This window comes from Pinus tabuliformis, chromosome 8 (assembly GCF_031772625.1).
Source record: "Pinus tabuliformis cultivar Carrire ecotype Pingquan chromosome 8, CPIR1, whole genome shotgun sequence".
Taxonomy (NCBI): Eukaryota; Viridiplantae; Streptophyta; class Pinopsida; order Pinales; family Pinaceae; genus Pinus; species Pinus tabuliformis.
In genome coordinates, this window is record NC_142294.1 from 145,333,104 (window position 1) to 145,405,192 (window position 72,089).

The following is a 72,089-nucleotide window of genomic DNA, read 5'->3' on the forward strand; positions in this document are numbered from 1 at the left end:
TTCCTCCACATAGTTACTTATGTACTTGTGAAATGTGTTCCTAAATAATAATTAAAAAAGAGACTTGCATATTTATTATTTTAATAAACCTTGCACAAAGCATTCTGCACATTTGGTGACCCAATAACTCAACAAACACTAAGGAATTTTCATACCAGGTGAGGGTATTTACTCATGATATTGAAAAACATGTACTAACCCCTTAAGATGGAAAGATTGAATTGAATCACTTTGTTTTACCACACAACACTTATTCACACAGATTGAAAACACAGTTTATTTAGCACCATGTTTATTCAAAGGAACCCTAGTTCTACCACACATACTTTGTCCTCCACTAAAGGAAACATAATAATATTAATTAGAAATTCCTCCACACCCCCTCGAGGCCTATGCAAAAAATACGTAACCGCATCAATTATCACAAAATTAAGGAAAGCACTAACATAAGAGTGTCCTGCAACCACATGTCACACGGATTGAAAAACTTTTTATTTAATATTACATAATAAGAGTAGATTTTATAATCCAATGATTGCAATAATTGTTACAAAAATGATACTATCTCCCTCTGCACCCCCATCAATGTCAAAGTACCCTCGTCTATGCAAAGGACCCCAATTCTCGTGCACATACTTCGTCCTACACATAGTAAAATTTCCACACAATAAAATCGTACCAATTACTAGATCATTGATCAGTGTCACAACACTCACTATGAAATGGATCCTAGTTCTACCACACATACTTCGTCCTCCATATAAGGAAACATAATAATATTAATTCAACATTTGTTCAGCACCCCCGTTGAGGCCTATGCAAATAACCTGCAACTACATCAATTCTCACATCATTGAGCAAAGCACTAACACAACAACATCAGTGTCAAAGCACTCACCAACGTAATAAACCACTCACAATATTACTTTTAATTTTAAAATGAATTGTTAGGCAATAGAAAAGATGAAAATAAAACACCCTCCACCAGGGGAATTATGTCCCATCAGAGCTTCCTTGGCCTATGGGAAATCAAAAATAACATTTATTAAAAATTCGAAAATCCTTTTTGAACTTATGTAAAAATAGGAATATTAGGCATTCTCCCGAAACTTCGGTTAAAATTGAGAAAAAAACAGCCAAATAATGCATAATCAATGCAACTTGACTATGAGGCGAATAATATAGTCCCTAGGGAGATAGGTACTAATAATGGAGGATTTGTTTCAAATAGCTATAATGATACACTTTGTACAAAAACCTTATTATCTAAAATCCATGGTTCACTATCAAAAAATATAAACTAATAAATAATGATAATTTAAACTAAATATAAAATATTAAAAATTAATAAAAAAATCTAAAATATAAATATAATAAAATGACAAGTAAATATTAATTACAATGTTGAAATGAAGGGAATGTAATGTTAGAGAATATAATTCCTACTTCTCTTAGGTGTGATGTTTTCTAAGTAAAAGAGTTTGTTCCTAGGCTTTAGGAGGTTGTTAGATGTAGTTGGTTCAGAGATATTTTCTCAAATAAATACTTACTATATTGGTGTTTGGTTGAGAAATTTGATCAACCAAGTTGATTGTACAATCAAGATAGTTTCTATACCTTGAGATAACACTCATGTATTTATTTGTAACATTATTTGATTAACATCAGTGTGATTATGAGATATTATTTTAAAATATTTTCTCAACCATGTTGATTGTGCCATCAAAATAGTTTCTCTATCCCAGATAGCACTCACGCATTTATTTGTAACATTTTTTAATGAATGAGAGTGTACTTATGAAATTTTAATTTGGTACCAATAGTTGGTCTTGGCCTACTCCCTCACACAAGGGCCTAGAAACATGAGGAGAGAAGATATTTGTTGTGAGTAAGATGTTTGTCCATCATATTGTTGAAATGATTTAACAAATTGGAAATAAATTGAGCTTATGTCTACATGTTGAGTCCCTTTGAAGCAGTATTGTGAGATGTCCATGCAAATTGATATGTTGATTTCAAAAATGTACTTATGCATTTCAAAGACAATGGTGATGTCTAATCCCACGAGGCCAGCGAGCTCTCGCTTTGCTGTCAGCCAAGTTGCAGATGAAAAAATTTATGTGGAGATAGACAAAATTTCTAGGGAAGGAGAGATAATTGTTGCTCATATCAGGAAGACCCTTTTCAAAGGAAAAGGTGCCAATCATGTGACTTATGGTGCCAGGATATTTCATCCTACCTACTTAATTAATTAGGTAGGGAAAAATGCTCATGGAATGTTGGTTAAGGATCCTCTAGCTTCCTATGGAGTTCATCTTGATAATCTCCAAATTATCTTATGGCTTTGTTATTGTTATAATACAACAGGGAAGTCAAAAATCTATTATTATTTTGATGGTCTGATTCACATTAATACAATTGTGCTAAACTAACACATTGATTAGGAATCACTATTTTGCATGCAAGGAAGTGCCTAACAATACCAAGGAATGGGAATATTCTCAATGGAGAGGAGATTAAGAATATGGAAACTAGGCCACACTTGTATTTAATATTGTTCGAGATTTCTAAGCCACTGGAAATAGGAGCATGTTGATACTTGCAATTAAAATTGGGAGAACAAGAAATTGAAGGAGTCCATTTGAAAATCATAGCATTTGAATGACTAATATTAGTTCTATAGATTATTTTTCCCAATAACCATGTGCAGATTCAAAGAAGAAGTAATGTTAGTATTGTTGTGGGAAGGTTTTGAATGATAATGACATGGAAGAGAGAGATATCATGCTACCTACATTAACCAATGTGAAGGAGATGACCATCAACCAAATTTGTGAAAAGTAAGCTACCAAAGGATGCTCGTAGTTGGAGTCATCTCTACCATGGAAGATTTGTCTCATAGTTAGTATCATAAGATAATTATTTTCTTGTTCAAAGAGCAGCCACCAACATGAAGGGGTTGTACATAATCATTGCTAGCAATTGTTGATAGAGTTGGCGGCGGAGTAGCTTAAGCCAAAGTGGATCAACATGGGTATTTTGATTACAGTGAAAGCATTGTCTGTTGCGAAAATGGTGGGAATTTATTTTTAATGTCTTTGAAATTTTTTATTTATTAAAGCATATTAATCTTCATGGCCTCAATATGACAAAGAAATTTATTTTTAAAAACTCGCCATTGTACCAAATGATAGGAAAATATGGAGATCCAAAATATAAATACATAGAAGGAATGATGAATTTGTAGCAGGGAGAACATAGATATGATGAATATTATAGAGAGATTTTTGGAGAGCATGTGAGAATTCATGTGACAGAGATAGTAGAGGATAATTGTTGGAGAAACACCAAAGCTTATAAGGTGGTGCACAAAAAAAGGTAAAATAAAGTGTGTGTGTACAATAACAAAATACTTATGATAATATTGTAATGTGAATCACACATTATAGCCTGTCTATATTGTCATGTTTGACTTGATGTAGTTTTTGTTGAGAATGTATGTAGCTAGTATCTCCATGAGTTGAATTTTCCATTGAATGTTCCTAAGCCAGTTATGGTGTAATCACGATGAGACATGTGTATTGTTTTGTATTTCTTGGTAATCTTAATTCCACTTTATAAGTGTGGGTTTGTGGTAATCTAAAACCACTTGGTGTGATGTGATGTTGTGAGAGATAGGGCACATCGAGGCATGGATTACTATGGAGTGTTGTAGTTTCTTGGGAGTATGATGTATGAGAATTAAGATTATGGTTGAGGGTCAGTTAAGAAAACCCATAGGATGGTTGAGGGTCAGACAAGAAAACTCAAAGCATGGTTTAGTGTTAGGTGAGAAAACCTAGACGATGGTTAAGGGCCTGCCAAGAAAACCTAGAAAATGGTCAAGGGTAAGCCGAGAAGATGTAGATCATGGTTATGGGTAATCTAAGTGATATAAATGGAATGTGGCACACACCCATGGTACTAACCCATGGTATTTACCCAGGGTATCCACCTATGGTATCTACCCATTGTATTTACCCATGGTATTACAACATTAAAAATGCTATAAATAACAAGCCTCACTTTGTAAAAGGGACAGACTAATCCTCTCAATCAAGTGGCTAAAATAGAAGAAAATAATTATTTCATTTAATAATGTTTTTCGTAAATGGTTAATGGTTATGTTTATTATGTATTCAGTGTGCATATCTTGAATATTCTGTTGTTGCTTCCCTCCTCCAGTGTATTGCTTAATGTTCAAGTCTCCTAGATCTTGACCCCTTCCAAAATCATATTAGTGGTATTAGAGCAAGTGTTCCTGCCCTGCTGAGTTTTTTCGTTTTATTTTTTAAATGATATTTGTTTTATGGATAATGCCTCTTTCATGGTTATGGTGAGATTGAAGACTAGATTGACACCTCTTTTAGATCTAGGACTAAATTGGATTGTTTCTAGTTGGTTCAGTGCTTCTCATTGAATTGTTGAGAATCCTTGTAGCACATGGATCAGGTTAAGAGAAGAACAATGTATGTGATCTCAAGATTTTAGTTGGTGGTTTATCAGGTGATTTTCTGAAATGTAAATTCATATTTTATTAGATCGCTATTTATGTTTAGATGTCTAGTACTATTCTTCCTCTAATTATTATAGTTTGTCATCACCGCCAGAATGATGGTTGAGTCTTACTATAAATCATGGCATTCCACTAAGAATCTAAATAAGTCATAGGTTCTTACTTAATTGAGGGAATATAATGTCGAAGTCATTGGTGCACCTCTAGCATTGTCGTGTTTCCTCCATTTGTGCTTCTTAAAACCACAAGTTGTTAAAATTTCTTATGGGCAATGGTAATCAAAATATTGACCAGGTTGGCCATTTTTGGAGAAACCACTACAGGAGTAACACTTCATAATAGTGTGGCTACATATAGTGCAACCCTTATTTCCATTAGACTGGTGCTTATTGATTCATAGAATTGAATCTAGAAATGATTAATAGTTGTTCCATATTTTCCATTTGTGCTTGTTAAACTTCTATATTGGTCCTTTCATGCCCTCTAAATTCATTTTTGGAGTTTTCTAATTTTTTACAATCATGTTGTTTGTAATCCTGGTCATCTTCTTAGTGTTTCATATGCATAATTCATGGTTCTACCTACATAATGCTACCGTCAATTGTACACTCTGCTAATCTACAGAAAGTGAGAACATATCTAATATATCTATCAAATTTGGTCCTAGATCTAAGGGAGTTTCAATGCCCCAAAGTTTCATCACAAATGAGTGACAAGTAAAGCCTAAATCCATTGACTTAAGTACTTTCTCTAAATTGTCAACCTTAGGTCACGGTAGAAGCTGATGTTGGGACATCAATTTTTTGTTTATATGTTTACAACCCTAAACAAGTATGTAAATGCAATTGGGTCTTAGTGGATTGAAAGCTAGGATATATTACGAGTGATTGGAGACTTCCACAGTTAACCATATAATCCTTATTTTCACTCTAGACAACTCACTTTACCTTTGCTATGGTGCTTTGTGACATGATCCTTTTCCTCTATAGTGTTCCTCGTTCTTGACCTCTCAGGAAAATCACAATCACAGGTGTATGGAAGTGAGGTATATCATATACAATTACATTACTTTGCCATCAAATTTGGTAGTGATCTAAAAAATATTTTCATAGTTGTTAGCCAACTACTTGAATGCGGAACCATGTGCAATAGCTGTGAGAGATCCCAAAGCCAATGAAAGCATAACGAGGCCATTAGTGTATGAGAATAGCATCATAAGTGACACACCAGGAGGTAGAGGCTTTGTTTTCAAGCAGTATTGAGACTTGATAAGGAATACATAACATTCGTGGATCTAAATTACTTGGAAGCTTTTGGACTTGGGTTCTGGAATTTTGGTTCATTATACCCTATACATTGTTGGGATTCTTTGAATTGAGGTCATTTTGTCCTTAGTTTTCTTTGAAGGAGGTGAGGAAACATCGAGGAAGCAACATGGTTGCACCCAAGACGACCAAGGAAGGACATCACTCATCCACCAATGGAACAACTGCCTGGCTTGGATCATTGCATAGACTCTAACCCCCCTTGGTCTGAGACAATTATTTTGGGTTTTCAACACTACTTTTTGATGTTGCGAACTACACTTATGGTTTATACTTTTGTTGTTCCAGCAAATGGAGGAAATTATCACGACAAGGTGCAAGTAATACAAAAGTTGTTCTTTTTTGTTTGGATATATGTTCTCCTGCATTCATTAATTGGAACAAATTTTACAATAGTTGTTGGTGGTTCATTTGCATTTATCATACCAATAATATATATTATAAACTATTCATCCCTCTGGAGTATTCCAAATGATTATGAGAGATTTCCTCATGCCATGTGAGTTATCCAAGGAGAATTGATATTTTATTCAAGCTTGCAGATCATCCTTTGTTACAACCAACTTTGGGGTATTGTTTCTCAATTTTTCAGTGCACTTGGCATGACACTATTTATAACTTTGGTTGAACTTGGATTATTTGAGCATGGTTTTCCTAGGGTTGGTAAATGGATGGAAATTGGTTTTCCAATGCTCGTTATATTTATTGGATTTGCATGGTATTCAAGGCCTATCTAGGAATGTGAATGACCTAATTTGAGCTTAAGAATATGTACAAAAGTATTTTAGTTTGATGTAACTCGGAACTCTCCCTCAATAGCCACACATTTCAAGTTTGTGACAAGTGTTGCTTCAAGTATTGGAGTAGGTAGTGTGGTAATGATTCTTCAGGAACCATGCTTCTTCATGCATTACATGTTAGTAAGCCAGACATGGAAAGTTGAATTTTATATTCTACCCTTCTAACCATGCATTTAGAAACTAGGGGCACCCCTGGTGATTGGACTATCTCTGTCCTCTATCTTGAAGCATATTTCTGGTTGTGACAAAATACCCCTAATGATGTGAAGGTAATGTCATGGTGGGTCTATCAAAGCATAGCAATGGGAACCACAAATGTGAGAATTAAGTACTAGGAGGAAGCCTTTACAACATCTCATTGGATGATGAGAATTTACAAAGATAAGCCACTAGATCTCTACCAGATGGATCTAAAAGAAAACTATCTCAACACATTTATGGGTAAACCACACAACCATTTCCACCAAAATCCACTTTTTAGGCCACATACCATCAACATCATAATTGTCCCACAAGCATTAAATGGTATCTCTATCCTCAGATATTTGTTCATCACAATTATGCATCAACCACAGAAAACCCTTTCTACTGAATTCCATTTGCTAGGTTGCACACTATCAGCATCAAAGTTGGCCCACAAGCATTAAAGGGTGTCTTTGTCCTTGGATCTTCGTTCATCGTAGGTAAGGGTCATCCAAAAACCCATGATTATGGGCCAACCAAGCAAAACCCTTTTCTTCAACAACACTTGGTTTTAGGTCATCCACAAACCCATTGTTATGCTCCTATTTAATAAAGGCTTCTTCGGAGGGAACTTCATGCAATGGGGACCATTGCTTGCTAAGGGGGGAGTACTGATCCAAATGGAATGCGACATCCACCCATGGTATCCACCTATGGTACCTACCCATGGTATTGCAACTTTAAAATGACTATACATAACAAGCCCCACTTTGTAAAAGGGATAGATCAGTCCTCCACAATGTAGAGTCCAAAAGAAAAAAATATCCTTTCATTTAATAAATGTTTTTTGTAAATGGTTAATGGTTATATTTCTTAGGTATTTAATGATTATATCTTGAATATTGTGTTGTTTTCCTCTCCCAATGTAGGGTTCAGTGTTTATGTCCCTTAGATCTTTACCCCTTCCAAAATCGAATCAATGAGAAAACCTAGAATGGGGATGATGGTAATTGTAGGGAGAGTTAAAGGTACATGTACATGTATGAAGATATGATTGTTGAATGAACGATGCTCATGAAAAACATCCTAGTAGATCAACAGTTACAACAATTCGATACCTATGCATTCTGGTGGATGATTGTTTCTTTATATAGATGTCAACATTTTTGAAAATTCCATGTTAGACCATAAGTAGACTTTTCTAATTGAGATGAAGACAAATAATCATTGAGGGGGAGTGTTAGAGAATATAAATCCTAGTTGTCTTAGGTGTGATGCTTTTGATGTAAAGAAGTTTGTCTTTAGGGGGTAGTTTGTCTTTAGGGGGTTGTTAGGTCTAGTTGGTTTGAGTGATATTTAATGAATGAGATGCTTGCTATTTTGTCTTAGCGGATTGTTAGATCTAGTTGGCTTAAGAGATATTTGCTCAACTAGATGCTTGTTGTTTTGGTGTATGGTTGAGATATTTGCTTAACCAACTTGGTTGTGTGATCAAGATAGTTTCTATATCTTAATGTAACACTAATATATTTAATTATAACAATATCTCATAAATAATAAGATTAATAGCTGCAACACATCATACTCCCTTACTCTACAACTAACTAATTCATTAAGGAAGTGTGGGGTAGACGTTTTGTTGTTATTCAAGAATTCTCTATTTCATCAATCTATCTTTATTCCTGCCTCTGCACACACATCCTCCGCTCCTCCACATTAAATATGAGGGAACTCATAGTGTTAAAAAGCATTTATCTTTGGAAACTTCATGCCTTTATTCCTGCCTAAACACACATCCTCCGCTCCTCCACATTAAATGTGAGGGAACTCATAGTGTTAAAAAACATTTATCTTTGGAAACTTCATGCCTTTATTTCTGCCTGAACACACAATCATAGTGTTAAAAAGCATTTATCTTTGGAAACTTCATGTACTTGAAGACTATTTAAACAAAAAGAGATAATAATTTATTTAGAAATTGGACATGACACACCACAGGCAACTCATTGTTCTATGGGATGAGCTTTCATTGTGCAGAGTTTTCTCCATACCTTTGCACTCCAAACAATTCTTGATACACATGAAAACTAGAACTATAAACAAAATTTCAAGAAAATTTCCCAAGTTGGCATCATTGGCCTCATTTAAATTCTTTCTCGTTTCGAGACCATTTCATTTTCTTTATTATCATAACAACTAAAGAACATTTGATTTTCTATTTATATTTTTATTATCCCTGTCCTGCTCAAAATCTAACTTCAAAAATATTTAAGAAATTGTATTTACATATATAAATCTAGAATCCTCACCAATGTTCTATATTTTCAGAACGAAAATCTCACAGAAATCAGACATCATTGAATACGTGTATTCAAATTCTCTTTCGGCTCTTCAACAACCGAGATACCTGACTCCGAAAAATCCTTTAATAATCTTATTGCAAATTCCATAGGAATTATTCCCCTCATATTTAAAAAAAAATCTTTGATAATCGATTTGTACAGTCCACGGGAATTGCTTGCATCAGATTTTAGGAAAATTTGAAAAGATCTTTATATATAATTGACGAAAATTAACATATCTTTATATTCTCTTAATATAATCCATGATGTTTTTCTCTCTGAAAAAAAAATTGACGAAAATTAAGTCTACAATGAGGCTTTATTAGACATAGTTTATTTAATAAAAATCATTGAAAAAAATGTGAAATCTGTATTTCAATTCTCATAAATAAATCTTTCTGTGAGCTTCTCATTTCTGTTGAGACGTAAAATTCAATTCCATTACTATTTTGATAGTGCTAACCATTAAACTTCAACCATGATGCGAAGTTTATCTGCAAAAAAAATTTAAATAAGAAGTCAAAATTTAACGCTCCGCTATTGTCAGAGAGGAATATTTAGCTTCATCTAAGGCCCTTTCGAAATCGTCAAATGTATCTAATTTGAAAATTCCCTAAGATAAACTAAGGGGAATCAACTAGTTGCGTTGCTGCCAACGGAGGTACAAAAAATGCTCCAATAGAGCAGAAAAATTTGGATGTGCTCCTCCAGTTTTGATGAAATTTCTAGAAGTCAGAGATGAGTTCTGTCCTAGAATGATCTTGTGCATCGCCAATGACGACTCCAAGATTCAATGATAGCAATCTTCCACATACAGAAATTTTGAATGTCAATGATAGCTTGTAGAGAAATATATAACATAGAACCAAAAAAAAACTAAAAAATAAAAAATACCGGTAACAATGCTTGATATTTTTATTGAATGAATATATAAAAGAGAATTAACATTATATACAATTTCCGGAGGCTTCAATCAAAATAAAAATAAAAATAATAAAATATTTAAAAAAATAAAATAAAACAATTTTCAAGCTTCATGTGTGTCAAGTTAACAAAATATATTTCTTGTTTTGAGACCATGCATACTCTACCCAACTGTTAATGTTGATAAATTGTGCAAAATATAAAGGTGCATAAAAAGACAATTCATTTTTCTGCACTCTACACAATGTGCCAACAAACAGTTGTTGTTCATAATTTCAAGCTTTGCTCATTGTGATAGTATTTTTTGATGGCGAGTTCATCTCACTGTAATTATTTATTTGAAAGAAATGAATAATTCTGTCATTGTCCGGTAATGGAGTTGCCTATAATGCTACTTTTTAGAGTTTCCCAATTCTATAGAAAAATTTAAAGACAACAAACAAATATTCCACAATTCCCAAAGAAGCTAAAAAAGAATTATATGTTTTTGTTTTTATTTATAAACCTACCCGGTCAGAAAATACATTATTAATGACGATAAATAAACTACCAAAGTGAAATTTCTGTTTTCTTCGTAAAAAAGGATGGATACAATGGTGAGTAGGGAAGGTAAGGTAATAAGCAATGTTATGTGAAAGTAAAGTAATAAGCAATGTTCTTGGAACCGGTAACAATGACATGGGAATTTGGGACATAATATAAATAAATATTTCTTTATTATAATTATGGTAATAATTGATTACGTGATGCAGGACTTCCACATAGGAGTATTCAATTTTTGCGCAATGCAGGGTATATTTAGTTTTGTGTTTATAAAAATAATATATAAATTGGATGTGGAGTGTGAAGGTGTAGAGGAAGAAACTTTTTTAATCTTCCACATTTTGGCACTCTACATAATGTTTTAAATGGAGATTTGTCCAGCCCCCCTTCCTCCATCTGTCCTTTTTTCCTATGTAGCTCTGCACTCCACACAATTGTCAAGATTTGTTCAACCATCCTGCCTCTCCACCCTCTCACTTATGTAAGGGACCTAGGACTTGGAACTGTGTTAGTTATGTCATTATTTGGAAAAGAAGTAGCATTGTTAGACATAATAGTGTAGTGTTAGTGTTAGTGTCAGTGTCACAACATTGAGTGACCACTCACAAAATTAACATATGTCATCATTGGCAAAAGAAGTAACAGACATAACAATGTAGTGTTAATGTTAGTGTCAGTGTCACAACACTTAGTGACCACTCACAAAATTTACATATGCCATCATTGGGAAAAGAAGTGGCAGTGTCAGACATAAAAGTGTAGTGTTAGTGTTAGTGTCAGTGTCACAACTCTCATTGACCACTCACAAAATTAACATTTTTACATACATTTGTTTGTTTTCGTAGAGGAGACCACCCTAAGCTTGAGTGTGTCTAGAGAATTGACCCTATGACCTGTGAATAGCAGAGGTGCTTTACCTATAGACTTCACTGATTGAGCTAACACTTGGGAATATATGTATGTGTGTGTTATTGAATTTCTTTATTTACATTACACATTATAAAAAATTTCTGACTCCATATAAAGTTATTTTTGAAATATGATAAATCAATTCCATCATAAAAATAATAGAATTAGACATCAACCACATATAAAAATGTAAAAAACAACTATCTAAAATCATATTTTTTTTGCTTTCAAATATTATCTATATATATATATATATATAAATAATAAACATCAAAATATATGTTTTTAAAATCCTTTAAATATTATATTTAAATCTATATTATATAAATTATAAAAATAAATTGCACTTTCATATTACTCTATGTAAAACACATTTTAACAATAATAATTCCCTTTATAATGATTTTTATTATGTGTTTTGAGTTTATTTTATAACAATGTAGTTTAATTATTTTATTTTGGTTTTTTGCAATACAATTTTGGGTGAGATTTTGATTTTCTGTTGATTAAAATACATTTTTATTATATAAATGAATTTGGCACCTTTGAAAAACTTTCAAACATAAAATTTTGCAAATACACCATTCTAATTTATGATTTTAATAAATCTTTACTAAATTTTAAGAAATATTAACAGAAAAAAAATTAAAAAAAAAATAGTAAAACATTTAAAAAGATAAACCAAAAAACAAACATGTTTTTAAGTGTCGTACTCTATGTCCTTTGATAACAATAATGTAGTACTGACACTTATGCAAAATGGCTTGGTAAATTGAATTTTTGTACGTTTATGCCCTTTTGGATAACCTTTAATCTATCTGCATCCTTGGTACTCCCAAAATTTTGGGCAACCAACATTTCCAATGTTATTGACCCATTAATACGGAGTGAGATATTCCTGCAAAATATTGGATGATTTGACATCCATTTTGACCATCTTCTCTAACGCCTGATGATCCCTCTCCGACCCTGCTCTGAGGCCCCATTGTGACCCTCCCCCCCGCCCTCCTCCTCTCGTCACTTTCCACCTTGCATCAGGGCCCACCATCCGTGCCCACGCCTCCGCCTCCTCTGCCACCCTCCTCCCCTTACCACACCCTCTGCCACCCTGCATTAAACTCCAAAATGGAAAATTCAAACGGAGCGCATTAAAATTCAAAATTCAAAGGGAGCGTGCCCACTCCAACCCTACATTAAGCTCCTTAATTATCAAATTATTCTCCTGCGACCCGATTGAAATTCAAACCACTCCCTTGTGCTCTGACCTGACCCGACACCAGTCAAATTGCTCCCCTGTGACATCAACCTACTACTACTTTGAAGTATGGTTACTTTCATGGTTTATAATATTACAACAACTTTCAAGACCACAAGACTATATCACCATATATGTGGGAATCTCAATATAAATGAATCTGAATTGAGCACTGGAGTATTTGATTGACGCTACATGGCTAAAAATCTGTAACATGTCATGGGTTGAACGACCGTTCCTGGATTAATTCTGCATCATACAACATGTTGGCAATTTAAATAAAGGATAGGTTCATCTCTTCCAATTTTCTTTATTCATATATATATTACATGAGAAATATCATTAATTTAATCCTCAACTGATACATTAAATCCATATGCAAATTTGGTCACTATTCATCTCCAAATAAAGACAAGACCCACTACCCCATTATTTATCTAAGATTCACATCTCATGGTAATTTTGCAGGGTAAATCTCAAGTGTTTTGCATAACTAAATACAAGTCAAATCTCATGTGTTTTTCAAAACAAAATATTCAATAGAAAATTTCATTGGCATCATTTACTATTATTTGCTTGTTGTTGTTGATGATAGGAAAATTGTTGATGTTGTAGTTGTTTTACTTGCTACTATTGTTGCAAATCCACTGAGTTGTAGAAATCCATATTCATGTTCATGTTCATGGACTGTGAAAAATACAAAGGGGCCAACATACCTCTTTAGGTTTTATCCATTACATATAAAATCACTATTAAATGTCTCAGATTATTTTGACACTGCATTCTATTAACCATTATGACTAAGAGGCACATTAACTAGGATGGCTTTGTGACTTATTAGCCACAATTTACCATGTATGCTATTAATATTCCTACAAAGCCCAACTTGTGGACAACTATGGATAAATTGTGCAGATTCTAAAATATCTCCTAACCTATTTTATATGAATGGTAATTTAAGATATTCTTCCACGGAAAATATAGTTTAAAAAATCAACAATTAGTGGGAAAGGTGTCCATCGGTGTTTGGTCTAGTCACAAGTTGGGAGATCAGCAAACTTGTATTAACACTGAGACCAGGGTCCAAAACCCCCAAGTGGACGCAAATGAGGTTTGGTGCAAGGCTAGAGTGATTTTGGTAGTAGCATCAAAATACCCCTCTTAGATTAGCCTTTTAGTAAAAAAACAACAGTAAGCAACATTTCCCCTTAGAAATCAACACAGTGGGAAGGGTCCTTATAAAATTGAGAATAAAGGCCCATGAGATTTTGGTCTAACAAAAAGAACTGAGATTATTGGGCTTGTATTAGGGAGACATAGGTTCAAAACTCCTTGAGTGGGTATGGATGAGGCCGGGTGTAAGTCATGTGAATTTGATGGCATAGATGTGTGTAGGAATAAGGAATTGCTAAGAGGAGGGGGGGAGGGGGAGGAGGTAGGGGGGTGGGTGAATCAATAACTGTGAAATTCTTTTCTTTTTCTAGTATGTACCTTTTTATATTTTGTTACTTGTGAGAGCATTCATTCATAAGGGAACTGAACAACAAGTTCAAACATACATGTTCATACAATAATCACATGAACAATACACACATTTAACACAATGTTGTTCACGTGGAAACTTGGAGGGAAAAAACCACCAACTCTGTTGTTTGTTTATGATGTAAATTAAGCGCCTAATTAATTACATCTATTTGTTTGTGAGCACCCACTCATAAGAGGCACCAACCCCCTTTGGTTAGCAAGCACCAACTTCCCAAGAGGCACCAACCTGCTTTAGCCACTGTTCTACTATTTCGTACAATTTTCAAATTGAAAACAAAGGCATATACATTACAACTAAAATACCAATATGGTTGGTTGAAGACTCAACTTTTGCTCACTGTCTTCTATTGTTCCACTAACTCCCTTTCGTCTAATGTAGTTGTTCTTTACTTGCATCTCACAATAGCATCTCCTTAGTACTCTGCCTTCTCTCCAACAGGCTCTCTGCTACAACTACCTCAGTTCAACTCACATTATTCTTTTCACAATAGTCACTCTCCTGCTTTCTTTTCACCTCTTCCCTCGTTGTTCCTCTCACACCACTCCCATTTCTATCGCTGCACTAGCACTCAATATGCTCTCAATCCTTAGACCTCTCTGTCTATCCACAAATCTCACTCCTCAGTTATTCCACAATATGTTGAAATCCCCACTTTGCTAGATTGCAAATGATGGTTTTGTTGCACAGAAACACACAATGCAAGGTTGTCTCTGTTGTCCCTACCCATACTGCCCAAATGGACTTCAGCATGGCTCCCCCTGCTATTGTTGCGTTTTCTGGTTGTATCTTATCATAATATTAAATTGAAAGATGGACCTTGAAGCTCTTCACTAACTGACTGCATAAATATCCACGTTAAGCATTTAATTCTCAGGTGGCCTGCACACTCCTCCAAGAGTCCCATTCTTATTTATTGCTCCATCGAGCTTGAAAGTCCTCAGTGTAGGAATTTACAGGTGTTATAGACATATTTGGGCACTGCAGCCCCAATCACATATGTCCATAAACCAAGGGTTTCTAAGTCCCTAAAAGTGTTGTTTCATACTGTAAGGAGCAAGTTCAGCTGATCACATCATCTCACAGAAGTTTTCCATGAAAAACCACTTAGAATTGGTCAAAGCAGGACCATACAGACTGCCCAGTCCAAAAGGTGCGATGCATCTCACCTGCCACATGCAAAAAGTGCGATGCATACTGGAAAGCCCTTCTGTAGGGTGCGATGAGCGAGAGCAGACAAATGGCACAAGCAGCTTGCTAGGTGGAGACCCTGAAAATCTTCTAGAAGCTGCTCATTTGACACTTGCCTCCCTGAATTTGCCCAAGGATGAGTAAGAGATCACGAGATCTCCAAGTGGAACCAAGAACTATCAGAGAGATGACACTAATCAAAATCCTAGAAGCTGACTCACCCCCCTGCAAATATCTTTAAAGGGATCCCTCATCCCAGAGATCCAAAGGTTGGAATTGGGTAATTTGCAAAGAAGTGCTATTGGTTTCTCTTTGAAGACATTGTTGGGTGATCTTGCTTTTTATGAGGTGAAGAGGGCTTTCAAGTTGGGAGGATGGCGCTGGGTCATACCAAGTGGTTGTAATCCTCTCTTCTACTACTTTTACTAATAAAGCTATTTGAGTTTTCCTCTATATTCATGTGTATCTCTGAATATTGTGTTGATATATGCATTTGTATGGTCAATATATATCTGATCCTATATTGTTTATAGTGATAGATCTCTATGCTTTGATGGTATTATGCTGCTATGAATCTACAAGTGCTCTTTGAAGCGAGACAAGTAAGGAAGCAGTGGCGAGATTCTATCAAAGGAGAAAGGAAAAAAGCAAGGAGCCAAGTAGAAGACTGAGGTTGGTACTCTCTACTTTTTTCTCATCTCTCTCTCGTAAAGGAAAAACAAGTGACTTTAATCTATTTGTTTCTAAGATAGCTACTCGTCTTAGTGGGACTAGCAATTCTGAATAGACACTAGATTTCCCAATAACAACAGGGTAAGTTCCTTAAATATAACACCAAAGGACACCGCTCACAAATAGATCACAGATCAATACACCAGTATTCTTGACGTGGTTAAATCCCACAAAGAGGGAAATAGTACACGGCCTGAGCCAACGAGGCCACTTTAGGCAATTTATTAATGTAAAAGAAAGAAAATTTACATAAGCTTCTCTCATGAACGGTCACCCTACAAATAACCCGCCATGCTCTTTAAATAGAGAAAATGTACCAGTTAGGTGTTAAGCCATGGATCAAGTGTCAGTAATACAGAGGAGAGAATGAACCATCATATCACTTAATGTCTAAAACATATTGTGACCATCGGATTGTAAGTTACAAAAGTACATAGTAAAGAAACACACTTTACCTAATTCTAAACTAGACCAAGTTATACTTAACTATTTCCTATGTGTCAGAATATCCTAACATCCCCCCTTAAGAACAACTTGGGATAGGATTGAAGGATGTAAAAATATGTCACAATAGGAGAAGGAAGGAGGCATTAGAGCTTATCCCCCCTTAGTGACAACTTCCTGAACTCCACTATAAATCGAAGTTTAGTAAACTTTGCCTCTGTGAGAGCCTTTGTAAAGATGCATACAACTTGATCATCGGTTAAAGAATATTGCACTTCAAGAACATGGTCATGAATGAGCTTTTGGATGAAGTGCATGTGTAGTTCAACGTGTTTGCCGCACTAATGTTGGACTGAATCTTTGCATAGTTGAATGGAACTTTGATTATCACACCAAAGTGAGTCGGATGCTGATGTTGAAGGCCAAACTCTGACATGATCTGATGAAGCCACATGGCTTCATTACTAGCTTCTACGATGCCACAATACTCTTCTTTTGATGAAGAAAGAGAAATGGCAAGTTTTTTTCTTACAAGCCCATGTAATAGGTCCAGAACCAAGAGTGAACACATAAACTGTAATAGACTTATGATCATTAGGGTCACCAGCCCAATCGGAATTAGTGAAACCAACCAATAGAGGAGATGCTTTTGCATTGTAATCAATCCCAAATTGTACCTCGAACATAATAAAGTATTCTTTTAGCTGCTTTCCAATGACTTTCATATGGGTTTTGCATAAACTGAGCAATGAGGCCAGTAGCAAAGGAAAGGTCACGACAGGTATGGGTCAAATACAAAATTTTTCCTACAAGTTGACGGTATAAGGTAGCATCAGCTTCAGGGGAAGTACAAGTAACTGAAATTTTGACTCCAGACTAAAAGGGAGAAGGGTTTGGCTTACAATCTTCCATGTGAAAGTGGCGTAGAAGATCGCGGACATACTTGGACTGGGAAAGGGAAATACCTTCCTTGGATTGTAAGACTTGAAGACCAAGAGAATAATGGAAGTGTCCTAAGTTTGTCATTTCAAACTGCTTTTTAAGATTGGACTTCACATGGTTTATAAGGTTGGGATCAGTAACAGTAAGGATAAGATCATCAACATAAAGAACAAGAATGATAAGAGACTTAACCACTTTCTTGGTGTAGATAGTATTGCTAGAATGACACCTAGAAAAGCTAGTATCTAAAAGAAAGCTTTCCATTTTGGCATACCAAGCCTGAGGGGCTTGCTTGAGACCATAAAGGGATTTCTTAAGCCAACATACAAGGCTAGAGTATGTTTGTATAAAGCCATGAATTTGTTCCATATAGATTATTTCATGCAAGTCCCCATGCAAGAAGGCAGATTTAACATCCATTTGATGGACTTCCCATTTGAAAGAGGTAGCAAAGGAAAGAACAAGGTGGATAGAGTTCATTTTGGCAATAGGGGAGAAGGTTTCAGTATAGCCAATGCCTTCAACTTATGAAAAACCCTTAGCAACAACACGAGATTTATGTTTATCAACTTTTCCATCTGGTCCAAACTTCGTTCTGTAAACCCATTTGCATCTAACAAGTTTTTGTCCCTTTGGAAGAGGAACACGATCCCATGTATCATTTGCTAGTAATGAACGATATTCTTCATTCATAGCTGCATCCCAATCTATATGGTCGGAAGCTTCTGCAAAGGTGCCAGGATCATAATTCACTGAAGCTTGAGCCAGTAAAGAAGATGCTCTATCGAACTGAGAACGTGTACGTCGTTGATCTGTAGGATCACCTGCTACATCCCGCGTAGCACAAACCCATTTTTGAAGCTGAGGAGCTAAAGGAGGATCCTCAGAAGGTGGAGGAGGATTATCATCCTCGCTTTCATCATCTGAAGAAGAAATATTTTCAGAAGTATAAGGGATAGAGAGAGGTGGCACATTCGCTGAACTAGGCTCGTAGGCCGATATATTTTCAGCAAACTTTACATCTCTTCTAATGATAACATTTTTGGACTTAAGTGGAATAATTCTATATCCTTTGACATCTTTAGAATATCCAACAAAAATACATTTTTCACTCTTAGGTTCTAAAGCTTTATGTTTCTCATCTGGAATATGGGCCCATGATTCACTTCCAAAAACACAAAAGTGACTTACATCTGGTTTAATTGAGCTCCATGATTCTTCTGGAGTGATATTCTTTAAAACCTTAGTAGGACTGCGCTTTACTATGTAATTTTCACAGTTAATTGCTTCTGCACAAAAATTAAGACTAAGTTCTTTAGATTGAAGCATACAATTAGCCATTTCCTTTAAGGTGTGATTCTTCTTTTCATCTACACCATTTTGTTGTGGAGTATATGGAACATTATGTTGCATTTGAATTCCATGCTCAGTGAAAACATTGGGAATTTGTTGTTAACATATTCTCCGCCATTATCAGATCTTAGCTTAAGAATTCAATGTCCAAATTGTTTCTCAACAAAGGCCTTAAAGGCCAAGAACATGTTAAATACTTCACTCTTGAGTTTTAAAAAGTATACCCAAGTGCGTCTAGAGAAATCATCAATGAATGTTAAGAAATACTTGTAGCCAGAGAATGAAACAACTGGAAGTGGACCACACAAATCACTATGCACAAGCTGTAAAGGGGCTGAGGCGTGCCAAGAGGCATTTCTTTTTGAAAACTATCTTGATGATGTTTTGCGAGTACACATCCAGAACAAACATGATCTCTGCAAGATACCATAGAAAGACCTGTCACCATATTTTCTTTACATAGATTTTGAAGGGAGTGATAGTTTAAGTGACCAAATCGCTCATACCAAAGTTCGCTCATTTCATCATTATGAGAAACAAATACTGAGGGAAGAGTTGATGACCCAAAGTTGTTAAAATTATACAACCTTATATAATCATCAGCTATGCAAGCAGCTAAAATCTGTCTAGGATCTCTTAGGTCCTTAATTACAACATTGTGAGGTGAATATTTAATGGTTTTACCTTCACCTGAATGAGTTATCTGATATGCATATAGAAGGTTGTAGGATAAGGTTGGAACACATAATACATCATTAAATTGACCATTTTCTAGATGAACAGTTCCAGTCCCTAGAACACTAAGAGATCTATCATCACCAACATATATATTTTCGGTGTTACAATCATTTAAAGAATAAAACATGGCTTTGTTTTTGGCCATGTGATAAGAAGCTCCAGAATCAATAAGCCACTCATGAGAATGAGAGGAAGAAGATACCTTTAGTGCATAACCAGACTGAGATGCTTGACAACCACATGCAGAAAGTGTTATTCCTGAAGATGAATTTGAAGTTGAAGAGTGCTCCAAATGGATGTTATGATTCTTCATCACTGCTTCCAAGGCTTCCATATTCTTAAAGCATATGGATTCTAAGTGGCCATCTCAATTACAAAAGTTGCAATTTCTATCAGTCTTCTTCCTTTTGTTTTTATTTGCCTTATCATTTTGTTGAATTGATTTTTCATTTTGAGATTGAAATTGCTTAGGACCGTTGTTTGGTTTAGGACTATTCTTTTTAGGATACTTGTTCTTAGGATTCTTTGAATTTGGTTGTTGCTAGTCGTCTAAGGCTTTCTTCGAAGAGTTTCTAAGATTAAGAAGACCAAGATGTAAGAATTTTTCTTGTTCTCTTATTAAAGATTCATAAAAGGCATCAAAAGGGGGAGACTTGTAGTCTTGTCCTTGAGAAAAAAAGGTTTCTCTAGTAGAATGGAAGGTGAAAACAAACACAGAGTAGACTGGTCCCAACTTAGTAAGAATGGAATAGATAAGGCTACCTTCTTTTTTCTTAACCTTAACACCTTCCAAGAGAAGTCTAAGGGTCTTGAACTTGGACAAAAAATATTCAATGGAAGAAAAATTATTGGGGTCCAACGTAAGTAACTCATTTTTGAGTTGATGGACTCTAATTTCATCTTTAATTCCAAAAAATTTAGTGAGTTGTTTCATTACTTCATTAGGGGTATCAAGTTCTGTGATATGGAATCTAAGGTCGAGATAAATAGACATCCCTATCAACCCACGTGCTTGATATTGGTTATTTCCCCATTTGGCTGCCTTATCTTCATCTTTAGGTTTAGTTTCTTGGCCTAAGGCTATTATGTAAAGACCTTTACTTCTAAGTAAATCGACAATGTAGGACCACCATTGGAAGTAGTTGGTGTTGTCAATAATAAATTGGCATGGAATTTCCATTGTAACAGAAACTGAAGTTGTAAATGCTGAAACTAAGTGTTTCAATGGAAAGATCTTGAAAAATTAGGCCGATTAAAAAAAAAACGGCTCTAAAAACGGCTTCCGGATGAAGAAGTTATGACTTTTTGAATAAAATTTGTTGAAGATGCCGACAAAGTGCGCGAATGTGTGAAAGTGAATGATAATGTTATATTTTACAAAAAAATCCCGCCCCACCCCCCCCCCTTTTTAAACTTAATCTAATTAGCTCACTTTATAAAAATATTTTATGTGAGCCACTTTTATAAATAAGTGAAAGTCACTTTTACAATGGTACTTTATGAGCTACCCACTAAATTGTAACTTAAATAAAAGATAAAGAGACTTTAGAATTATAGGTGACTCACTTTTTATAATGGGTGAGAACACTTTTACATAAAGTAACTTTAAAAAATAAGTTACATGTGTTTTTTGAAAAAGTAACTCAACAAAAAAAAGACTTGAACTCAAGACCTCTATTCTCATAAAGTAACTTTGGACCAAGTGAGCTAGTTTAAAAGGTTAGTAATTTTTGGAAAAGAATATTCTTTTTTTTTTTTTAGTCATTGAAGCTTTGGGGTGCATGCTTACTTGAAAAATATCTTTTTGCTTACAAAACAAAAAAACACACAACCCAACATGGACATACAAAAAAAACCAAACCTTACGGCTCGAAGTTAGTTTTCGCCAAAAACTAAATATTTTCCTCAATGTTTCAGATTTTCTGGGATCACAATAAGGTGCGGCGAAAAAAGAGCATACGCATGAGAAAAATCCTTCCTTTCTATTTCTGATTTTTTCAGATTGCACAGAGTCGTAGGGAAATGAGCATACGCAAAAATGAAAGGTATAGATCCAGTAATAAAAAAATAGAGAGCTAAATAAATCGAAATAAACAGAGAGATGAATAACTAAAACTGCAAATAAAGACTGTATACCTCCAGATCTTAAAAATGACGTAGCTAGGGCTACCAAAAACTTTTTTGCGTGAAACAATGGGGGTTCCTCACTGGAACATATGCTCCTAACACAATAGAGTAGTCCTCTCGGCCCGAAAGCAGTCAGAAATAGTAGATCTAGGAAATGGCAGTTGCATGCACTTGTATCGACTTTGGATTTGGATTACCAATGGATGTGGACCTCAAATAGCTTTGATACCATATAGGAATTTACAGGGTAAGTTCCTCAGATCTAACACCAAAGGACATTGCTCAGAAACAAATCACAGATCAATACACCAGTATTCTTGACATGGTTAAAACTCTCAAAGAGGGAAATAGTCCATGGCCTGAGCTAATGCAGCTACTTTAGGCAATTTGTTAATGTAAAAGAAAGAAAATTTACATAAGATTCTTTCATGAACAGTCACCCTACAAATGACCTTCCATGCTCTTTAAATAGAGATCATGGACCAATTGGGTGTTAAGCCACGGATCAAGCGTCAATAATACCAAGGAGAGAATGAACTATCGGATCACTTAATGTCTAGAACATATCATGACCATCAGATTGTAAGTTACAAAAGTACATAGTAAAGAAACACACTTTACCTAAATCTACAATAGACCAAGTTATACTTAACTATTTCCTATGTGACGGAATATCCTAACATTCAGGGATGGATACTATGATTCTCATTTAACTCTCCCATACGTGCACACAAAACAGTTGATTTCTTCCTTCATTCCCACACATTTGTCTCTCTTAAATGTTGTCCTCGATTCCTTATTTCAGAGTCTTCTACAGGTTTAGCCCATTTCAAAAATCGACTCGATCGATCCTGCATTCAATTCTTCAAATGTCGACTCATTAATCCATTAAACTCAATGTACTGCCTCACCAGAATTCATCATATCATAACTTACATGGGGGGAAGTTACGATATTGCATTCTCCGATATCCTTGGCTCCCTAGGCCCTTAGCTCCTTTTTCATTTGCTTCATCATAGGACCAATACCTGTCACTGTTGGCTTAGTACTATATCGGAGCCATCTCTATATCGTAACTCAGATAATTGAAATGTTACGATATTTCACTGTCTGATATTCTTTCCTCCCTTAACACTTTATCTCCCTATGTGTTTTCCTTAATATATCACCAAGGGTTGTGACTAGTAGCTTAGCTCTAGGGGCCAAGGCTTGTTGGTCCTTCTAGGGGTTTATATTTATTTGTTAAATCTCCTTCACCCTTGGTTCTTGGACTCATCATGATCGAGCATCTAACCAACATCGAAGCCCTCTTCATCATAACTTCTTTAACCATTATTTTCACAAGAGTTACGATATTGCTATCTTCCAACATTCCATCCTTCGATATGCTGGCAACACTAGCTACTGCACTTTCCTGGGCCCACTGACATGCTGCCACATTTTCATCCGGAGGAGAGAAAAGGAGTCCCGATCATCCTTGACTTTGCAACAATTCCTTTGTTAACTTAGTTGACATTCCTCGACGCTTTTAGCACTATTTGTCATGTGGAAAGAGTCGATAGTGCGGACACAACCAACCTCCCTAGGAGCCTAAGACTCTCTAGTGACAAACAAGACAAACAAGAGCAATCCTTCTCTAAACATGCATTTACCATACAAGAAATCAAGTGTTTAGATCCTATCTGTAGTCCAACGCTGTTGTAGTAGTCCAGCCTCGCCGATCCGGATGAGCTCCTCCTTCACTTCGAAACCTGCATTCACTAACAATCAAACGATTAAATAGCACTTGATAATCTCATAAAATAAAACATATTTAACATATAGACCAAGGAGTACATGAAACAACTCATAAATAACAAGTTATTGAGAAGAATGGACTCATTTGCATTAATAGGAAACAAAAGGAACAATTACAACCTGAGCCTTGGTGTTGTGCAAGTCCCTCCCAGGGTCCATCAAGAGTTCTCCTTTACTTTGACAAAGCTCAGCCACTCCCAAATGAAACAAGAAAGGATGGGAATCTCTCCTCACAAGCTTCTAAATGGGAGTCCTAATTCCAGCAGCATCTACCCTTAGAAATGTTTAGCTTTCAACCTCTCCTCCTTCTGGCCCAATGCCTGTATTTATAGTGCTCAAGAGGAAGTTAATCAGGTCCACCATCAATAGGATAATCCCCTCTTTGGATGGGATAGCTCCTCTCTTGATGGGATAAGTTCCTCTTTCATAGGGGTACATGAACCATTTGGAGGCGCTCAATACACGTCGAACACCCTTCTAGAATGCTCTAGAAATGACCACAAGTAACTTTTTAAAGATGAAACTCGCGCCTTTTGACCTTTACAGGGGTACGCACCTACCCCTTTACATACAGAGCGTACAAGTACGCAGTTTTTGTGAACATTAGGTGCATACACGCAGGTAAGGCCGAGAGAATCTGCGTACCCAGAGATAAACACATTTACAAAGACTTTCTCTCTTTTTGGAGTTTGACATGGAGAGCAGAGGCATAAGACTTGCCCAAGAGGATAGCATGACTGTTGATAGAGCCATACTAACTGTAAATAGCCATGGTGACATTTTTTAGTGTAACAGATTGCCCCCTAAAGTGCGAAGCCTGTAGTAGATTAGGGTTTTGTATTATCTAGGAAGGGTGAAGCGCTTTATCATTTCAAGGATTATCTCGTGGAGAGCCTGGTCAGAACCTGCAATTTTCAACACAAAATACATGTATAAGATTATATCATCACTGAGGTAGGCATTCCCATACTCAGATCAAAACTTTAACTAACAGACTAACTACTCTGATACAGGAATGATCTTGCAGTACATCATAATCATAGACTTGCATAGACACAGTATGGACGCAGCCATCTGTTTATAATTGGTCTACTATATAATGAATACAAAACTCCTCACAGCCTGGATGGTGGGAACTAGATCCAGGGTCTTCATTTCTACTTCCCGAATTGGTACGATTCTAGCCATGCGAATAAATGAGTTGATGTCGAACATGGTAGAAACCACTTGATTACCAGTCGATGATGTAAATTGTTAACAAGTGTGAGAGAGACCACCAGTAATGTCAATGGTTCTCAAAGTACCCAGTACAATCCATGAGATGTGAATGAATGAGTTGATGTCGAACATTTCACGGAATCCTTCGATCGAAAGTCAATGATGTAAACTGACGTCAAAGGCGAGAAACCTGCCATTGATGCATGCAGACTTCAAGGTACTGACGATTTCTAAGTCATCTCTCTAGATAATGTGCTGATGTCGATAGAAAGTGACCCGTTGCAGGCAAGCCTACAACACGAAATCATAGTTCAAGTTGGAGAAAATGTTGCTGTAAGGACTGACTCAGGGATCGTCAAAATGGATGACAAGTATTTTGCAGATGAAAGTTTTGTTTGCAGACCTCTTGAACACATAACGACACAACATATGGCTTGGTAACGAATGACTCAAAGTTAATCCCCGGAACCCGGCTGAAGACTTTCAATGTGGTTTGATCAACTGTGAGGTAAAGGATTTCCCAACCTAGGTGAATGAAAAGTGTTGTGTTCAAGAGTGGTAATAAGGTTTCTTCTGAGACAAAGGATAACAAATAGGCTCATTCTTCTCTCTTTTCCCCCACCATTTCTGGCAAGTACCTCTTTATTTTTTACAAGCTTGAGGAGGATAATATATGCTTGATTATAAGCTCATCCTTCGGATGAGTCCAACCTAGTTTTGATTCGAACCCTAGGAAGGAGTGTTTCGTTCCTGTTTGTAATTGAACAGGCCCTTTACTGTGAAATTTTAACGAGCCCAGTATAGGAGAAACTCGGCGTTTTTCAATTTTAGAGATTCTGAAAAACTTAAGAAGACTCTAGGTTGAACTTTTTCATAAATTTGTGTCCCCCAAGCCTGAAAAAGTATAAAATAATACCTGGGAGAACCGCTTGATCTTGCGACCAAGGAGTACTTTCATGATTAGTGCCACTGACCTGAAAAGTAAAAAGCGATCAAGGACACGTCGTTTTATTTCCAGTATCGAGTTTGAAACGACAAAAACCCGGCAATCTTTTCCTGTTTTTACGGTCAGAAAAGGGCTATAAGGGGACCGTCTTCTAATTCCGTTTTAACGAGTGTAAAAGAAACGCTCGGCAATATTTTCATATTTTTAGGAGTCAGAAAAGGGCTTAAAAGATGACTCTGATGTTTTGGTTCGTGAAAAATGACAATTTTCCCTCTAAATCCTTCTGTCCTGCACAAAAACAACACATTACTCATACCTGTTTAAGATAGGCAAAAATACATTGAAAAACATCTTTCCATGGTGAAAAATAAACAAACTTAGCATTCATTCATCCAAAAAACCTATAAAAAGACTTTTTACCATGTCATTTTTACCATTTTACTGTTGAGGTTGAGAAAAGGGCTTTTGGCAAGAAACTTCCCGTGGACATTGCGGAGAATCCGACCGTCAGAATCGAGCGCCGTCTCTTTCAGGTATTCCACAACATCCTCCTCTTCAATTTCATCCGTTTAGAATTTCATTTCAAGTTCTAGTTTGATTTTTTAGGGGGTTTTAGGTTTTAGGGTCCGCTTTTCGGGGTACGCAGGTGCCCCATGGGTGACCTGCGTACCCCGACTTTTTCCTATATAGGAAAATGGTCGGAGTACGCAGCCCACCTTCAGAACAGCTGCGTACCGCCGCTCTGTATTCTGAACGCGGGGTGCGTACCCCGCGAAAGGCGGATTTTCAAACCCCAAACCCCAAATTTAACCATTCAAATTTTGTTCCATGAATTCTAATCATTGTTTTTTGGTGTGTAGGGCACTCACCATGCTAGATTGGAGAGAAAGAGAACACGAAGACGTTGATTTGGCCGCAATTGGTCATCAACCTTCTATTGATGCGTTAAAAGCATGCGGTCTGTACAAATACTGGGCCATACCCGGCATGAGGGGCCAGGTGCCATTCCTTGAGTGGCTGGTTGAAAGGTGGAACATTCAGGATCAATGCTTCTACATCGGAGAGAACCAGCTCGAGATAGAGCCCTCCGACATATATTTTCTCTCTGGCTTGCCTAATAGGGGTGAGCAACTGACTCTGTCCAGGACTAGGCCGGGTGGCCAATCCCTTGCTAGCCTCCGGCTAGAGTGGTGCAACAATCAAAACCAGGAGAAAGGGATAGAAATCAAGTACATATCCCTGCCCGAACTTATGGTGATAGCCTTTACTGTTACCAGACTCTGCGGCGCAGCCACCTTGCACATTGCCACTGGGTCCCAAATGCGGATGGCGATAGATTGCTACCGAGGCACCATTTTCAACTGGTGCGATGCTGTGTTGGCCAATATGAAGGGCCAACTAACCAGGGCAAAGAACGGACAACTGAAGACCTTTGGATATGGGCCTTTAGTTGTGAGCTTTTCCCTAGAGAGAGTTCCAATGCTGATCCCCTAGCATCTTACTGTTCCAGCTGGGGTTCCTCGGGAGCCTAAGTTGACGAGATGGGTTGCGGTAATGGCCCGACATCCTGATGAGGGCGTGACCGTTGTTCGATTTCCTAATGGTTACTTTCACTGGCTAGAGGGCCAGGTCTTTGCTATTCAGGATTTTCCCTATGCCGGAATGGATTTTCGGAATGATCCGGACATGGTTCTTCCACAGGGAGAACAGTGGGATGACAGAGGTACTTCATTTTTCACAAGTTTTTAAATTATCTATTTTTTTTGTTTTTTTTTTTTATATATCGTCTCAAAACTGACAGTGGCAAATTTCCAAAATGCAGATGTAGGTCCACGGCGTCCGGCCAATCTCCGGGCTTTTGAGAGAAGAGTACCAGCTGTACCAGCACTAGCCCCACAGGATGCGGCCGCAGAGACCTTAGCCGAGTTGGAACAGGATCTAGAGCGTCTGACGGCAGGTATACCAGAGACCACCATAGATGACATTCCTATTCGACTTCAGCGCTATGTGGTCGTAGTCCCAGGACCTTTCAGGAGGTTCCTGTGTAGGGTAGCGCGGGCAGTGGTCTCGTATAGAGAGCACCATCAGTGATTGGCTAGTCACTTTTGTAGACACATATGACATTTTTGGTTTTTTGTACTTATCATTTTTGCCGATCATAAGGTGTTTTTCAACCTATGATCGAAGACGATGTATATTTTTGACACACTCCTATCTATATATATATATATCATTATTACCGGCTTATCTTGTTTAACATATGTGATGAAATGTTTTTAAATTTACTTGCATGATTATTGCAAATGTCTGTCCAACATTCGAGAAGCAATTGCATCTGCTAATGTATTTAAAGACCTTGGAATATGCTGATATTCAATGTAATCAAATTCACGTTCCAAGAGACGCACTCTCAAAAACAACCTTAATAACACAGGATTTCTAATGGCATATACTCTATTAAGCTGTAATACAATGAGTTCAGAATCTAACCTCACTATCAAACGTCGAATTCCAAATGAAATAGATTCAGACAATAATTCAACCACTGCACTGTATTCTGCAATGTTGTTCGTTGTTTGACCGAGGCTCACCCCATGCATAGAAACTAACTCGTCAGAGGGCGAATAGATAACCCAAGCTGCGGAAGAGATATTCCGTGTACTACGACAAGCACCATCGACAAATCCAATGTACGTTTGGAGAGGCGTCGACATCTGCAATATCAAGAGTAAAACCAAGATAAGCCAGAATAACGACGAAAAACACACTTTCTAAGCTAAGCACACTATCTAAACTAACAAACATACTAGCTAGAAAGAAAACCTAACCTAACTAAAAATTCTCCATACCCATCATTTAAGCATAATACCTCTTTAGGTAAAGTCCATTTCTGGGTTTACCCAAAGAGTCCCCATCAAAATCTACCAGCTCATAGGCCCCTTTTGCTAGCTTTCGCTTTACAATGTAGGGTCCATGCCACATAGGAACGAATTTTCCAGCACCTAGCTTATCGTTAGCTTGATCATATAATAGCACTAGGTCTCCCTCCAAAAAACTTCGAGGGGTCACATTTTTATCATACTGAGCTTTCATTCGCTTCGCGTGAGTCTCGATTGCCAATGCAGCGTCACGCTGAGTCTCATCTAATTGAGCTAAGTATAATAAACGTTTCTTCTCTTCGAAAGTAGCTGGGAGTAATTCGACAGCCATTTGAAGTGATGGGATTTCACATTCAATGGGTAACACAGCTTCCAAGCCATAAACTAGCTGGAAAGGAGTGAACCCTGTTGAAGTTTTCACTGAAGTTCGGTATGCCCATAGCGCTGAAAATAACATGTTGTGCCAATTCGACCGATGAATACCAATGATTCGTCGGATCATGATAACCAGAACTTTGTTGATAGACTCAACCAAACCGTTGGCTTGCGGATAATAAGGAGTAGAGCTATCGTGGCGCAAACCAAGCTGGCTTGTAAGCTCAGTCATCATGATGTTTCGAAAATGGCCCCCATGGTCAGTGATGATTGCTTGCGGGACACCAAACCTAGTTATAATGTGATTGAATACGAAAACTGCAGCTGTTTTGCCGCTTGCGTCGAATGTAGGCATCGCCTCAGCCCATTTAGTAAAATAATCAACCGCGAGGATGATATACGCATGCCCCCCGGCCGAGTGAGGGTTACAAGTAATAAAATCGATACCCCATTTGGCGAAAGGACCAACGACAATTATAGGATGGAGGGGAGCAGGTGGTGCACGCATCTTGCGATCAAACACTTGACAGTTGTGGCATTTTCGGACCGCAATGATACAATCTTTAAACATGGACGGCCAGAAATAGCCAGCACGCAACACCTTCTGAGCTGTGGCATACCCAGACATATGACCGCCACACGCTCCAAAGTGACAATCATTCAAAACCCTCTCAGCCTCTTCGTGAGTTAAACAACGTCGAAAAACCAAGTCTACCCCCCGGCGATAAAGTGTATCTCCAATAATTCTGTATTGCTGGGATTGAAACCGAATTTTTCGACGCTCCGACTTTGAAGCTTCAGGCCGAAAGGTTTGGGTTTGGAGATAGATGATTATATCCCCATACCACGGATCTAAAGTACTAATAAGAAACAAAGATTCGTCCGCAATGGACTCCTCTGCCACAGTTTCGGTGTCAGCACGCGGGAAATCACACATCAATTCCGCAAAAACTAAGGATTTCTTAGACTTGGACTTCTCGAACTCCAAGTCGATCTCTTGCAGGATAACGATCCATTTAGAGTACTTTCCCCCTAGCAGTTGTTTAGTCAAAATATAAATCATAGGGTTGCAATCCGAAATAACTGTAGTTTTACGGAGAAGAATGTAGTGACGAAAACGCTGGACAACTTGAACGGCTGCCAGGGCCAATTTCTCCACATGCGAATATTTTAGCTCAGTGGGGTTTAACGTCCTACTAAGATAATATATCACATGTTCCGTTCCGAATTCATCTTCTTGGACTAACACCATTCCAATAGTGGAATGCGAAGCTGCGAGGTATAAGAAGTAGTCCTGGTTGTAGTTGGGAGGATGCAACAACGGTGCATGGGTCAACGCGTGCTTAAGTGCATCAAAAGATTGTTGGGCAATCTCGTCCCAAAAGAATTGAGCATTCTGTTTCAACAACCGTGTAAAACCCTTAGTGACCTCGGCGTAGTTTGGAATGAATCGGCGTAAAAAGTTTGCTTTCCCTTGCAAACTTTGGAGTTGGCGCAAACTCGAAGGAGGAGGCAATTTGATGATAGCTTCGACCTTCGAGGGATCGACGCGAATGCTGGCTTTTGAAACAACAAATCCCAGCAATCGACCCGCTTCTATACAGAATACACACTTGTGCGGATTCAACCGAATACGATAATGCCTACACCTCATAAAGATTGCTCGTAAGTGGACAAGGTGATCAGCTCGATGTAAAGAATGAGCAGGCAAATCATCGAGGTACGGTTGTACAATGTGCTTGATGTCATGAAATGCATAAGACATCGCCCGTTGAAAAGTGGCTCCGGCATTCTTAAGTCCAAAAGGTAATTTGCAGTAAGCAAATGTCCCCCATGGACAAATGAATGCCGTTTTTGGTTGATCGGCAGGTAGAATATTGATTTGATTATAGCCTGAAAAACCATCCATAAAGGAAAACATTTCACTTCCAGCACAATCATCAATTATTTGATCGATATAGTGCGTAGGATAGTTGTCTTTTGGACAAGCTCGATTTATATCCCTATAGTCGATACAGATTCTTATTGTTCCTTGTTTCTTGTTAACCGGAACAATATTCGATACCCAATCCGTTAACGGGATTGGATAAATGAAACCCGCTTTCAACAACTTTTCGACTTCTGCTTTAATCGCAGCTGCTTTTCGAGGGTGAATCTGACGCAACCGTTGCCGGACAAGTTTAGCGTCTGGGTAGGTCTTTATTTCATGAACAACAATGGCAGGATCGATTCCTGGCATTTCCTCGTAAGACCAGGCAAACACATCGCGGAATTCTTGGAATAGGGCCTTGTAAGTTTGAATTTCATCTTCTGTACATGAGGCACCTATATGAATGTTTTCCTCAATTCCGGGCTTCACTGAAATGTCAATGGGAATAGTGCAAGAAATATTCCCTAAATTCAACTCTGAATCAGGATGTTTCGTTGGATTCTGAGCGTCTTTGACATATTCAGCGGTAAAAATAGATGAAAAATCATTTTCAAAAGCATCACCCTCAGGTAAAAACGAAGATCTATGATGGAGATCTTCCCATGGTAGATCGTCTACACTTAGGATTTCGCGAAGTCGCTCGTCAGATGACACGACTTCGGGAAACGCTATCCATTCTGAGGTTGATGTGAAAAGTGATTCCTCACTGACCACATTCATTTGGTCGATTTGGGTTGAACGCGAGTCGGTAAAAGACACGACGGCTTCATAAGCAATTTCATATGGACTCAAAGGCATAGCATCACCGAATGAGTCTATCTCAGATTCAGATGGGACAATCCAAGGATCGTCGTAAATAATGGTGTCTGATGTAATCATATGAATTGATGCAAATGAAGGGTCTGCGTTGATTGGAGGGAAAGGAAAAGTTCCCAGTAAACCGGAATCTTTAACTAAACCTACGCCAACGTCCCTATAAGGGATTGTCGTCTTACCGACATGCTGGATACTCTCTGAAGAGGCTGGGTCGGATGAAAAGTATGTCAGCTGATCAATTGTCACGATCTTGCCGTTATGTGGAAACTTTATTACTCTGAAGACCGATGAAACAACCGCTGTCATAGCATATGACCAACTTCGACCCAAAAGAAGGTTGTAGTCTAGAGGGGCATCAACCACCTCCACATCCAGACTAACGGTTTTACCTTCTACCCCTATAGGCAATTCCTGTAGAATACCAAACGGACGGAACCCACGGCCATCAAAGGCCTTAAGGATGGTCGGGGATTGGTTCAGTGAAGGAATCTCCCAAATGAAACAAGAAAGGATGGGAATCTCTCCTCACAAGCTTCTAAATGGGAGTCCTAATTCTAGCAGCATCTACCCTTAGAAATGTTTAGCTTTCAACCTCTCCTCCTTCTGGCCCAATGCCTGTATTTATAGTGCTCAAGAGGAAGTTAATCAGGTCCACCATCAATGGGATAATCCCCTCTTTGGATGGGATAGCTCCTCTCTTGATGGGATAAGTTCCTCTTTCATAGGGGTACATGAACCATCTGGAGGCGCTCAATACACGTCGAACACCCTTCTAGAATGCTCTAGAAATGACCACAAGTAACTTTTTAAAGATGAAACTCGCGCCTTTTGACCTTTACAGGGGTACACACCTGCCCCTTTACATACAGAGCGTACAAGTACACAGTTTTTGTGAACATTAGGTGCGTACACGCAGGTAAGGCCGAGAGAATCTGCGTACCCAGAGATAAACACATTTACAAAGACTTTCTCTCTTTTTGGAGTTTGACATGGAGAGCAGAGGCATAAGACTTGCCCAAGAGGATAGCATGACTGTTGATAGAGCCATACTAACTGTAAATAGCCATGGTGACATTTTTTAGTGTAACACTATTGGCCTTGCTGGATATCATAACTTCTAAAAATTCCTCTATTAAGAAGTCCTAATATTATGATGTCCTAGGACTCCAATATAATTTACTCTGATTCTTTGATATCCCGATATCCGATATGCCTCGTGCTCTGATATTTTGGTCTCCAATATTCTGGTCTTCAATATCAGGTCCCAATGGGCTTTGATCTCCGATATTCCAATCCTTCTTAAGACTTCATATCCCTAGACTTCGGCAGACCATTTCTTTTGATCCAGAAGTCCATTTTTAGACTTCTGCATACCATTGGAAAGATCTTCCAGATCACCTTCCAATGGATAAGGTTTGATGTAGGCTTTGAGCCCATCTGATACCTTTAAGATGGATTCAAACTCTTTGCCACTCTTTTATTCTTAACTCTTCTCCTTGGGCATGGAGTGTTGAACTCCCATTCACCATAGTCATCATTTTATGGCTTCTCTAGTAAGCCTACTACTATGATGATTCTCTACATAAATCTTGTAGCTACCATTGGGATGCCATCTGCACCATCACAATAGTCATCATTTTATGGCTTTTCCAATAAGCCTGCTACTGTGATGATTCTCTACAGAGTACTATAGCAACCATGAGACTCTTCCTGAGCCATTACTACCTTTATCTGCTGTGAAAAGCATCCATTCTAGTCTGGTTGACATGGATGACAACATCAACACCAACATTAACACAACCAACACCAATTGTCAAACAATATGCCCCTCATAATAAGGAAACTTAGCCAAAGGGATTCTATATGAAGTATTTCCTCAAGTAAATGAGAATAAAAAGATAAATATCAAGCATAGCATCTTTGCAATTATTATGAATATGAATGCACATATTCTTAGATGATAATACCTTTTAATTTAACAATCTGAAATATATGTATCTGTATAACAGCAAGAAAATTCAGATCAAATAAAATGATTGCTAAAAAGCTCAAAATTGACCTGAAGTTGGCAAGAAATGTATGATCGATAGATATCTAAGAATGAAGTGATATCCCTAGGGTGTTTTAGCATAGGAAAACATGGAGGATTGCAACATTGCATATATCTTGCTCCTTTGTTGCCAATCTTACAAGAAAAGAATAAAGCAAATCTAATAAGTAACATGTTTCACATTCATTAGTTTCAAATATTTGATATAAATCTCTGTCCCACACCCTATTCTCCACTATACAGAAAGCAAGAAAAGTTTGATTCAATAAAAATTTGATTCAAAATTGAGGTTACATATTTTGGTTTCAAATATGAGCTTACAAGTCTTAAAACCTAGGGTGATTCAATGTAGGAAAACATGGAGGATTCAAGGGTGATAAAGATATCCATATTTTCCACTTTCCATATTTGTTGGCTTATGGGGGCTTGACCCAGGTTTAGAGTTATTTAGCCAAACAAATCCCTACACTACTGGCCCTTTCGGCATCAACCCGTGGAGCACACACTGAAGTCTCACCTGAAGCAGTATGGGGGGATGCTGGAACCAAGTTTCCACACCCTTGAGATGGATGTGATATCAGTTTAGTCCAACTAAACCTACCTTTGCGCAGGTCACTTTGCACACTGTTCTACCCTTCAGTGCCTTTGTGATTTGTTATAATCGACTTTCGCATAGCTCTAACTAGGTGTTGAAGTCCTTTCGTGCTGCTAAGGCAACGAATTGCGATATCTCCTAAACTATACCAAGTATCTTACTTATCTTATTAACAGGTCTTGATTATCTTCACATAAATAGATATTCTATCTTGCATTCACTTAGCCAATACAATTATACACATTCACGCATCATATAAGCATTAAAAGTGAAATTCATACCCAATATAACATATGCATAAAACAGGAAATAAAGACGCAGAATTGATAGAAGCTTCTCTTTATTAATACTTCCACTGTTTACAGACTCGACTTGTCCTGCGCACTTAACTGTAGGGGCACGTGCACTCAGTTGTGGACTACTAGGCCTCTGCGCACTTAGCTGTAGAGTCTCTTCCTACGCTACGACCCACAACTAGACTTTACACTTCAGAACTATCTCGCATACATCATTCTTCTTTAGACATTTTGTGATTAGCTTAGCTACTTGGAGCTTCACTCTATTTATGCAATCCCATGGTCCACGGACCATGGGTAGATCTTCTATAGCCAACATTATATTATCAAAATAAGGGCAGACAATCCTATGAATCTTTTACAACTACGCGCTCTATGCCCACAAAATGAGGAGTCTTTACATCGAAATTACAAAATTGACCAAAATCTAGGCTCTAAACCCCAAAACATCCCTTGGAGGATCCCGCACCCAACAGGCCCCCAACACAAACATTGTGACTCGCCCTTGAGTCACTCTGTAGTTTTAGAGATCTTTGCGCGAAGACCTCCCAACTCTGATTGGATCGCTGCAAGTTCAGAAACACACTGACCAACTACCTGCTGAACTTCCTCTACGCGTTGTTCGGTGATTGCTATCATTGAAATACTACTTGGAATCCTCTCCCGAGTTTCTCGTATCTGCGCAAGATTTGCTTCAATGGAGGTTGTAATGGTATGCTTCTGTAATTTCCTGCACTGCTTCCTCAACGGTCATTGCTCCAGTATCCATGACTTCTTCAGGTGCTACCATAGTGAAACTCCTCAGTTCTCTCAACATCTCTGGTAATTACTTAAGTAACGAATTCACCTTCAGAATATCGAACAAGTCTCGGTTCATGAATATTTGAGCATGCAACAACTCAGTTCTCAAATTTCCAATTGTTGTTTGTAGGACAAACCTTTGTAATTTATAGCGCCTTTTGAATTTGAATTCAACCGTTCCCCCCACATTCGGTCCATTTATGCTAGATTGGTGGCAGATTTTCAAGAATCTAGCCCATAAAGCTCGCCTTAAATGCCTGTCACCCACTCCATTTGGCCTCAAACCAAGAATCACATCGTGAATAGGGACTGAAAAAGTCACTTTCTAGCAAACTTGTGGGCTAGTGCAGCTGTCTTTGCGTTGTCGTGGACACTGTGACACTTTTCTACTGTGCGAAGTCCTAACATCGCGTAGTTCTCAAGCAGAGTAGTTTATAGTCCTGTGCCTCCTTTCAGCTGCCTGGAGCGCTAAGATTGTGCTTCGGTCGGCTAGTCAGATGGCCGGGCCACATGTGTATGGCTTCAACCATCTCACATTCACTTTTCCTAGGAAGGTCTCTCCATTTAACTTGACCAAATGTATCGCACCTCCATCGGTAATCTCCTTAATAATATACAGCCCTAACTAGTGCATTCTAAATTTACTATCATACAACAAACCAAAATCGTTTACCTTGAATGTGCGCATCCTGATGTGTTGGTCATGCCATGCCTTTTCGCATTGCTTTTGGACCTACTGGTGGAATCTAGCCAAAAATCGTTCTTCTTCGAGCTCTTCCAGCTACGCGAGCCTCTCTTCCTGGGCTCTATAATCCGTCATATCTATGAGCGCTGCTATGCGTAGACTAGGCACAATGTATTCCATAGGCATTATGGCTTCCACTCCATAGACAAGCCTAAAAGGTGTCTGTCCCGTTAGTTTATTGCATGTCATTCGATAAGCCCATAACATTGCAGGTATGCGTAGGTCCCAATCACTTCGTTGTGCATTGCATACCTTGGTCAATGCAGTGCATACCTTGTTGAATGCTTCTACACGTAGAATCTTCTGCGTGGTTTCTCTTCCTGCATAATGTCTTCCCAACATTAAGAGCCATTTGCAAGTTCACCCCCCCAACACATTCTTATTGACCATGTATTTTAGCGCGGAGTACATGTGTATCTGCGCAGATTGGCGCTTTTCTCCATAGGCTTGCGTCCACTTGGCCAAATGTGTGCGCAGGTCATCCTATTCATCATACTTGTTTGCCAATCACATCTTAGGCTTCCCAAAGTGCGCTCTCATCCTTCTCCTACATTTGTGCCAATCGTCAAAACTCCCTTTGTGTGTACCCCACCATCTCGCGAGTGTAGCGCACAGTACCGAGTCCAAGGCCTGGAAGCATTGCTTTTCCGGCACCTCCCTTTCAAAGGCATCCAAGAAGGTATCTATCTCATTTAGACCATCACAAGTAGGTAGATCTCTTACTTCTATCAACACACAGTGCATCGACCTGGTCATCATATTGCAATTTAGCATAGTTACCCCATGTAACTCATTCTGTCATGACTCTATTTCTTCATCAGAATCCAAAGTGCAGGAGCTCTCGCGCTCCCATGTAATCCATCCATCCATGGTGGGATTCACCCAGTCTTGGTCTCACGATGTTATCTTGTAGATGTAGTCTAGATCATCATCACTTTCATAGTCGCAGACCGGCTCCGTATAGCGCGATCCCTCAACAAGTTCCAAGGGTATAATTATGCACAATGAATTTTTCTCAAAGATCATTTTTCTCTTCTTCATATTAATTAACCCATTCATATCAATGGCCTAGTCAATTCCTAAGAGCGCAGGGTAGGGATTTTTTTGATCAACAATCTTTATCACTTCGAAATCTGCCAATGTGCTCACTCCCTCAATATCCATAGTTATTCCCTACAATCACCCCATGGGTATTATTTTCTGTCGATTCACCATCCTTAACTAAATCAAAGACCATTACAGCACAGGTCTCCCCATTCTTTCCCATGTCTGTTTCAGTAGAACATCCGCATCTGATCCCAAATCTAGAATGACTTGATCCATCTCATATTCTCCGATCTGCATGGTAAGTCTCATTTCACAGCCTTTCCTTGTCTTATGCTTTCTGATCTTCCAGACTACGCACGGTCCTCTTGGCACAGTCCCAACGCATCTGTTGATGAGTCCCGATAACCCTTTCATAGCCTTACTATCGCGCAGTAACTTCATACATGTTTCAAGGAAAGTTGTCATCAGTGATGGGTCCATTCATGACTCTAGTTTATCTTTGCTTCCTGAAGTGGAGGCATTAGCGAAGATCTTCTTAGCTTCCATGAAAGTTTCCTGAGTGCGCTCCAAACCAAACTCTGCTTCTTTCATCAGAGATTTGCGAACCCAAGTACTTTCTTCTGGTTGTTTCCCCTTGTCATCTCCTGTTATGATACCACTTTGGAGCATAATGTTTACATTCGGGTCTTCCTCGCGAGGCTTATACCTCATCATCTACAGGTTCTGAGTTGGGGGAGGAGGTAGAGCTCCTTTGTCACATATCCTAGCTATCAGAGTAGGACAATCTTCTATCTCATGATCAAATAGCGTGCAATACTTGCACGACGAGCGCGTTGGATTTGTGCAATTGCGGGTATAGTGTCCTGGCCCTCTGCAATTGTAGCAAATCAATTGTCTGTGACCTCTATGAGGTCCTCCTTTGCCTTGGCCTCGTCTGTGCCCCTGAAATCCTATTCACTCCATTTCTGCATTTTGGTCAAGGGGTTGCGTTTTGGCCTGAACACTATAGGTGGGGGTTCTATCCATCATCAACTCGTAAATTCTACAGGTACGCTCATCATGTCCCATCGATCTACAAAAGTTGTAGAACAACTGTTGCAAATTTTGTGTATACTTCTGTAACAAGTGACAATTGTCTGTGGCATCTTTTCCAACTATTTGACAAATCGCGCACCACAAAGCAGGTGCCACACTAGGTCCTGCTTGAGCTTCTGGCCTTAAAGGAATCGGTCCTCCTCCTACGAGGTAATTTGTAAAAACTAGGTAGTGTTCTTTGTCATGACCCTGGCTCTTGCATTTTACCCACCACACTTCTTTGCGCACTTCTGGTTGAACCATCCTATCCTGTTTCAAACTATGCATCTCAAGGCATAAATTCTTCAGCTGTGCATGAATCTGTTGAACTCCCAGATTGGGATCTTGCATCAGGGTCTCATGTAGCCTCATAGCAATCTCTAAGGCCTCAGCCTGAGTTTTTATCTTCTGCTACGATAGCGCACTCCTTACATGTCATAGTAGCGAAGCTACAAACCACTCGCGATGCTGTCCATCTATTAGATTCATATTGGCTTCATGAATCATACATTTCAGCCTCTAATCTAGTTCCCAAGGAGTCTCGCTTGGTATCATCGTGATTTCTTTAAATCCAATAATTGACTGTACTTCAGATTTAGGTCTGCTAAATTCCCTATTCAGTGTTGCTTTGTTGTCCACTACTCTCGCATTCGGGTTATCATTGGAGTACATAATATACCAGGTCAGTGCACGATCGTGTAGGGCGCTAACCAATGTTGCTTTCTTTATATAGTCATCGGTAACACATTGCGCTTCCCATACAGCCTCACTACAAACTAGAATTGGTTCGGATCCTTATTTCCCAAGCCTTTGAACAATGGCAACTTCACTGTGTTCACCATACTGAATCGTGGTGGTGGTGGAGGTGGTACAGGTGAAGATGGAGGTGATGACGGTGAAGCCGGTGGTGGTGTAGGTGGAAGTTGTATTTGCGGAATTCTTTGTCTTATAAGATGAATATAACTTAATTGCTGAAACAGCATTTTGGTAATAGTAGAAAACTCTGATGCAAAACTCTGTCAAGCGCTACCAAACCCTAACCAGTCGCCGCCCTTGACCGCTTACTGTTGCTGCCGCCGCACCTCTGCTGGTTGCTTGCAATGGAAATGGCGGTAGGAGGGGAGAGCTCTGCCTCCCCTCCAAAAAACGCTTCAAGCTCTGACAAATCGCAGCATGTACAACTTCTGTTCCCCTCTGGCGCAGGCCCAGACGAAGGACAAAACGGACATCAGAAGAATGAAGACAAGACACACACTGCCCCGACAGAAGAAGAAACTGCAGATAAGGAGATGCATAACAAAGCCAAAGCGTCGCAGCCAAAAGCAACTTCGGCCACCTGTATCCCAAAAGCCGCTGAACCCATCAAGGTTGACTTGCCTAGCCACCGTATCAATGGTGAGATCCAGTACATGCAAGATCACGCACTTATCGGAAAGTTTTTAGGTTTCTGGCCTACGGAAAAAGCCTTACAAGGCTGGATAGCTTCAAAATGGAAGCCCAAAGGACAAATCACTCTGCAACTCGGTCCAAAAGGCTTTTTCACAGCAATCTTTCACTGTGTGGAGGACAGAGTGCGGATATTTGAAGGAGGCCCTTACTTCTTCAACTCTTCAGGTCTCTATCTCACAGAATGGAAACCAAGATTCAACCCCGACAAGGAAGATTTCAGCTGGGCTCCGGTCTGGATCAGGATGTACTCCCTCCCGGCGGAATACTGGAAAGAAGAAACGCTGGCGGATATAGGCAACAAGCTTGGCACCTTCATCCGAGTCGCGGCTGAGACAAAAACTCGCAAATACACCTCATATGCCAGGATTTGCGTCCACATGCACCTGACCAAAGCTCTAGCTGATACGGTAAAACTCTATCATGATGATTATGAATGGACTCAATCTTTAGATTATGAGCATATTCCCTTCCGCTGTCGCAAGTGTCATGAGCATGGCCACCTATTCCGAGATTGTCCATTGAACTCTCAGTCCAAAGCAGCTGATGCTGTCTCTGACAAAGACTCTGAAGGTTTCATAAAAATTCCCAACCGCCGTAGGCATGCCAAAAAGAGTCAGCCAGTCATAGACAATGCTCTCAAAGCTGACTCCCAGAACAGATTCTCTGTTCTTGCTACGCATAACAAGCAAGACCAACCCAGTTCTGAACCCCCACTCAATACCTCTTCGCCCTCTTCTTCCCTCAACCCCTCAAACCCCTTGCAGCCCTCTGATCCTGCTCTCTCGAATCTCCATCCAAACCCTTCCTTGGAGAAAGGAAAATCGGTGTCGAGTCTCAGTCCTTCCTCCTCTCAAGAGAACACTCCACCGGACAATAAGCAACAAGACATTGATATGGAGACAGATGCTACTTTGGCCCTCAGTCTTCAACAAGAAATTGATGAGGAAGAACTAGGGTATACTACTGTTATGGAGGAAGATCAGGTGGATGTCAGTCTAGATGGTTTAGACATATTCACACTTGAAACGGCATGCAAACAGAGAGAATACAACTCAATTCTCCCCTGGCAAATCGAAAAGTTGGAAGGAGTCTTAACCAAGGTGCAGCATAACAAAAGCCTCGGCATACAGGGAGGCAGCCCATGGGACGGAAAAAAGGTGCTCAAAGATCCCAAGAAACGAGGAAGAAAGACAGATCTACAAAGAACCATAGCATTAGGTGAAATACTTATGGAGTCGGGGCGATTCCCTAAGTTGACAAAGTTCTATAAACCCAAATCTCAGTTTAAATGAAGTTAATATCCTGGAATGTGAGAGGACTCAACAGCCCCTCAAAACATAGAATGATCAAAAACTTGATTCAACAAGAAAAACCCACCATAGTTTTTCTGCAAGAAACTAAAAGCAGCATTGAAGCTATTGAAAAAATTCGCAGCAAAGTCTGGGCAGGAAGCAGCGCTATCTCTGTAGATGCATCTGGAGCCTTAGGCGGTTTAGCCATTATGTGGAACCCGCAAATCATCACCTTATATGACTACCATGCCACCCCCCATCTTATTCAAGCCTCCTTCCATCTTATTGGCATCGGAATCCATGGGCATCTAACAAATGTGTATTTTCCTCAGACAATTCAGCAAAAACTAGAACTTCTGGAAACGATCTCTATCCTCAATGAAAATAGGCAATTCCCGCTATGGATTGGGGGCGGCGACTTCAACATAATAACATCCATGGCAGAGAAGCAGGGAGGAAGAATTAGGCTCGACAGTGACAGCGAAGGACTCAGAGAATTCATTCAAAACAATCAACTCATGGACATACCAACCTCTAATGGTATTTTCACTTGGACCAACAAGCGCCGAGGTATCCATCACATTGCTTCCAGGCTTGATAGATTCCTTCTTTCTGACAATGCAATCCACCTAGGAGGGGATTTCAATGCTTCCATTCTCCCCCAAAGCGGATCTGATCACTGGCCTATTTTGCTACAATGGTCCCGGCCAGGTAACCGCTGCAACAGACCTTTCAGATTCGAAGCATTTTGGTTCACAAATGCTACTTTCAAGAAGGTAGTCAGCGATGCATGGGTAGTGTACATCCCGCCAGATGGAGCCAAAATGTATCAATTCCAGCAAAAATTAAAAAATCTGAAACACGTCCTCAAAGTATGGAATCGCACAAACTTTGGTAATATTCAGGAGAAGCGCTCACAACTGGAACAGCAAATGCACATACTTCAACAAACTCTCATTCTTGAGGGCAGATCAGAAGAACAAGCGCAACAGGAACAGATACTCTGGAACCAAATTGAGGAGCGCAAGAAACAAGAGGAAATACTCTGGCGGCGAAAATCCAGAATCAATTGGCTCAAAGAGGGGGAGAAGAACACAAAATTCTTCCACAAAGCCACCATTCAAAGATGAATGCACAATAATATCACGTTCATCAACAACCAACAAGGTGAAAGAATTGAGGAGCACAAGGAAATGGAGAAGGAATTCACAGGGTATTTCAAGGAAACTCTAACGGAACCCTTTGAAAACAGAGACGTGGCAATCAGAGCCATCACGCAGCATATTCCACGCATCATATTTGAGGATCACAATAACAAACTTCTCCAGCCCACGACCTTGCAGGAAGTCGAAGAAGCCATGGCTCAACTCAAAGATGGAAAAGCGCCTGGACCTGATGGCTTTACAGCCAATTTCTTCCACGAATTCTGGGAACTAATTAAAAATGAGGTATGGGACCTCGTTGAAGAATCAAGAAGCATGCATTGGATCCTCCCAGCCCTCAATACCACCTTCATTGCCCTGGTACCCAAAGGCGGAGAACCCAACAGGCCTGAAAAATATCGGCCGATCGCTTTATGCAATGTAATTTACAAGCTAATCTCAAAGGTCATCGCAAATAGGCTTAAACCTCTTCTGCCCCTACTCATATCTCCGGAACAAACTGGATACGTGGAAGGACGACAGATCATGGATGGAATCATACTCTCAAATGAGGTAATACACTCATTAAAGATTCTCAAGAAACCAGGTATGATTCTAAAACTCGACCTCTCCAAAGCTTTTGATAAGCTTAGTTGGGATTTCATTCATAAAATGCTATTAGCCTTTGGTTTCAGTGCAACTTGGACCAGATGGATTATGAACCTCATCACTTCCCCAAGCTTCTCTGTTCTTCTCAATGGCTCTCCCTCCTCCCCCTTTCGACCCTCCCGTGGCATTAGGCAAGGGGATCCTCTTTCACCTTTTCTCTTTGTTCTAATGGCCGAAGGCCTCAGCAGACTTCTCAAATCAGTTGTTGCCTCAAAAGAGCTCAAAGGTATTTCTATCCATGGTCTCAATCCTCTGTCCCATCAGCAGTTCGTTGATGACACTATGTTATTTGGCCATCCCTCTTAGAGAGAAGCAACTGTTTTTAAGTCTCTCCTCTCCCTCTATTCTGATGCCTCTGGCACCTCCATCAATGCCTCGAAATCTCAACTATTCTTTTTTAACACCCCCCCCCCCTCCACTCAAAGGAATATTGCCAGAATTTTGGGTTTCACCATATCCCATCTGCCATCTAAATACCTTGGAGCTCCCCTCTCTGACTCAGCTATCAAACATGCTTCCTGGCGGTCCCTCCTTGATCAGCTAGAATCAAAACTCTCATCGTGGACCTTTCGTGCTCTCAACATGGCAGGCAAATTAGTTCTGATCAAGTCGGTACTCCAAGCTATGCCGCTGTACCTCTTTTCCACCATGGCAGCTCCAAAATGGGTCTTAAAAACCATTCGCAACCTCCAGCGCAACTTCCTTTGGGGCTCCACTGGTAGGAATCGAAAATGGGCTCTTGTCAATTGGAAAGAAGTGTGCAAGATCAAATCAGAAGGAGGACTGGGACTCAGGGATCCGCTCCAAAGTAACAACACAATGGGAGCCCGAATGTGGTGGAATTGGATTTCCAAGCCTCACTCACCTTGGGCTCGCTTATGGCAAGCAAAATATGCTCCGGGAAGTCACTGGAACGACCTCATCAGAATTAACTCCACAGCCCAAGGATCACCAATTTGGAATGCTGCAAAGACTCATAGCCACTTCATTCAGGAACACAGCTTTTGGGAAGTTCACTCAGGCACATCTGCCAAGTTTTGGGAAGATTCGTGGCAGCAGCTCCCCAAACTTGCGAATCTATTCCAAAAGCCGATCTGGCAATCAAACATGCAGCAAAAAAACCTCACTCAGGTTCAACAATTCTGGCAACCCGTAGCGCCTCATGGATACCAACTGTGGAAACCAGCTAGCAGCTGGCAGAGGGATTGGGAGGGTGAAACTTACTCAGAAATGGATCAGGAACTCACACATCGCAGAATCCGTCACTCAAACCAGCAAGATAAGCTCAGATGGGGTCACACGCACAAAGGCACATTCACCACCAAAGAAGCACACCAATTGCGCTATTCAGATACACAAGCAGATAAAGATCAAATTTGGGCACGAGTTTGGTTACCAGGGCTATGGCCCAAAATCTCAACCTTCTTATGGCTGCTAAGTAAAAAGCGCATTCTTACTTGGGACAATTTGATAAAAAGAGGATTCATTGGGCCTTCTAGATGCCCAAATTGCAATCTCAACTCTGAGACAATCAGCCATTTAATGGAGACATGCCCGCTAGCAAAGCAACTTTGGGAGAAAGTGGAGAAATGCAACAAGAGAACAGATCCCAGGGGCGAGGATATAACGGAAAATATCAGGAACTGGGACAAGAACCCATTCAAAAGCCATCTTCTCAATACACTTTGGGGGCTAATACCAGGCTTTTTATACTGGATTCTCTGGAAAGAGCGCAACTCCCGAATCTTCAACAACACTTCCCGGACAATCGATGCTCTGTGGCTCATCTACAAAAGAAACATACAGGAAACCTTAGCCATAAGAACCTGGTATGATACAGACATGCCAGAAGTGCAGCAAGAGAAGGACATTTTGAAAGAATGGAATCTTGACCTCTCCGCCTTTGCAAAGATCATCTCCCGTCCTCCTCGCAGTTCCACCTCCCCATCCTCCTGGTCCCCACCAGCTTCCAACTCATTCAAGCTCAATTTTGATGGGGCAGCTAAAGGTAATCCTGGTCCTGCAGGTTTCGGAGGAATCATCAGAAGCCATACAGGAGCAACTCTGCATATTTATTTTGGTTCAATAGGCAAAGACACTAACAATGTAGCTGAGCTGGAAGGTCTCTGGCAAGGGATATGTATAGCAGAGCAAAATCACTTCTTCCCTCTAGAGGTTGAGGGCGATTCTCTCATCCTAATAGTAGCAGCCAAGAAAATTCAGGCAGGGACAACAGCAGTCAAGATAGCAGCTAGCTGGAGATTGCTAAGCAGGTTGGAATCCCTGGAAGCTAAGCTTAAGAATCCCCAAAGCATAACCTTCCAGCATGTGCGAAGAATAGCAAACCAGGTAGCCGACAGAATGGCTAACCAAGGTGTTTCTCAGGCATCACCATACTTCTCTGGCTCCTTGGACATGGTTGATGATGAACAACTTAAACAAGACTGCATCGCTTTGGTGCAAAAGGACCGCTCCCTCCCGGATGCGGGTGGTTTTAACGCATGACAGATTGGTGGCTCGTCACAAGGGCATGTGTCAGCCCGGACGAGCCATCTATACCAGGACGATTCACATCTGGTCTGGCCATGTGATGCATTTAAGAACGGAGGCGGTTTATTCCAGCGGAGTCCTTTCGGCATTCACTGCTCGTCTTGGTAACTGGAACATGGCGATTCAAAGCCATGAACACTCTGTCATTCTCCCGCAGTTTGTGTGGGCTCGCGTTCTGGCTCTGAGGGAGGTCGTGGTGGCTCACTGTCTGGTTCTGAGGGAGGCGGCGAGGGAGTATCCTTGCTCTCTGAGCAATTTGGGAATGCACGACATCTCTGTTATTCTCCCGCCGTCCAGCAAAGGGTTTGAGTGCTCGGAGGTAGGGCTGGCTTATGCTCTGGTCATTCGGGAAATTGAGAGGAGATACACCTGCAATTTGAACAATTCAGGGAAGCAAAGAGAGCGACATAGGATGATTAATCGACGCGGCTGCTCCAAAGGTCAGGCTTCGTCTCAGAGGCGAGCCCCCTCCCCTTCATCCTCAATTGAGATCTCTTCTGAACGCAGACGCTCCAGGGGAAGGCCGGCTGGTCGAGGCAGAGCAGCGGACTACAGAGGACGGGCGGTTGGCAGAGGCAGAGCAGTGGAACACCGGGAGATTATGGATTGTGGGCACGCTGCGCATCCCATGGTGAGATATCGCATACCATGTACTCTCTCAAACTCTACTTTCTTTGTCACGGTTTCGGTTGAGCATTGCAGAAATCTGGGAGGTCAAGACGAGGCTCCTCAAGCCAGCCCACCGCGGATTCCTGGGTTGGCTCCTACAATTGATATGCAAGTTCCCGCCACTGATATGCTGCGCCCTGTCCATGAAAGCTTCTCCCCAGATCCTGGGGCAGGCCCAAGTGAACCTGCGCAACAGAACACTCCCGGATGCAAAATGGAGGAAGACCCGCACACCACCGATGATGACTAGCTCGCTCTTCAGTCCGCCTCAGGTCTCTGAGAATGGAATTTTTTCACTGTTTGTTCTCACCGCTATCCTTTATGTGTCTGGTCTTTATCCTTATGTAATTCTGTCCTTACCTGTTACAGTGACGGATATCTATATTTGTCCCAGTCTCTATGTGTTTCAGTTTCGGCTAATCATGTATGTTCAGTGTCGGTCTCATGACTGTTGGCCTGGTTTAGTGTCAGTCTTATGTAATTTTGGAGATGATAATTCCTGAGCTCACTGTCAGTCCTTCGACAGGAATCACAGGGCTACGGCTCTGTTGTAACAATGATGATGTAATTTTTGCCTTTTTTGTAATATAAATTGCATAGTCTGATTCAGAAAAAAAAAAAAGATGAATATAACTTTGTGGAGAGACCTTTGTGAGTTCTTCCTCGTCCCCTCGTGGAGGTGTGTTATGAAACTAGCTCACAAGAAGATAGAAAAGAGAGATCAACACCTTAGAATTCAGCCTCTTCGAGGGGGCAACCTCCTTTACATTACACAAATGAATAATTCTTCAATGATACAAATGAAAAGACCTCCTTTCTATATATAGGAGACTAAGGGGTCATAACATAATCAGAGCCGACATAACAATAATAATGTAAGGGCACAATAATAACAATAGTGGGCTTCTATGGGGCACAATACTAACAGTATGGGCACTACATGGGTACATCAATATAATAAGTGGGTTGTACTAATAACAATAAGGGGTTACACTAGTAGTATAGGGGCATAACATGACAATAGTGGGCTTCTATGTGGCACAATAGTAACAATATGTGCACTACGTGGGTACATCAATATAATAAGTGGGTTGTACTAATAACAATAAGGGGTTACACTAGTAGTATAGGGGCCTAACATGCCCCTCTGCTTCAAAAAGCGTTGTCCTCAATGCTTGAGTAATTCTTGATGCTTCTGTATAAAATTCTTGTCCTCCCATGAGGAATCTTCAGTGGGTAAGTTCTTCCACTTGACGAGATACTCTGAAATTGATCGATTTCGTAGCTGTCGGGTTCTTGTTTCTGTGACTGCTTTAGGTTCCAATATGATTTTTCCTTCCTCTTCAATTCTGGCAATATTGTTTGAATTGGGATCTTTTGCAACTTTTGAATAAGTGGCCATACTTCTTCGTCCTTCTTCCATTCATCCCTTGCTTTGTTTATCCAATCTGGTTGGATAATAGAAATAGCACAAAACAATGCTTCCACATCCTCATCCTTGAAGAGTCTTCCCATTCGGTAAGGTCGCCATTTTTCACTATGATGTTGATCTAGCTATTGTTTCATTTGATTTTGCACCGCAGTGGCATTATCCTTTAAAAGTTGGAGAACTTGTTGTTGATGCTCAATGTGATCTTTCACTGCTTGAACCTTTTTCTTCTTGATATGTCCTTCTATCTCTAGAGTTTGAAGAGTGGTAATTTCTTCCAATCCTTTACAAGATATGGTCGGATTCATTTCTTGATGTTCGATGTGATCTTTCACTTCTTGAACATTTTTCTTCTTGATATGTCCTTCTATCTTGATAGTTTGAGGAGTGGTAATTTTGACCAATGAATTACGAGATATGGTTGGATTCATTTCTTCTTTCTCGATGTGATCTTTCACTTCTTGCACCTTTTTCTTCTTGATATGTCCTTCTATCTTGAGAGTTTGAGGAGTGGTAATTCTTGCCAATGCTTTACAAGATATGGTCTGATTCATTTCTTCTGTCTCTAGGGTGGGGTCCTGGCGTATATCTTCTTCTTTTGAAGTTTCTTGATCCGTTTCTTCCTCCTCTTCATATTCTATGTAAAATAATTTCTTCTCAGCACACTTATGACCTTTAGTGCATTTGCTATCACAATTGTAACAAAGCCCTTTTTCTCTTTTTTCTTCCAATTGTTGTGGTGTAACCCTTGTAGGTTGTGCAAGGCTAGGAGAAACAACACTTCCATCTTTATAGTTGTGAGGGGCATGCTTCCTGGTTTCCATAATTTTTCTTTCCACTATGTCACAAAGCCCTTTTACTCTTTCCAATTGTTGTGGTGTTGCTCTAAAGAAGGTGTTTCTCTTTGTATCCTCATAATGTGCTATCATTTCCTCTGTGAAAATTGACCACGTAACAAGTTGTTTACGAGAACAAAGCCCTTCATACCATAAAAATTGATCTGGTTCTAAATATGAAGATGCAATACATACCTTTTGTAACAGTGGTACACCATGTAGATCAAAATATTGGTCCATCAGAAGTATCCAATTTACCAAATCCTTGCCATCAAACTTCCTCATCTTGCTTTTTCTTGATTTTAGGAGCTCGATCTTGAAACGACTGTAACTCTGTACTTTCAAATCTTTATGTTCTAAAATTGCGACTTGTAGTATCCCTCTGTGTCCTCTTTCCAATGCCACTAGTTTGATCCAATTGGATTCTCCAAGAAAGAGTTATGCACAATCTCCCAAGATGACCTAATTATAGACCTTTCCAGAAGAGCGAACTTGTATGAAGTGCCACGTGTCAATGTTTTGGCCTTTGGCACTGAAAAATATATACAAAAAACTACAGTCCGTCCTCTTTCTATACCTTTTTACCATATTTCAATCCAATGCTCAGAGAGAAAGTTATGACGATTTTCCCCAGGTCAACTGTTTGGAATGTAATTCAGGAGTCTTCAAAAAGACCAACTTCCTTAGATCATATCTCCGCAAATATAGTGCAAAAAGCTCTGAAATTCGGACCCAAGATTCAGCGCGATTTCTTCTCAAATGGGTTTATTTTTTAGCTTCTGAAACATCGCAGAAAAAAGTTATAGCGAAAATGCCATGATGACCTGTTTGGAGCAGCGAAACCCTAGAATCCAAAGCTCTGATACCAAATGTTATGAAACCAGCTCACAAGAAGATAGAAAAGAGAGATCAATGCCTTAAAATTCAGCCTCTTCGAGGGGGAAACCTCCTTTACATTACAAAAATGAATAATTCTTCGACGATACAAATGAAAAGACCTCCTTTCTATATATAGGAGTCTAAGGGGTCATAACATAATCAGAGCCGACATAACAATAATAATGTAAGGTCACAATAATAACAATAGTGGGCTTCTATGGGGCACAATACTAACATTATGGGCACTACATGGGTACATCAATATAATAAGTGGGTTGTACTAATAACAATAAGGGGTTACACTAGTAGTATAGGGGCCTAACATGACAATAGTGGGCTTCTATGGGGCACAATAGTAACAATATGGGCACTACATGGGTACATCAATATAATAAGTGGGTTGTAATAATAACAATAAGGGGTTACACTAGTAGTATAGGGGCCTAACAAGGTGAAATCAAGGGGCTATTTTCTGGACCCTTATTTCCTTTGTTCCTGTAAACCTTTCCACTTCAGGTAGCCCCGAACATCAAGGTAACTGCATAACCCTCTTTTTACACAACAACATTTTAATCCAAGTATTCAAAGACTTTACGTACTTACCTCGCGATCCTTTGAGAAAGTGTCGCTCTGCCTCGTTGTAGCTAACTGAGGTGTTAACCGTGAACTCAGTAACAAATCCTCCTATAATACGATCGAGCCAATGATCGATGGCATGTGCGATCTTATCCTCTGATGCTTCCAATCTCCGCACTAGCTCTGGGGTCCACATAATAGGACCGTGAAGTTTCCACCTTCCTTAGCTATCTGCTAGCTTCATGATCCACTCGTATAGCTCAGTAGGGAAGGACACGAAAAAAATTTCGTGGATATCTGTATACAAGTAGCTATCTAGCCACTCTTCTTTTGACAGTCGTGGGTTTCTATTCTCCTGTGTTGTGAACTCGTGAATTCTTCTATCCAACCAGCATTCAATTTCTTTCATAGTTGGATTCCAGCGATACGAAATCACACATCTCTATGTAGATTCTGGTCTCGACAATAGAACCATTTGTTGGCTTATGGGGGCCTGACCCAAGTTCAAAGTTATTTAGCCAAACAAATCCCTACACTACTAGCCCTTTTAGCATCAGCCTGCAGAGCGCAGACTGAAGTCTCACCCGAAGCAGTATGGGGGGGGATGCTGGAACTAAGTTTCCACACCCTTGAGATGGATGTGATGTTGGTTTAGTCCAACTAAACCTGCCTTCACGTACGTCGCTTCGTGCACCATTCTACCCTTTAGTAACTTCACAATTTGTTATAATCGACTTTCGCGCAACCCTAACCAGGGGTTGAAGTCTTTTCGTGCTGCTAAGGCAGTGAACTACGATATCTCCTAAACTACGCCAAGTATCTTACTTATATTATTAACATGTCTTGATTATCTCCACATAAACAAATATTTTATCTTACGTTCACTTAGCTAATACAATTGTACACATTCACGCATCATATAAGCATTAAAAGTGAAATTCATACCTAATATAAGAGATGCATAAAACAAGAATAAAGACATAGAATTGATAGAAACTTCTCTTTATTAATACTTCCACTGTTCATAGACTCGACTCACCCTGCACACTCAGCCTCAAGGGTCCGCACACTCAGCTGCGGACTACTAGGCCTCTGCGCACTCAGCTGCAAAGCCTCTTCCTACACTACGACCCACAACTAGACTTTACACTTTAGAACTATCTTGCATACATCATTCTTCCTTAGACATTCCGTGATTAGCTTAGCTACTTGGAGATTTGCTCTATTTATACAATCCCATGGTCCACAGACCATGGGTAGATCTTCTACAGCCGACATTATATTATCAAAATAAGGGCAGACAACCCTATGACTCTTTTACCAATATGCGCTCCGCAGCCAGAAAATGTGGAGTCTTTACATTGGAATTACAAAATTGACCAAAATCTAAGCTCTAAGCCCCAAAACGTCCCTTGGGGGATCCTGCACCCAACAATATCAACCATATGCGTATCGTGGCCGAGGAGTAACAATAACCAAAAGGGTACTCATAGACAATGGAGACACTGCAAATTGACATAAAATATCAAATGGAATTTGTTTGCCCACTCTTATATGCTACATGAGATAAGATAAGGCTATTCGTAAGAGATTTCTAGTTAAGAAGAGGTGACAATATAAGTTTTGAAGTCCACTGTAATAATTGGCATCTCTATAATGCATATTTTTTGTACAATACTTTTATTTTAATACAAACCCTTTATTATGGGAGAAATTGATAATATTTATAATACAAAAGGAAAAATAGAATTGCTGAATTTTGAGAGTTTCAAGCCTACATGCTAGTGCATATACTTGTATACTAGAAGCATTACCTAACTTTTATTCCTATGAATATATAAAAATAAGTTTCTCAGTGAGAGAATAACATAACATATTTTTCCCCCACGGGTGCAGTTCAATTGGTGAGCAGTAGGTGTAGCTAGTGCAGTGAGAATGATTGTTCCTTGGTTGGCACATTCTTTTTTTTCTTAATGCATTCATTTCTCCAGGAAACAAAGAAAGTGAACAAATACATGTGTCTAGATAGAGAGTGGAACTTCAAACCATCTGTATGGTTTTCATTCTATCCTTCAGACTAGGCACTCCCTCATTATTGAAGAATACTCTTTCTAAGCCAACTACTAAACAATCAATGCCAACTCCAAGGAAAAATATCAACAAACCCAAGAATACATATCATGTTTTAACAAATCTCTTTGGCCTTGCGTCATCATGCCCTTGTCTTTTAATATTCTAGTATATGTTCATAAAAATCTTCATGTTTACAGTAGTTGTCAGAGACAATTATCCCTTTCATACTTTCATCCTAAGCCTTCAAGGTCTATCCTCTAAACCACATTGTCGTACACTATCTTTGTTGCAAAGGAAGGTTTTGTTTAGAATTATACAATCTAGGAGCACGATTTTCATTCAAAGCATAAGCTACTCTACAACTGACCTAAAAGCAAAACCCACTTACCATTCATCATTTTTGCAACAATGGACTACTCTACAACTGGCCTTAAAAGTTAATACAAAAGCCTACATACCATTAGTCATATTATTTTAAGTATAGACTAGTCTAGAAATGAACTAAAAGCATTAACCAACATACCATTCATCAATTTCAGTGCTTGGGATCAATATAAAACTCCACATAGGATTTATCTACCAAGCCATAGTTCAAGTAATGAGAAAGCCCACTCTCACTAAATTGCATATGCTTCAAACCTTATATGGGCCAGTTCTATTATTATGTATAAATAAGCCATAAGAAAATAATATTTTCTTAAGAAAAAACTTTTGACTCTTAGTTTATATTGTTAAACAATAAAGAAACGTTGCATATATCCTTCTCCTTTGTTCCCACTATTACGAGAAAAGAATAAATAAAAGACACTCAATACCCTATTTCACATTCGTCAATGTCAAATATTTGTTCTACATATTTATCCCACCTATTCTCCACTGTACAGGAAGCAAGAAAAGGTTGATTCAATAAATACAATGTTCATTCAAAATTGAGGTTACCTATTTTGGTTTCAAATATGAGGTTACAAGTCTCAAACCCTAGGGTGATTTTTGTAACCTTTAGATGGAAAAATTCTTAGAGCATTTGAATATTATGAGAGTGAGAAATCAAACATGAATTCTAGTTCATTACAACTATATTCCAATACTAAAGATATGAACATATGAGTAGAAAAAATGAGAATAAGCACGTAGAAGGAGGAAAGACAAAAAAATAGTAACACATGAATCTTTGAAACTTTTGCAAAGAGAAAACTATATTGATCTTGAAAAGCCAATAATACACATAAGGTTTTTCCCAAAGAGTTCTAAAGGCTTTTTCTTTCTTTTTCATACATTATATATCAAAATGTACAAAACCTTAGGATCCATAATATCCAGGAAAGAGACCATAAAATATTACAATATTTTTATGATACAATTTACTAAACAAAGTCTATCCTTATTGATGTAGGAAAACCTTGATTTTACCCACAATATGCATATTGAAATGCATAAACCATTTTGCCCCAGGAATTAATATGACCTACCGGGTCAAATCTTCATTAGATAATGGTTTAAGGCCCCTTTATTAAATCTATGCGAAATGATTCATTAAACTAACCACAGATCAACCCTTAATCAATCCTTTCAATTGGGACTTTATTCACCTTACCTCATTATACTTTTGTTAATCTCTAATGCCTGCACATATAACTAAACCCCAGCAACCATTATTAACTTTGGGTCATACATATGCTTAACCCACAAATCAGCTATTGGCGCTTTAATACTATTATAAACCTTTTATAATAGAATACACACCAAACATATGTAAACCATACCTTGTCTTCATTCCTCTGCCTTAGTACGTTTCTCGAGACTTAGCTTTATCTTGATCTCAATCGCAATCTCGCAGATCCACTAACATGCCTTCTAAGACTCCTTTCGCATCTAGAATATGATAACACAATCGAACTTCAATATAATATAAACCACATTCATACCTTATCAAGTTTGCTCTAAATCGCATGTCGCAAATCCTCTCGCCCGATCAATACCACTCATCGCAATGTTGCACATTGCAAGGGTTAAGGGTCACCGCACATCTAATATGGAATCACCCATCGTATTTCGCATTTTACAAGACTTGTGGCCCAAGGTTAAGTCCTCCCTTTGGAATACTGCGATGTGAGATTTAACAACCATCCTCCACCGTTGATTTGAGCACCAGATCCAACGGTTAACAATATCATCGCATATCACAATCGCAAACACTTAAGGCCAGGATACATTACTCCTGCGATATGTTGCGATGCAATATTATTTACTCCATTTGCTGCAACTTAATCCTGGCCATTGATCTGTGAGATCCAACAGCTCTTGTACACTAACACTTCATTTGTTCATTCATCTCTTTATTTGGGTTATACGCCATTCTTCAATTCAACTGTGGTTTCGGATTACTTTAGAGTTCTTTGTCCTTCACTATTCTGCTGCGTGACTTTTCCTGAGCTTAACTCTATGTGTTTCTTTGATCAAGATCACTCCAAACCATTACTTGGTTCTTCAATGGTTTCAAAGGCCCATTATGTTCCTCTATGTTGTTCTTATCCTCTCTGTGTTCTATCTGAACTCTAACTGCATACATATATTATACAGAATACTCTGATTCATTCATAATTCATCATTCAAAACTCGAAACACACACTTATACAGTTTTGGAATTTAATCTCTCTCTCTCTCTCTCTCTCTCTCTCTCTCTATATATATATATATATATATATATATATATATATACAAACATTTACACAATTTCTTTATCTTTGGCCTGATCTTATAATATTAGTCACCTCTATTACAATCTACCCATAGGCTTACAATCACACTCTAGCTAGCTAACCTATCCAACCTCTCTCTTTGTCTATGCCTTTTTGGCTTGCATTTATACAAAATGATTCTAAAACCAATTCCTAGTTTAGATCCATAAGCTTCTCAACAAAATCCTAAAATCTCTTCCTCATCCCTAAGGATCCTCTCCAATCCACAAAATCATGAACCAACTCCTAATCTGAGTTTTACAATCAATTCTCAATCTCTTAGTTCTCTCAACTATCCTAAATCTCTCATATTCTCCTACATTCAAGAATATTTACAAATATGTCTCACAATATTCAATTAAATCCTATTCTCATTAAAATCACTCAAAACTCTTAATAATTACATTAATTCAATACTTAGGAAACGAACTTCCCTTGAAACACAAGACCCCCTATGTCTACTAAAATACAATGATAATGTTGAGCTGAATGCTCCTGCATCAGACTCCCCATGTAAGATAATTTATGACCACTTGGTCATAAGTCTAGATAATTGAGTCCTCTTGGATCCCAGGTTTTATTTTGTAATCTATTTTTGCTGGTCAACTATTCTATTGTTACTATTGTCTGCTGCTGTTCTCCAGGTCTCTATACCTTATGCTGTAATGCTCCACTTGCCATGCTTTCATAATCTACTACTGTCTTCCTCTTGTTTTCACTCCTTTCCTTTCTTGTGGTTGTCTTCTTTTGAGACACTTTCATCATTAACCTTCTTATCAACTCAATTTCTCTGTCAAGTATATCCTCCGTGTGCTGATTGTCTTCAACTCTTAATCGCTGAATTTCCATTACTACTGCCACTCTTTTATCCTTACTCTCTTGTTCACTATTGTGGTGCACCTTTTCAGCTATTGCCATATTATCTTTTAACACAATTTTCTACTTCTATTTCCTGTACCTATCAACTTCTTCTTGTCTTTCATTTATGAAAACTTCTTTGTCATCCTTCATCAGCAATTTATCTTGAACATTTATCCTCTGTTCTTCCAACTTCCTCCTTTGAAAGTCTAATTCTCTATATAACTCAATGATTTTATTTGGAGTAAATTTTGGAGCTTTTACACAATCTTCAATTTATTCATTTGCTATTGACTCATCATTACAAGGTCCTTCTTCCTCTGCTAAATCTTTCTTAACATCCTTCAGTAGATGTTTTTCCTCTTCTTCTTTCATTTGGTTTTCCGCCTGTGCCAAATATGTTCTAGTTTCTGCAACAAAATCTGCACTCATAAGACAATTATCAAAATAAAAACATAAGGCCTTTGTACCTCTTCTTCTTCTTCTGGCAACCTTTCAGTATTGCGCTCTGATCTCTCCTTTAACTTTTCGGTCAGCACATCAGTATGCTGATTTAAACTCAAAGAACTCTTGAGACTGTCAGCAAGTCCTGTTCCAACACCATCTATTTTAATGATGCTTCTCTGAACTTGTACATTGTAGCGAACTATTTCTTTTCTAGTCTGCTTGTCATATTCTAATTCAAAAATTTCATTTTCTGGAAGGTATTCTTTCATGTTTTTGACAGCTCTAAAAGACTACCTATTTTCTTCCAAACCTGCAACCATACACAAATTATCAATTTTAAAATCACAAGTCCTTACGGTCCCATTTGATGCTTTAGTCATCAAGTATTCTAGCTGCTCTGAATCATTCATATGATCCAGCTCCATTGGCTCTTCATCACTTTTAAAAAGTAATGGTCCACGTTCTGGTTCACATATCAAAACTTCAACATCTTCTTCGGCATCTCCCTTTTGCTGTAGCTCAAATATTTCGAACTTCTTTGTCTCCAATTTGGCATCTAAAATATGTTCATGTTCACTCAGCTCCTTTATTAACTACATATTCACCTGCTTATTCCTCTTCTCTTGTAGCCTCTGCCACTTCACTTTCCTTCTCATGACATCCCCATATTTCTGGTCCGTTTCATTTCCTTGCAACATCTCCATTGATACTTTAAGCTTAACTACTATCTCATCCATTTCTTTATCATATTTTTCATCACTCATTCTCATGCCATTTTCCTCGGCATCCTCCTTCTTCATCTTTCTTCTGTTGTGGTCTTCTTCAGAACCTCTGCTATGACTGTCACTAGTCATCATCCTCTCCATCTCTATGAGTTCCTCACTCACTCCACTATGAGTTGCACTAAAGCCTCTACAATAGCAATTCCTCCCTACTGTCACTTACCTCACCAAGCTCTCCTCTGTACCTGGTCTTTTGGCAAGCACTTGGTTCTCTATCTCTGGAACCTCCTTTGAGCACTTCTCTTTGCTCCTTCTAGGCTTCAACTCATTTTCACTGTCCTCTTTATCCAATCTCTATTGGAATTCCTCAAGGTTCTACCACATTTTTATTTCACTTAGAAACTCTTACCAGATTCTGTTATCTCTTATCAATTCTACCCACATCCTCTGTGGAATTGCCTTTGGGAGTTGCAACAATACTTCTTCAAGATCTCTATCTGATCTTGTCTCTCCATTCACCTGCACTTTGAATGGATTGTTCTTTTCACTAGCCTTCAACTGTATCTTCAAACTCTGTTACTTCAAGAACTTGCAAACATCCCTCTTACAGTTTAACTACTGTAATCGTGCTTTAAAATTTCACTTGTTCAATATCTGCTAATCATTAGACAAATTTTCATACCTTCATCTGTCTTCAGGATCTCACCACTCCTGCAAATTTGTTTCAGTAGATCTTCATGCTTCCACTGCGCAAAATTTCAACATTCAGCTATTGTCAATCAGATTTAGAATCTGGTTCTTTCTTTCAATCTTCTAGCTTTATCTTGGAAAATATTAACTATTGGCAACAATTTCTCTTTCGCTGAGTTTTATTCCACTCAGAAATCCTTACCAGTTTCTTTCATTACTGCTTCTGAAGGCTTGATCTTATTTTGCTCAGATACTTCATTAGCTGTAACTATCAATCTTCAATTTATTTCTTTATCCAGCAAAACTCAAATCATAGTTAAATAAAACAATACCTGCATGATTTCACAAGTAGTCTCCATCCACTCTTCACATTTGAGCGAATCTTCATTCCTCAAAACATCGCTTTTGGATTCTTTATGTTTCTTCAATCTCTTCTTAATTCTTACTCACCTGCCTCTAAGAACTTAATTGTTCTTCTCCAATTTCAATTGCAAACATTTCACAATTCCAACTATATGGATTCATTGGTCATAAATCACTTGCTCTACTTTTCTGAAAATCTGAACATTCTATCAAAATGAAGAAATTACAAGATTAATATTCCTCTTACCAATCCCCCAACTTTACCCTGGTCAAAATCACCAACTGTCAGCAATACTATGTCCCTTCTTTTGCATGCAGAATATTCTTCTACTCTGATACCACTTTGATGCAGGAAAACCCTGCTTTTACCCACAATATGCATATTGAAATTCATAAACCATTTTGCCCTAGGAATTAATATGACCTACCGGGTCAAATCTTCATTAGATAATGGTTTAAGGCCCCTTTATTAAATCTCTGCTGAATGATTCATTAAACTAACCACAGATCAACCCTTAATCAATCCTTTTAATCAGGACTTTATTCACCTCGCTTCATTATACTTTTGTTAATTTCTAATGCCCGCAAATATAACTAAACCCTAGAAACCTTTATTAACTTTGGGTCATACACAGGCTTAACCCACAAATCAGCTATCGGCGCTTTAATACTATTATAAACCTTTTATAATAGAATACACACCAAACATTCCTTTGCTTTAGCACATTTCTCGAGACTTAGCTTTATCTCAACTGCAATTGCAGTCTTGCAGATCCACTAACATACCTTCTAAGACTCCTTTCACATCTGGAATACAATAACACAACCAGACTTCATTATAATATAAACTGCATTCATACCTTATCGAGTCCGCTCTATATCGCATGTCGCAAATCCTCTCACATGCTCAATACCACTCATCGCAATGTCGCATATCGCAAGGGTTAAGGATCATGACACATCTATTATGGAATACTTGCGATGATATCAAATCTTCGATCGCATCGGAAATCGTAATTGCCCATCGCATTTTGCATGTTTGCAAGACTTGTGGCCCAAGGTTAAGTCCTCCCTTTGGAATATTGCAATGCAAGATTTAACAGATGTCCTCCACCGTTGATCTAAGCACCCGATCCAATGGTTAACAATAAGATCACATATCATAATCGCAAACACTTAAGGCTGAGATTCATTACTCTTATGATATGTTGCAATGTGATATTACTTACTCCATTTGTTACGACTTAATCCTGGCCATTGATCTATGAGATCCAACAGCTCCTGTACACTAACACTTCATTTCTTCGTTCATCTCTTTATTTGGGTTATACACCATTCTTCAATTCGATTGTGGTTTTAGATTACTTCAGAGTTCTTCCTCCTTCACTGTTCCACTGCTCGACTTCTCCTGAGCTTAACTCTATGTATTTCTTGGATCAAGATCGCTCCAAACAATTACTTGGTTCTTCAATGGTTTCAAAGGTCCATTATGATCCTCTGTGTCGTTCTTATCCTCTCTATGTTCTATCCGAACTCCACCTGCATACATATATTATACAAAATACTTTGATTCATTCATAATTCATCATTCAATACTCGAAACATACACTTACATAATTTTGGAATTTAATCTCTGTATATATACAAACATTTACACAACTTCTTTATCTTTGGCCTGATCTTCTAATATTAGTTGCCTCTATTACAATCTACCCATAGGCTTACAATCACACTCTAACTAGCTAACCTATCCAACCTCTCTCTCCGTCTATGCCTTTTTGGCTTGCATTTATACAAAAGGATTCTAAAACCAATTCCTGGTTTAGATCCATAAGCTTCTCAACAAAATCCTAAAATCTCTTCCTCATCCCTAAGGATCCTCTCCAATCCACAAAATCATGAACTAACTCCTAATCTGAGTTTTACAATCAATTCTCAATCCCTCAGTTCTCTCAACTATCCTAAATCTCTCATATTCTCCCACATTCAAGAATATTTACAAATATGTCTCACAATATTCAATTAAATCCTATTCTCATTAAAATCACTCAAAAGTCTTAATAACTACATAAATTCAATACTTAGGAAACCAACTTCCCTTGAAACACAAGACCCCCTATGTCTACTAAAATACAATGATAATGTTGAGCTGAATTCTCCTGCATCACTTATTGACCAAAAACCTTAGAAAAAAACCCAAAGGTTTGAGAATCGAAGTTCCCTTGTTCAGTTTGCAATGACCTTTGTTGCCTCTATAAGGATTCTTAGCTTGTCCTATTTTGTGATTTCCCTCATGGCTCTTTTTCTTTTCTTTTGTGGGGTCTTCTTAGCTACTGGTGCTTGTGGCACCTATTCTTCTAACAACCCCTCCTTATCTCTATCAGGCTTGTCTTCCTTTTCATCTTCAATGATAATAGGCTCCTTAATCTTGGGATTGAGTTTAGCTTTGAACCCTAGACATAGTTTTTAATGGGTTTGATTCTTGGTCTCCTTGCATAATATTCTAGGGTCATGTTCTATATGATCTTCAACCTTTTTTTGGCCTTCCTCCATGGTCTCATCTTCCTTAGTCTCCTAGACTTCTGAGTTATGTCCTATAGTCCTTCTTCTATAAAACTTGAAAACCATAAGGTTTTTTCTCATATTAGGGTTTTCTATTGTTTGTCCAACATCTTGTTGAATGCTCTCGACATGTATAGCAATACTTTTCTTCTTCTCATGTCTTATGGAAAATGGATGTCCCAATGTCCTCCTCAGATGTTGTGATTTATTATTCATTTCATGCGTCTATAACATATTGATCAAACTGTGGTGGTATACATCATGCACGTACCAAACCCTCTTTTTTCTTACAGAGGCCACCATTTTAAACAAACATTGATGAAGGTAAAAAGGCAGGTTCATCCTCTTAAAACCACCCAAATGTACAAGAAATCGCATATGGTATAATGAAACTTAGGAGAAATGACCATCACATGTCAGATAAAGTTGAATCTTCCTCATAGGATCAACCCATTCTTTCTTTAAAATATTGATGTGCACATGAATTCTCTAGAAAGGATCATGGCCGTCGTCCTTTAAGAAATAATTGAAACTTACTCCTTGTACCATCTGTCTCTTAAACCATATTTTCCCCTCAGCTAGTGTTTTCATTCCCTCTATGACGCTTTCTTATTCTACTTGAAATAGAAGCCCCTAAACCCTAGCACTAGTGTTATCAAACGAGTCAATGAAATAAGAGGTGAGCTTAATATCATACCGCATGAAGAGGTGAAAAATTGCCTCCCAGCCCGCTTCTCTAAAAATTTCCAACATGTCAGCCCCACACACCTAGAAGGGCATTGCTCCATCTAGCTCATATCATTTGAGGTTATCACTTTTTCCCATCTATCCAGCTAGCAACAAGTCCCAAGAATTGACCAACTAAACATTTTCCCCTACGCTGCAAACTGGCCCTTGTGTGCTCCACTGCCTTGAAAATGGTTACCAACGCCTCGAAAATAGTTGCCACCAACTCAGAAATGGTTACCCCTCCTTATCGGATTTATCAAACACTTGATTTTCATGCATGTAGTTTTCACTTTATGCAATTTCTGTTCATAAAACGTTAATATATAATTTACCAAAGGTCTAATTTACCAGTGCCTACAGTAGTGCTGGAAACTCATTTTCAGGTTCTTTTTCTCTTCAAATATTCTCCAATATATGTTAAAGGAGCATTATCTTATGGGCTAATATCAATAATTACCTCTTTCCTCACTATTCCTTCTTTCCTCACTATTCCCCCTTTTGGTTTGTGGTTTCATTCAAGAACATGGCGACGACTCCAATATCTTCCCACTCTCTTATAGTTGTAGTTGGGTTAATTCTCTTTTATTCCACCCTTGGAGTTTACTAGATTTCCCCCTTTTCTCTCAAAATATAGGAATCTTCAGACACGCATCCTTTAAATAACTTATAACTTGTTAGACATGACACAAAAAATTATATTGTCATAATTGATTTGTTTAATCTGACAAGAGCCCTCTCATTTTATTATGATTTTTCTAAAAAAAATTATTTTTCCAATTTAGCTACACATAAAGGCAATCACAATTGGATATACCCCTTTTGGTGTGGTTGACATTATATTTAAAAATTTTCATCAAATAAAACTCAATGTCCAAGCATATGTGGACTCCGCCAATAAAGGGGTAAATTAGTTAAATGAACCCACACAACAATGATAGTTATAGCCATGGCTGTTGGATTGGCTTATGAGAACCTAGGTGTGATGAAAACACCCACATTTCCCATAAACCATGTGCTGAGCTCCAAAACTACCCTTTCCTTAGCAACTTTTCTCATCCATTCTTATTTGCCTTTCCATGAAAAATGCATCCTTATCATCAATCACCATTATACATTGCCTCAAGGAGAACATTTTAATGATTTACATGTTATACTTTTAAGTTTGATTTTTGAATAAGTTTTTGTCTTTTAGCTATGGAACGTGTTAGCACCTAAATCTACCTTAGGCTGAAGGAAGGCAAAATTCAGGGTAACCACAAACCATGCTCAGTCTGGTAGCTAGCCCTACCAGAACAGGAGAGGGCTCTCTCCGAGTCACGCTCAGCGAATAAGTAAACGGAATGGCCTGAGATGACTAACAGTGAAATATTGATCTTAGGCTAGTAAGTAAATATGGATACAAGAAGCAATTTTTTATGAATGATTGAGTTTCTGGGATGGTATGGGACCAACAGACAGCAATGAGCAGAGAATTTAATACAAAGGCACAGATTACTTCGTGAGGCAAGACAGGCGGAAAGTCTAGCAATTTAGTTTGAAATAACGCGGAATGGAGGAATTTCTTAGGAGGGTGAAAAGGGCATAAGTACATGAATCCTTTTCCACAGAAGAAGAACTCTGAACATGAAATTTTACCACAGGCAGAGCAATAAAAATGAATTCTACCTTATCTAACTTAGAAAATTTCACTGGAAATGAATATGAAATGAACTATGAAACATTATGAAATACATAAGAAACATAAGAGACACATTTTCTACACTCACAACCACATGAATCTCATGAAATAGAGCCACTGCCTTTCATTAATCCTCTGTCAAAATATGCAATGAAGAACTGAGTTTCTCTCCCACAGTCTCCCAGAAATTACAAGCCAACCCTTTGCAAATGGTTTGCATACAATAAATAGACTATGCCATGAGGAAATAGAACGACCAAGATTTGGGGAGTTTTTCGAATCATTACAAAGTGGAAGTGGAAAGCCAACCATTAGTTATAGGTGCAACATTACAAAAATGACAAATGGCTTGGGTGACTGCTCACCTTCCTTTGCCACTTGGATAGGAGCCCACCTTTAGTGAAAATACTTTTCTAACATTGCCTTAGTTGCCGAGAAAAATATAGTGTAAATGAGCAGGCCCACTTGGAGAAAGTCGCGAACTGAAATTTCGCGAAGCGGGCGTGATTTTGGCCTTTTTTTCTATATGCGTCGCGCCTAATTCTATATGCGCCGTGCCACTTTGGAGGCTGTTTTGAGGCACCTGCAGGAGTCCAAAATGTTCCCAAGTGTTCTTGTTGGAAAGCCTGGCCTATCTACTTTTCAACCCAAGTGGAATTTTTGAATTTTGTGCTCATTTGCCCCTCCAAATCTTCATTCTCCCAACACTGCTTCCTGTGTGTCAAAATAGGGGTAGAGAGGTCATTTTTTGAGTGCTTTTGACCTCCTGGAGAGTCAAATCATGCCCAAAATTCTTGTCCAAGCACTAGTAGTCATGATTTTTCATGCTGAATCCAGAAATGCAAACCATTTGTGATTTGGAGCTCCCAATCCTAAGCGCCGCGCCAGTGGCTCGACGCACAGGGAGAAAAAACTTGTGTTGTGACCAAAAATTTGCCATGTGACCAAAATTGCCCCAAATTGCTTGAAATTTGGGCTGGAGCTTCCTTATCAAGTGTTATGATGGGCCAAAGAGGCTTCAGCCAATATCTGAAGTCGATCGAGCTCCCTTTGCCGATTTTGCGTCTTGATTGCCTTCCTCAATTTCGCCTTCAAATTCCTGATTCGGGCCTTGGACACTTTGTTTCGCGCCATGTAGTGGAAGGCCATGTGTCTCAGCAATGCATGGTCCTTGTCAGCTTTGTCCAGCAGCCTCTCCGAGTGCATTTTAACTCTCTCGAGATTTGCCTCCCGATCCTCATTAATCTCTTGCTCCAATGACGTGAGCTCAACTCTTCTCCTTTGGGCAGCTTGGCGATGCTCACGAATGTTTTGTAGCTCCATGATCGCTTGTTGATCCTCCAACTACTTGTTCCTATGCTCCAGATATTTCATGTTCCACTTAGCCCTCTCCAAGTCAAGGGATAAGGCTTTGATATCTGATTTCTACTCCAGGATGATCTCTCTAAGATGTGCACTTGGCGAATCTGTATCTGTATCATCATCATGAAGGAGAACGAAATCGGTCTCTCGTTCACCTGATGGCTCACCTAAAGGCCCCTCATATTGCATTGGCTCCTTGCCTTTGTCTTGTTCCTGTGATGTTGATGGAGGAAGCGAGGCCCCTTCCACCCCGGGTGGAGATAACACTCGCTTTGCCGCTGCAAACAAACGTCTGGTGCCTTTCTGATATGTGATGAAAACTGGCACACTAGCAGTCTCATGGCGCTCATACTGACGAGAAGGTTCACCCTCTGGCTTAACCTCTGATAATACCTGTGAAGTGCTGAAGAAGTCAAGTGAGATGAAATCATCCCAAGTAATGCCCTACAATCCCAGCTGGTGAACCACCAAAATCTTAATAAGAGCAAAGTGATAAACACTATTAAGTTGTTGCTGAGGGGTCTTATGCTGCATGAAGGTGTTCATCCTCTCTATGTTCCTGCAAATGAAAAATGGGATGTTCATCATCCGTACCCTGGTAAAGTGCATGAGCAACCTGATGTGATAGGCATATAGACGAGAGAACCTCCCCTCACAGCTAAAGTAGTTCATGATCAACTTCATGAGTGGAGCATATTCTTCTTTCAAATATCTGAATGGAAAGACTCTTGTGAGTTGCCTCAAGCAACTAGCCTTAATATAAGGCTCATAATGCTTCCGATCAATTTTCTGTTTCTTGTGCCATGGTTCTCCAACATTCGATATACCGGTTGCTAATGAGACAATTTCGGGTGTCAGTGTGAAGGTGACACCGGCCAAGATAGAGTGATCTCCATGTAGGTGAAGCACAAAAAGGTGGGCCAACTCATGATGAACTCAAACATTAGCCACCCTTTGAAAAAATTCAAAACATGATAGATGTTGGAAGCATGACATGGCAAGAGGGCAGGCCTGCAATTCAGTGAGGGTGGTTGGCTCATCCCTAACATGTTTTCCACTCTTGTGATGTCTCTTGGGAGCCTGTTCTTCCGAGGATGAATCACTTTGTGTCTCCATCTCATACTCTGATGAATGCTCAGATGCCATGACTGCTGTGTGTACTGTACTTGGGCTGCCCTTTGATGATGGTGTGAAACTAGGTGTTGTTGTGATATCTGCCACCAAGGGGAACAATGAAAAAAAAAGGGAGTATTAGGAGGGGAATAATATGATGGGAATAGGGGTTATGGGGAGAGGTTTTGTTTAGGGATATATAGGAGGGTTTGGGGATTTGATAAGGTAGGGTTTTGGGGTTTATATTGACCAAAGAGTGGAGGGATAAGGAATAGGGGTTTGGTAATATTTTAGGGTAGGGAGAATAGGAAAAAATGGGATAGGGGGGATAGGGAAAAATGGTAAGAAAGGGAAAATGAGGGGTGATAACGGAACCTTGGCATCAACACCACAATTATGCAACCCTAGCAACAATGGCTTTTGGTGTTTTCTTATGGTTGGTTTTATGAGTTTTATTGCAATTAAACATAGCCATGAACCACCATAACATTCACAAAATTTGATGAGCAAGCCATGATATAGAGCCTACCTGTTGATTTGAGGTGTTTCACAGGCAACTTGAGGCAATTTGGCACGATTTCGGGCCTTTGTGGGTGTGCGCCGCACGCCAAACCCAGTGCGCCGCACCCGTTATATGCGTCGTGCCCATTTTAGTTTTACACTGCGGGGTCGCGCTCTGTGCGCCGCACTCCCTATATGTGCCGCGCCCCTCTTTGTGTGCGCCGCGCTCCTGAAACCAACTCCAAACTCACTCAAATCCATGCTTTGCACTCTCAATCACTTTGCTATGTTTCTCTATGACCTTGGTGTGCACAATGATTTGGCTGCTTGTGGAAACTTGTATATAAAGACCTTGGAGTCATGGGTTTAATTTTTGCTTCTTCAAAACGCACTTTAATAATGTTTGACTTTGGCACTTTTCACTGATTTAATGCGACACTGAATTTTACTTTTCCCTTTGGATTTTTAGCTAAAATGATGAAATTTTTTGGCACTTTTTCCAGGGATTGCATGACAGGGCATTTGGCCACAGAAACCATGACTGCACCTGAAGAAAGAAACTAGAGACTTTTTTGAAAATTATCACAAATGATACACTGTTTGACTTTTCCTCAAAACAAAGTTTTGAAGAAGAGTCAAAATTTGTCCACATGACAATGAAACTCTTTGAATCATAACTTTGTAAGGGCCTCACTTTGGCCTGCTTGGCTTTATTGGACATGGTTGAAGACCAAATTGATTAATCCCTAGACCTAATTATCGAAAATGACTTTTGTCCATTAAACGACCAGACCTTGACTGTCATGGACTTTATTGATCATTGATAAAAGACCTAAGCCAACAGGAGCCAGACATGAGGGGAAATGACTAGCATCACCTTTTCCGTCAGATTATGGCATGCTCCTAGCGGAATGCAGCTGGGTGAATGGAGCGGGACTCTAAAAATGAAATGCATAAAGAGTTTTGATCTCTGACGGAGGACTGACCAGACCGACTCTAACATTGGCTCCAATGGGGGATGGTAGCTCCTTGGAGGTGCCAAGAACAACAGATCTTTGGAAGAGCTAGACAGTGCCTTCGTCCATTGGGCTATGGGGTCATTTTTTCGACAAACAGCACAGGACTCTGACTCATTTATGAAACTAAAATGACCCAAAAAATTGACTCAAACTTGACATTGAAATGACTTGAAGACTAACTTGACAAACTCAAATGAAACTGAAATAAAAATGGTATTTACAATGACAGTGGAAGCAGCGTTAATAACTCAGAAATGGTACCGCTTGAGCAGCTGACCATTGATCGGCCCTCCTGGACAATCTTCCTCGTTCATTTCCTTCAGAAGAAAGGCATTCTGACCCCGATATGCTGCAATCTTGAAAGGACCTTTCCAAAGATTCTCGAACTTACCTTGCTTACCTTTTTCCTCATTCTTTGCATCCCACTTCAGCACCACATCATCCAACTGAAATTTATCTGCCTTTGCTTTTCTATCATAAATTTTCTTGATCTTCTCCTGCAATTTGGATGTGTTCTTGAAAACTTCTTCTCTGGTCTCCTACAAGTGGACCATTTGATTCAACCTTCTCTGCATGGGATCTTCTTCACTGCTGGCCTCTTGAAGAAGTTTGACTACCGGGGTAGCGAGAGAGGTAGGAAATACTGTATCAACTCCATAAACAAGCTCAAACAGTGACGTACCAATGGATTTCTTCTAGCTAACCTGATCTGCCCAAAGAGCATTGACCAACCTCTTATGCCAGCTCTTCTTATTTATTTCCAGCAGCTTCTTGATGATGTTGACCAATGATTTGTTTGAAGACTCTGCCAATCCATTGCCTTGCGGATGATAGGTAGTTGAGTGACCCAAAATGATGTGATATTTATGACAAAACTCTACCATCCTTTTTGATTTGAAAACTGCTGCATTATCAGTGATTAACTTATTCGGGCAACCAAAGCCAAACAAGATGTTATTTTCAAGGAATGAAATGATTACTGCATCAGTAGCTTGTCTGGTGGGAATTGCCTCGATCCATTTCGTGAAATAATATGTCGCTGTGAGGATCCATCTATGCTGACCGGAAGAAGCGGGATGAATTTCACCAATGAAATCCAATCCCCATTGCTGGAAAGGAGCGCTCACCTCAATAGGCTTAAGTAGCAAAGGCTGTAACTTCTACTTTCCTTCGAAAATTTGACACTTATGACAGCGCTTGACCATCTTATATACATCAGCGAACAATGTCAGCCAATAGTACCCTGCTCTCAGAATTTTATTTGCTGTTGACTTCCAAAAAAGGTGACCACCACAGTCTCCTTGCTGGTAGTCCTCCATGACCTGCTTTGCTTCTTCTTCCACCAAAGAATTCAAAAGAACGCCACCAGGATCTTTCCAATACAGTGCGAAATTAAGAATGCAAAACTTGGCAGCTTTCAACTTGAGTGTTCTCGCTTTGTTTCTAGTCATGCCGGGTGGTGGTGAAAAATTTTTAAGCACATATATGATATCTAAATACCACGGAGAGAGAGCAAACATTTCAGATACCTGAATTGATGATGCTTCCTCATTCTCATCGGACATAGCAGCGATCAGATTTATGTCCAAGGAGTGCAAGTTTGATTCGGCCATTAACTTTGCCAATCCCTGTCCTTTAACTAGCTTTGTGGGCTTTATTTCCACATCATATTCCAGCAAGGTTGCAATCCATTTGCCTCGTCTTCCTTTCGGGTCAGTCTGCACTAAAACATCTTTGACAGCAGTGTTAGGAACATAGGCCAAAATATGAGAATGTAGAATATATACCCGGAAATATTTCAATGCCTTCACAAGTGCAAGGGCTTGCTTCTTAATGATGTTGTATTTTAAGGCTGCATCTCTTATAGCTCTACTGAAGAATGCAATGGGTCTTTCATGATCATCTCTTTTCTGCAATAACACAGCTGCCATAGTGTGCTCCGAAGCAAATGAAAACAATATGAAATCCTGAGTGTAGTTCTGGCTGACTAGAACGGGAGCTGAAGAAAGAGCCAATTTGACTAAATTAAAAGATTTTACAGCCTCCTCCGTCCACTTCACTTGCCTGTCCTTCTTAAGCATGTTTGTCATCTCTCTTAGGTGCTCAGCAAGATTAGGTACAAAGCGGCGTAGAAAATTCATTTTACCATTGAAAGATTGTATCTCTTTCTTATTCCGACGCAGATCGATTTGCTGAATTGCTTGCACACGTGCTGGGTCAATACGAATGCCATATTTTGAGATAATGTGCCCGAGTAGTTTTCCTTCCTCCATGGCGAACAAGCTCTTTTTCCGATTCAGCAACAAGCCATATTTTCTGCACTTTTGAAAGACAGTTTTTAGATGGTACATGTGCTCTTCATCAGATTTGGAAAACACCGTCAAATCGTCCAGGTACACAACCAAAAAGACATCCTTCTCATTTGCAAAAGCTAAGTCCATTGCACACTGAAATGTGGCACCTGCATTCTTTAAACCGAAAGGCATTTTAGTGTAATGAAAGGTTCCCCATGGAGTGGTGAACGCTGTCTTGTCTCAGTCATCTTCATGGATAAAAACTTGATTATATCTGGAATAACCATCAAGTAGTGACATACGAGATGCTCCCACTACTCGCTGAAGTATATGGTCCATTTTGGGCAGTGGATAATTATCTTTCAACGAAACTTTATTGAGATTTCTAAAATCAATGCAAAAGAGAATCTCACCTGTCTTCTTTCATACGGGCACCAAATTAGAGATCCAATCTGAAAATTTGATGGGAACAATGATCCCTAATTTGTACAACCTGTTTATCTCCTTTTCAATAGATGGCAACAACTTTGGATTTAGCCTTCTCAACTTCTGTCTGAATGGTTTTTGATTAGGCTTGATGGGTATAGTGTGTTGAATTATATTGGTATCATATGTCTTTAAGTCAGAATAGTCCCAAGCAAACACATTTGCAAATGAAGACAGCAAACTGATATATTTTTCCTTGATCTTCGGTGGCAATGCTTTAGACAGTTTTACCAATTTAGGATTAGCAGTTGTTCCGACATTGACCTCTTCCACACCCTTCTCTATTGGCTGCAATGTTGGTTTGCGGGCTACATCATCTTGATCGAAGAGTTCTTCTAAAGGTATCAAGCCTTTAGGAATAACGTTATTCTTTAGCTGCAATACGTCCATTTGATTGATCTGCACCTCATATTTTCCATCATCATTTTCTTCATCAATTGAGGTCTCTTTGAACTTGCCTTTGTTTTGCAGAAAATCATCAATCTCCTCATCATCTTGGAAAAATTGCCAATATCTCTAATTTTCTGGGACAGTTGGACGATGCTTGACATGGATTTCGAATTTATTACTAGAGTTCATTGGGATCTTCAAACTACTTGCTGCCTTAGCAAGAGCATCAACAATACTATTTTGTATATGAGGCACACATGTTAAGGTGCATTCTGAAAACAATTTTAGGATGTCTAAGACTGCATTACGGTAAGCCCGCATTCGAGGATGCTTTGCTTGATATTCGCCCCTAACCTGCTTAATCACCAATTCGGAGTCACCATATACTGAAATCCTCTTAGCATTCAGCTTCCTTAGAATCTTTAGGCCAACAATCAGAGCTTCATACTCAGCTTCACTGTTTGAATAATCAAAAGCCAACTTGTAAGAGCATACCCGCACATTACTAGGCACTTTGTTCAGGGCGGAGAAAGGACTGCGTACCCAAATTCCAATTCCAGCGCCATCATTTCCCACTGCTCCATCGAAATCCATGGTCCAAAAACCTTCTTCCTCCTCTTGCAAGTGTTGAAAATCTGTTTGCTGTGGTTGGTCTGCTTGCTGTCCATTACTTTCAGTTGATCGCTCAACGGTGCTCTGCTGTTCTTGTCCTTCTTTCTTTAAAACTCCTTTGAAATTTTCTGTTATTTCTGGAATATCATCTGCTTCTACTAACTGACTATCGATATCATTGAAACTATCAGAATACAAAACAAAAGACTCTAAATCTGTATGTACATAATTAATCAGATGATTTATTGGTTTCTCCTTGCTCGTGATCATGTATTTCATTTTTTGTTCTCGATACAATTTCCTCATTTGGCCAAACACCATAATCGTTGCATAGGAGAAATCTAGCTGTAGTGTCCCTTTCAATTTCGCTACCCAAGACCTGGGAGGAATATCTACTACAACAACATCCATTAAAACATTCTTCATTGGGAGCTGATCCATACTCACAACCAAGTCTTTGATGAGTCCTATACATCTTACTCTGCTGGAATCAAACAAATAGAGATCATGGTATTGCTGGGTGATGTCCAGACCAAGCTTATCCATGATAGCCTTGGGCATGAGATTGTGAGAAGCTCCGGAATTGAACATGGCATTATGTAACACAAAATCATGCAACCTTAAACTGATATAAAAGGGTGGCATATCACTATCAGGAGACTCACCATTCGATGCTGGCCCAAAAATCATTTCAGGTTGATTGTCTTCGACATTCACCATGTTAGACATTGGGTCCAAATTCAACATTTTAGATACTTGCCCTCTATAACTGCTGTTCCTCATTATTTTAGTCAAGGGGATGGATACCTTTAATTTAGAAATCTCATTCTATAAATTAAAAGCGGGAATCTTTTCTACCTCTTTGACTGGGATTTCTTTCTTTTCCTTTTCTTTCGATGCAACTTGTTGATGTGATTATTCTACTGATGGTGATTTGCTGCTCTCCGGACCAATCGCCTCCTTTCCTTTCCTTTGTGTAACTAATGAATCATTCTTTGATGCCTCAACATCCTTCCTTTTCTGAATTGGTTTGACCAGCACATCTCTGTTTCTAAGTGAATGTCGCTGCTGCTGGGCGGACAGAGCATTCATATACCCTCTTTGGTACTCATTTGATTCTTCCTCCAAGACGGTGTCGTTTACTAGAATGAAATCTACATCTTTGTGTACAGCCAAACTTTCTACATACTCCTCATCCTTAGTGAGATAAATAGGCAAATCATTAGGAGTAAAGAGGTGGTTTTCTTCACCTATTATATTCCCGTCCTCATCTGACTCCGGTCCATGCACAAAATTTTGGTGCAAAGGTGTTTGTACTGGCTGTTGTGCTGTTTGCTCTTGGGCTCGCTCATCTCTCTGTCTTATTCTATATTGTGGTTGTTGCTGACCATGAAAGTTAGGATTTCTAACTTGTGGCTTCAGTTTGTCAAGTTTCACCCTTTCAAGCATCTGCTCTACCTTCCAGAGTAATTGATCTACCGAGGAA

At 39.1% G+C, this 72,089-nt stretch overlaps 1 protein-coding gene across 1 annotated transcript; it reads left to right on the forward strand.

Moving 5' to 3' along the window:
- Positions 1-41,653: 41,653 nt before the first annotated feature.
- LOC149234536 (uncharacterized) lies at positions 41,654-42,346 on the forward strand. The gene has a single exon (XM_089368297.1). The coding sequence runs from the start codon at positions 41,654-41,656 to the stop codon at positions 42,344-42,346; it is 693 nt and encodes a 230-aa protein (XP_089224423.1).
- Positions 42,347-72,089: the final 29,743 nt, after the last annotated feature.

Coding starts and splice junctions, on each gene's coding strand:
- LOC149234536 (XM_089368297.1), top strand. CDS start 41,654: ATGGCAGAGAAGCAGGGAGGAAGAATTAGGCTCGACAGTGACAGCGAA.